This window comes from Coregonus lavaretus, assembly GCF_964263955.1.
Source record: "Coregonus lavaretus genome assembly, chromosome: 1".
Lineage (NCBI taxonomy): Eukaryota > Metazoa > Chordata > Actinopteri > Salmoniformes > Salmonidae > Coregonus > Coregonus lavaretus.
Window position 1 is genome coordinate 94,677,460 of NC_139988.1, and position 72,089 is coordinate 94,749,548.

The 72,089-nt window shown below is 47.0% G+C and overlaps 1 protein-coding gene across 1 annotated transcript; it reads right to left on the reverse strand.

Moving 5' to 3' along the window:
• Window positions 1-8,537: 8,537 nt before the first annotated feature.
• On the reverse strand, window positions 8,538-39,695 carry LOC311104364 (uncharacterized protein). Its single transcript, XM_084146178.1, has 8 exons — window positions 37,541-39,695; window positions 37,133-37,231; window positions 33,742-33,819; window positions 32,342-32,428; window positions 14,456-14,627; window positions 14,009-14,230; window positions 9,584-9,757; window positions 8,538-9,262 (listed from the first exon to the last, which is right to left on the reverse strand). The coding sequence occupies exons 1-8, from the start codon at window positions 39,644-39,646 to the stop codon at window positions 8,916-8,918; spliced, it is 3,285 nt and encodes a 1,094-aa protein (XP_084002304.1). The 5' UTR covers window positions 39,647-39,695; the 3' UTR covers window positions 8,538-8,915.
• Window positions 39,696-72,089: the final 32,394 nt, after the last annotated feature.

A 72,089-nucleotide genomic window follows, 5' to 3' on the forward strand; every position in this document is an offset into this window, starting at 1 on the left:
TGTGGGGTATTCTAGGTCGAGTGAACAAAAGGATTTGAGTTTCTGTACATTATCACAATCCCACCATGAGTAATTAATCATGAAACATACACCACCGCCTTTCTTCTTCCCGGAGAGTTCTTTATTCCTGTCTGCACGATGTACTGAGAACCCAGCTGGCTGGGACAGAGTGCCATGATTCCGTGAAACAGAGGATGTTACAGTCCCTGATGTCTCTCTGGAAGGAGATCTTCACCCTGAGCTCATCTACTTTATTGTCCAGGGACTGAACATTAGCGAGTAATATACTCTGAAGCGGTGGATGCTGTGCACGACTCCTGAGTCAGACTAGAAGTCCACTCCGAATACCTCTTCTCCCTGGCGGCATCTTGGAGCAGCCTCTGGGATAAGTTCAATTGCCCTGGTAGGTACGAGCAATCCAATTCGGGGAAGTTGTATTCCTGGTCGTAATGCTGGTGAGTTACTCTGATATCCAATTACAGCCTAGTAGTAGTGTGTGTGTGTGTGTGTGTGTGTGTGTGTGGGTGTACAGTTAATTCAGAAAGTATTCAGACCCCTTGACTTTTTCCACATTTTGTTACGTTCCAGCCTTATTCTAAAATTGATTAAATAAATACAAATCCTCAGCAGTCTACACACTACTCCATAATGACAAAGTGAAAACAGGTTTTTAGACATGTTTGCAAAAATTATAATAAAAAAATATATACTTTATTTAAATAGGTATTCGAAATTGAGCTCAGGTGCATCCTGTTTCCATTGATCATCCTTGAGATGTTTCTACAACTTGATTGAAGTCCACCTGTGGTACATTCAATTGATTGGACATGATTTGGAAAGGCACACACCTGTCTATATAAGGTCCCACAGTTGACAGTGCATGTCAGAGCAAAAACCAAGCCATGAGGTCGAAGGAATAGTCCATAGAGCTCCGAGACAGGATTGTGTTGAGGCACAGATCTGAGGAAGGGTACTAAAAGATTTATGCAGCATTGAAGGTCCCCAAGAACACAGTGGCCTCCATCATTCTTAAATGGAAGAAGTTTGGAACCACCAAGACTCTTCCTAAAGCTGGCCGCCCGGCCAAACTGAACAATCGGGGGAGAAGGGCCTTGGTCAGGGAGATGACCAAGAACCCGATGGTCTGTCTGACAGAGCTCTAGAGTTCCTCTGTGGAGATGGGAGAACCTTCCAGAATGACAACCATCTCTGCAGCACTCCACCAATCAGGCCTTTATGGTAGAGTGGCCAGACGGAAGCCGCTCCTCAGTAAAAGGCACATGACAGCCCACTTGGAGTTTGCCAAAAGGCACCTAAAGACTCTCAGACAATGAGAAACAAGATTCTCTGGTCTGATGAACCAAGATTGAACTCTTAGCCTGAATGCCAAGCATCACGTCTGGAGGAAACCTGGCACCATCCCTACGGTGAAGCATGATGGTGGCAGCATCATGCTGTGGGGATGTTTTTCTGCGGCAGGGACTGGGAGACTAGTCAGGATCGAGGCAAAGATGAACGGAGCAAAGTACAGAGAGATCCTTGATGAAAACCTGCTCCAGAGTGCTCAGGACCTGACTGGGGCGAAGGTTCACCTTCCAACAGGACAACGACCTGAAGCACACAGCCAAGACAACGCAGGAGTGGCTTCGGGACATGTCTCTGAATGTCCTTGAGTGGCCCAGCCAGAGCCCGGACTTGAACCCGATCTAATATCTCTGGAGAGACCTGAAAATAGCTGTGTAGCGATGTTCCCCATCCAACCTGACAGAGCTTGAGATGATCTGCAGAGAAGAATGGGAGAAACTCCCCAAATACAGGTGTGCCAAGCTTGTAGTGTCATACCCAAGAAGACGTCAGGCTTTCCGAATGCACTGTAGGTGTGTATATGTATGATGTATAGACATTATGGACAGTATCGGGATAGAATATGTAGTATATCGGTCGGTAGAATACATAGAATATAATATATGTACAGCAATAGTTGAATAGGATAGGACTTGACTAGAATACAGTATATACATATGAAATGGGTCAAACAGTATGTAAACATTACTAAATTGACCAGTATTCCATTATTAAAGTGGCAGTAGCCTCTAAGGTGCAGGAATGAGTTCCGGGTGGTAGCCGGTTAGTGCCAGTGACTAAGTTCAGGGCAGGGTACTGGGTAGAGGCCGGCTAGTGACAGTGACTAAGTTCAGGGCAGGGTACTGGGTGGTAGCTGGCTAGTGACAGTGACTAAGTTCAGGGCAGGGTACTGGGTGGTAGCCGGCTAGTGACAGTGACTAAGTTCAGGGCAGGGTACTGGGTAGAGGCCGGCTAGTGACAGTGACTAAGTTCAGGGCAGGGTACTGGGTGGAGGCCGGCTAGTGACAGTGACTAAGTTCAGGGCAGGGTACTGGGCGGAGGCCGGCTAGTGACAGTGACTAAGTTCAGGGCAGGGTACCGGGTAGAGGCCGGCTAGTGACAGTGACTAAGTTCAGGGCAGGGTACTGGGCGGAGGCCGGCTAATGATGGCTATTTAAAAATCTGATGGCCTTGAGATAGAAGCTGTTTTTCAGTCTCTCTGACCCAGCTTTGATGAACCTGTACTGACTGCGCCTTCTGGATGGTAGCTGGGTGAACAGGCAGTGGTTCAGGTGGCTGAGGGTGATGTAGATGTTCTGGAGGGCGTGCAGTGTGCCCCCAGTAATGCGTTGGGCAAACCACACCACCTTATGTAGAGCCCTGCGGTGTCAGACGGTGCAGTTGCCGTACCAGGCGGTGATATAGCCGGACAAGATGGTCTTCGGGTCTTAGGGGTCAAGACGAATTATAAATGATCATCAATTTCATTCAACCGCTGAAAACCCTCCCACTTGCTGGCCAACATATTTTTCTCGTGGAGTTTTAATTCGATAGAGTTTTTAGTACATGTATCTTAAGCCATCCCTTTAAATATAGTGTACCTTTTTTAGTTTTGTCGACACTCATTAGAATATATCGAGAGAATGGGTTCAGAATATTAGGGTCAATGAAAGACATCTAAATATATGCATATTCGTCTCCATTTCAGCACCACTTGGTAGATTTAAAAATAATCTTGTATATTATTTAGGATTAGGAAAGTATTTATGACTTTTAAAAAAAAACTGGTTTGGAGAGCCTTTATCCACTAAATATATTGGTGAATCACAAATAGGGTTTTGCTTCATGCCAAAAGTTTCCATATTAAATTACGAAAGAAAGAGAATCATTCTGAAAATTGCTACATTCAGTTCTTCAACCCATGATAATGTTGGAAGATTAGTGTAAATAATAATTATAATATGGAGAACAGTAGACTGGAGGCTGTGCCCACTGACCATGGAGGCTGTGCCCACTGACCATGGAGGCTGTACCCACTAACCATGGAGGCTGTACCCACTAACCATGGAGGCTGTACCCACTAACCATGGAGGCTGTACCCACTAACCATGGAGGCTGTACCCACTAACCATGGAGGCTGTACCCACTAACCATGGAGGCTGTACCCACTAACCATGGAGGCTGTACCCACTAACCATGGAGGCTGTACCCACTAACCATGGAGGCTGTACCCACTGACCATGGAGGCTGTACCCACTGACCATGGAGGCTGTACCCACTGACCATGGAGGCTGTACCCACTAACCATGGAGGCTGTACCCACTAACCATGGAGGCTGTACCCACTAACCATGGAGGCTGTACCCACTAACCATGGAGGCTGTGCCCACTGACCATGGAGGCTGTACCCACTGACCATGGAGGCTGTGCCCACTGACCATGGAGGCTGTACCCACTAACCATGGAGGCTGTACCCACTAACCATGGAGGCTGTGCCCACTGACCATGGAGGCTGTGCCCACTGACCATGGAGGCTGTGCCCACTGACCATGGAGGCTGTACCCACTAACCATGGAGGCTGTACCCACTAACCATGGAGGCTGTACCCACTAACCATGGAGGCTGTACCCACTAACCATGGAGGCTGTACCCACTGACCATGGAGGCTGTGCCCACTGACCATGGAGGCTGTACCCACTAACCATGGAGGCTGTACCCACTAACCATGGAGGCTGTACCCACTAACCATGGAGGCTGTACCCACTAACCATGGAGGCTGTGCCCACTGACCATGGAGGCTGTACCCACTGACCATGGAGGCTGTACCCACTAACCATGGAGGCTGTACCCACTGACCATGGAGGCTGTACCCACTGACCATGGAGGCTGTACCCACTAACCATGGAGGCTGTACCCACTAACCATGGAGGCTGTACCCACTAACCATGGAGGCTGTACCCACTGACAATGGAGGCTGTACCCACTAACCATGGAGGCTGTACCCACTAACCATGGAGGCTGTACCCACTGACCATGGAGGCTGTACCTACTAACCATGGAGGCTGTACCCACTAACCATGGAGGCTGTACCCACTAACCATGGAGGCTGTACCCACTAACCATGGAGGCTGTACCCACTAACCATGGAGGCTGTACCCACTAACCATGGAGGCTGTGCCCACTGACCATGGAGGCTGTACCCACTGACCATGGAGGCTGTACCCACTGACCATGGAGGCTGTACCCACTAACCATGGAGGCTGTACCCACTAACCATGGAGGCTGTACCCACTGACCATGGAACTGTGTGATGATGCGCCATGTGTCATCTTTTATATTATCAACTGTTACTAATTATCCTCAGCAACAACCACACGGCCGTGACGGAACCAAAAATGTCAAATTTGGACTCCAGACCAAAGGACAGATTTCCACCGGTCTAATGTCCATTGCTCGTGTTTCTTGGCCCAAGCAAGTCTCTTCTTATTGGTGTCCTTTACTAGTCGTTTCTTTGCAGCAATTCGACCATGAAGACCTGATTCACGCAGTCTCCTCTGAACAGTTGATGTTGAGATGTCTGTTACTTCAACTCTGTGAAGCATTTGTTTGGGCTGCAATTTCTGAGGCTGGTAACTCTAATGAACTTATCCTCTGCAGCAGAGGTAACTCTGGGTCTTCCATTCCTGTGGCGGTCCTCATGAGAGCCAGTTTCATCATAGCGCTTGATAGTTTTTGCGACTGCACTTGAAGAAACTTTCAAAGTTCTTGAAATGTTCCGTATTGACTGACCTTCATGTCTTAAAGTAATGATGGACTGTCATTAATCTTTGCTTATTTGAGCTGTTCTTGCCATAATATGGACTTGGTCTTTTACCAAATAGGGCTATCTTCTGTATACCACCCCTACCTTGTCACAACACAACTGATTGGCTGAAACACATTAAGAAGGAAATAAATTCCACAAATGAACATTTAACAAGGCACACCTGTTAATTTAAATGCATTCCAGGTGACTACCTCATGAAGCTGGTTGAGAGAATGCCACAAGGGTGTGTAAAGCTGTCATCAAGGCAAAGGGTGGCTATTAGAAGAATCTCAAATATAAAATATATTTTGAGTTAACACTTTTTTTGGTTACTACATGATTCCATATGTGTTATTTCATAGTTTTGATGTCTTCACTATTATTCTACAATGTAGAAAATAGTACAAATAAAGAAAAACCCTTGAATGACTAGGTATGTCCAAACTTTTGACTGGTAGTGTATATAAGTGGCTAATATTGTATTTATATATATATATATATATATATATATATATACACACTACCGGTCAAAAGTTTTAGAACACCTACTCATTCAAGTGTTTTTCTTTATTTTTACTATTTTTGCTATTGGGCGTATAGCCAAACCTCATTGCTACAAAACTATTTTGAATTGGTTCATGTTGCAAAGGCTTTTTTAAAGTCATATTATTATTTCTGTATCTTAGCGGTAGGTCTAGGCTTGCATTTTGACTCAAAGTGATTTTGGTGACCACTGATGTAAGGTATATTCCAACACCCTGGTACTGGGTAAAGTTCATGATGCCGTTGACCTTAACAAGGCCCCAGGACCAGTGGAAGCTAAATAATCCCCTAACCTTTTACTGAGAACAGGGGTGTCAAACATTTTGACCCCTAACCTTTTACTGAGAACAGGGGTGTCAAACATTTTGACCCCTAACCTTTTACTGAGAACAGGGGTGTCAAACATTTTGACCCCTAACCTTTTACTGAGAACAGGGGTGTCAAACATTTTGACCTCTAACCTTTTACTGAGAACAGGGGTGTCAAACATTTTGACCCCTAACCTTTTACTGAGAACAGGGGTGTCAAACATTTTGACCCCTAACCTTTTACTGAGAACAGGGGTGTCAAACATTTTGACCCCTAACCTTTTACTGAGAACAGGGGTGTCAAACATTTTGACCCCTAACCTTTTACTGAGAACAGGGGTGTCAAACATTTTGACCCCTAACCTTTTACTGAGAACAGGGGTGTCAAACATTTTGACCCCTAACCTTTTACTGAGAACAGGGGTGTCAAACATTTTGACCCCTAACCTTTTACTGAGAACAGGGGTGTCAAACATTTTGACCCCTAACCTTTTTGCAAAAAAAATGTATTACTGTGACGCCCCTCCCAGTCTGTGACGCCCCTCCCACTCTGTGACGCCCCTCCCACTCTGTTCTTGTTTCCTTATTAGGATGCCGGTGGGTGGAGTTGGGAGGGTCGTCAGCTACATGGGAAACACCTGGGCCGGGTGTGTCCAAGCATAAATGGACCTCTTCCATATTCATTGAGGAGACTTTCTCCAGGTAGAAACTTTGATTTTGGTTGGGGTATTTTTGTGGTTTTTTTGGTTGTTTGCTTTGGCACCTTTCAACACCTTTCCATATTACATGTATGCATCCAAACACTGACTTACACTACTGATTACTGATTACACCCACCATGGTTATTTGATTTAGTTTACTTTAGTTAATAAATATATACTTTGAGTATTCCTTGTCTCCACGTGTCTCCCTTTTGTTACGAACTTGAGCCGGTTCGTGACATTACTTCTCTTTATCTGAGCAATTGTATTAGTGTAAAAAAAATTACTTCCCTTTTTTTAGCATTACAATATATTGTTTATTTTATAGTCATTTTTGTTCATCTTTAGCAAGGGTGTCAATCATTTTGGGACCCACTGTATGGTTTATCCAGGACACAGCTTTTCTTTACCAGAAGGATTAGGACTTTTTGGGGAGTAAACATTTATTCCCATTCAAATACTATTTTCTCTAAACCTTAACCCTAAATCTAACCTTAACCTTAACCCTAAATCTAACCTTAACCCTAAATCTAACCCTAATTCTAACCTTAACCCTAAATCTAACCCTTAAGCCTAAAATAGCATTTCAACAAATTCAGGACATGGAAAAAGTCCTGACTTTCATTTTATTTCAATTTTCCTACCTTGTCAGGACATTCTGGTGACTTGTCAGGACATTCTGGTGACTTGTCAGGACATTCTGGTGACTTGTCAGGACATTCTGGTGACTTGTCAGGACATTCTGGTGACTTGTCAGGACATTCTGGTGACTTGTCAGGACATTCTGGTGACTTGTCAGGACATTCTGGTGACTTGACTTGTCAGGACATTCTGGTGACTTGACTTGTCAGGACATTCTGGTGACTTGACTTGTCAGGACATTCTGGTGACTTGACTTGTCAGGACATTCTGGTGACTTGACTTGTCAGGACATTCTGGTGACTTGACTTGTCAGGACATTCTGGCGACTTGTCAGGACATTCTGGCGACTTGTCAGGACATTCTGGTGACTTGTCAGGACATTCTGGCGACTTGACTTGTCAGGACATTCTGGCGACTTGACTTGTCAGGACATTCTGGCGACTTGACTTGTCAGGACATTCTGGTGACTTGTCAGGACATTCTGGTGACTTGTCAGGACATTCTGGTGACTTGTCAGGACATTCTGGCGACTTGACTTGTCAGGACATTCTGGTGACTTGTCAGGACATTCTGGTGACTTGTCAGGACATTCTGGCGACTTGTCAGGACATTCTGGCGACTTGTCAGGACATTCTGGCGACTTGTCAGGACATTATGGCGACTTGTCAGGACATTCTGGTCCTGATAATGTAGGAAAACATAAACACTCAGCCCCCATGGCATTATGCCAGTCTCCTCCTATTTCACTGACCGACCAATAAACCGTTCTCCCTCAACACTGACTTAATCAATATTCAATGTTCAGCATAATCAATACTAATACACGGCCACAGAGTGGCCCTACAGACACTTATTGTAACTTCTGTCTTTGGTGTGAAGCCGACACATTCAGCAATGAATCATGTGAATTAGAACATACTGCAGGCTATACTGTATAATAGAGTTGACTGTGGTTTGCTGTATTAGCTAGTTGACTCAGTACTGTGAGAAACACCGGGGCCGGTTACCGAACGGGTACTGCAGGGCACCAACCTACCGGGGGCCCCAACTCAAAAAATAAAATAAAAAGAATATTAACATGATATAAGCAATGGCAAACTGTGTAGAATTGCAGGAAATAAGCTTTAAAACTGCAAGATAATATACCAGGTAGTAAAAACACAGAAGTCCACAGAATAGAAACCACAGACCAACAGAAGGATGATTGGTCTTTAATAAGACATCACATCTGTCACTATGCAGTGCAGAAACAACTATACAAATCTCACACACATCCTAAACTAGCAGCACACGTGGACGGGTCAAACACAAAGCTTCTGTATGTAGCAGGTCTCCATTCATCTCCTCCACAGATATTGAAATGTGCGCCACACATTAATACACAAAGCTTGCTTGGTTTCAAATCCTTATAGAGTAAAAATGCTTGGTACAGCAGCCCTCACATAGACGTCAGAGTTCAGACGTGCTGCTATGATGATAACTTCAGTCCTTAACTTTATAACTCCGCTGTAGGACAAAGGGCTGTAAAGGAAAAAGGCCTTAATAACTACGTGATTGATTGATCATGACAGCTTCAGTCTTTCTTCCCAAAGAACTTCTTGAAGACAGACTTCTTGCGTGGCCGAGGCAGACTGGTGCAGGCCCTCAGAGATGGATCCTGTTGGTCCGATTCCTGGTAGTGGTGGTACGTAGCTTGATGCTGGTGACATGAGTGTTGCTGCCATCCATCCAGCAGGGGGTGGTGTGGTTCAGTGTTAGACGGACCACTACCATCACAACTGATAGTGGGAGAAGCGTCAGACCGCTTGTCTCCTATAACCAGAGTCACTGAGTAGTTTGACCCACAGTCCCGACCCAAACCCACTGACCCGTAGTCCTGGCCTGGGGCCAGCAACGCTGGTTTAATCTTCTGGTACCTTGCTGAGAGAAAATAACATGTACATTAATACCAGACAGATTATTTTTCAATTCAAGTTAAAGTTGCTCAGGTCTGAGAGAGCTGTTGGGCTGAGCAGTGAGTGGTCTGTGTGTGTGATGCTGAGGGGAGCTAGGTGGGTTAGTGATATTGGGGTGGTCAGTGTGTTGAGCTAGGTGGTAAGTATTAGTGGGGTGGTCAGTGTGTTATGCTAGGTGGTAAGTATTAGTGGGGTGGTCAGTGTGTTGAGCCAGGTGGTAAGTATTAGTGGGGTGGTCAGTGTGTGTGAGGGGAGGTTGCATTAGTGTTAGTGATGTGTTACCTACCGGAGGTAAAGGAGTGAGAGCGATGCTTGTTCACTTGACTGAGCCAGTCTTGACCACCTCTGGAGACAGTGGAAGAGGAAGGAGGAGAGACGGAGGAGTGGAGGGAGAAAGTAGGGATGGAGGAGGAGGTCTGGAGGGAGAATGGACTCTGTCTCAGGGGGTCATAGTTATCTTCTAGAGAAGGAGAGAGGGGGAGAGGGGGAGATGGAGAGAGAGAGAGAGGGGGAGATGGAGAGGGGGAGAGGGGGAGATGGAGAGAGGGAGGGAGATGTTTAGTTGAGGGCGATATTACTTTAAATGGGTTTATAGTAAAGACAATTGGCAGCTCCTGAGTTTCAGATTTGGGGAAGCTACCAATTTATCCTACCATTTCTACTGATTTGCGTGAAAGTTATAATCATTTTTATATGCTCATTTTCATGGAACAGTTTCATTTCAATAATGTTTTCGTTTCTCTAAATCATTGCCACATGGTTAATCATACAAATCTGATGTAAAATTATTTAAAAAACTGAAAGTAAAAATTCAACTAAGGCGAGAGCCCCAGCCTCATATGGACACATGGATACGCTTTGATCCATTGGCGGCAAAATAAATGAGAACATAGAACTCAGAGAGAGCCTACAGGCCAACGCAGCAGCAGGCCTTTAACTTCCATCATCAACGAAGTAAAATACATAGGCCTAAAGCCAACAAATAAAAACAGTAGAAAATATCCTGATGAAAATTCCGGTTCTTTCAATCACATTCATCTCTCCACTCCGCCTGTCTGCCTCCCTTTCTATCCGTCTTGACTTCAGCTGTTGCTAGTGAAGTGCCACATTGTATCAAATCATCAACTGGATCTGTCCCGAAGAACTTGCAACATTGTATCAACTAGCCTATTCCGGGCCCTCAGTTTCCCGGAGCTGTTTTATGACGTTTCCACAGGGTATATGGGATCCTCAGATCATGGTAGTTTGCTCTTTCACACTCGTCTCAGACGATCCCGCAGGTGAAGAAGCCGGATGTGGAGGTCCTGGGCTGGCGTGGTTACACGTGGGGTCTGCGTTTGTGAGGCTGGTTGGACATACTGCCAAATTCTCTAAAACGACGTTGGCTTATGGTAGAGAAATTAATATTCAATTCTCTGGTGGACATTCCTCCAGTCAGCATGCCAATTGCACGCTCCCTCAATACTTAAGACATATGTGGCATTGTGTTGTGTGACAAAACTGCACATTTTAGAGTGGCCTTTTATTGTCCCCAGCACAAGGTGCACCTGTGCAATGATCATACTGTTTAATCAGCTTCTTGACATGCCACACCTGTCAGGTGGATGGATTATCTTGGCAAAGGAGAAATGCTCACTAACAGGGATGTACGGTAGCACGGGCTAGGCCCCCTACGGCCCATAATGGTGGCCCTGGGTAGAGAGAGAGACGTCAATAGAGCGTGGTAGAGAGGAGGACCAGAAGAGAGAGGAAGGGCAGCACAGGGTCAGTTTCCTAACTCAATCACTCTGGAGCACAGGGTCAGTTTCCTAACTCAATCACTCTGGAGCACAGGGTCAGTTTCCTAACTCAATCACTCTGGAGGGTGAGAAACTCTGTGACACTGGCCAGCTGTCTACACAGTTCTGATAGGCTCCTTCTGTTCATTCAGACCACAGGAACTTTGCAGTAGCTGTCACTGAGTGCTGCTCTGTCTCCACCTAGTGGTAACTTCTATACCTGCACTTTCACCACTTGACATGATGTCAACAAGTATTCTACAGTGGTTCCCAAACTTTATTTAAACCGTGGCACGTGTTGATGTGATATAAAATTCTGCGGCACACCTAAAATAGCCCTAATAATTTTATTTGGTGGTAATGACCTCCATCTCATCTGATCCATACTGCAAACAATTTATTTTCTGTGACAAATGTCTTTTTGCAGATTAAATAGGGTTTATTTGAAATAGTGTAATAGTTTTGATAGTTACTCATGATGGTTAATTTGTGTGTAACACTTGAATCTGTGCCAGGAAGAAGAACATGTAGCTCCTGTAAAATATGCCTTTAGTTTTTAACGGGTTGGGCTACAGACGACCGGTTTTCTGCATTGTGCAACTACGGACACAAAGCTATGCTGTGTTAGTTTCTAGGGCAGAGTCTGTGGCATAGCTAAGCCCTGAGCCACATTATGAAGAAATAAATGACTGGCTAAGTTTACTCTATCTTGTCTATGCTAATGCTTTTGACAGACGAGGTAAAGTGATACAGAAGACTGATCGTGATGCGCGCCCCTCAAAACAGCCTGAACACACCGGGCAAACAACCGCTAGTGCTCCCAAGTCAATATTACATGTTCATTCCACAGGTCACGTTTATAAGTGACTGTTCCATTAAAAAAAAATAAAGATTAGGAAAAGTTTAGCAAGGACAGTAGTAGAGTGACGGTGTATTAGAGTACCAGAATACCAGTAGTATAGTGACGGTGTATTAGAGTACCAGAATACCAGTAGTAGAGTGACGGTGTATTAGAGTACCAGAATACCAGTAGTATAGTGACGGTGTATTAGAGTACCAGAATACCAGTAGTATAGTGACGGTGTATTAGAGTTCCAGAATACCAGTAGTAGAGTGACGGTGTATTAGAGTACCAGAATACCAGTAGTATAGTGACGGTGTATTAGAGTTCCAGAATACCAGTAGTATAGTGACGGTGTATTAGAGTACCAGAATACCAGTAGTAGAGTGACGGTGTATTAGAGTTCCAGAATACCAGTAGTATAGTGACGGTGTATTAGAGTACCAGAATACCAGTAGTATAGTGACGGTGTATTAGAGTTCCAGAATACCAGTAGTAGAGTGACGGTGTATTAGAGTACCAGAATACCAGTAGTATAGTGACGGTGTATTAGAGTTCCAGAATACCAGTAGTATAGTGACGGTGTATTAGAGTACCAGAATACCAGTAGTATAGTGACGGTGTATTAGAGTACCAGAATACCAGTAGTATAGTGACGGTGTATTAGAGTTCCAGAATACCAGTAGTAGAGTGACGGTGTATTAGAGTACCAGAATACCAGTAGTATAGTGACGGTGTATTAGAGTTCCAGAATACCAGTAGTAGAGTGACGGTGTATTAGAGTACCAGAATACCAGTAGTATAGTGACGGTGTATTAGAGTTCCAGAATACCAGTAGTATAGTGACGGTGTATTAGAGTACCAGAATACCAGTAGTATAGTGACGGTGTATTAGAGTACCAGAATACCAGTAGTAGAGTGACGGTGTATTAGAGTTCCAGAATACCAGTAGTAGAGTGACGGTGTATTAGAGTTCCAGAATACCAGTAGTAGAGTGACGGTGTATTAGAGTACCAGAATACCAGTAGTATAGTGACGGTGTATTAGAGTTCCAGAATACCAGTAGTATAGTGACGGTGTATTAGAGTACCAGAATACCAGTAGTAGAGTGACGGTGTATTAGAGTTCCAGAATACCAGTAGTATAGTGACGGTGTATTAGAGTACCAGAATACCAGTAGTATAGTGACGGTGTATTAGAGTTCCAGAATACCAGTAGTAGAGTGACGGTGTATTAGAGTACCAGAATACCAGTAGTATAGTGACGGTGTATTAGAGTTCCAGAATACCAGTAGTATAGTGACGGTGTATTAGAGTACCAGAATACCAGTAGTATAGTGACGGTGTATTAGAGTACCAGAATACCAGTAGTATAGTGACGGTGTATTAGAGTTCCAGAATACCAGTAGTAGAGTGACGGTGTATTAGAGTACCAGAATACCAGTAGTATAGTGACGGTGTATTAGAGTTCCAGAATACCAGTAGTAGAGTGACGGTGTATTAGAGTACCAGAATACCAGTAGTATAGTGACGGTGTATTAGAGTTCCAGAATACCAGTAGTATAGTGACGGTGTATTAGAGTACCAGAATACCAGTAGTATAGTGACGGTGTATTAGAGTACCAGAATACCAGTAGTAGAGTGACGGTGTATTAGAGTTCCAGAATACCAGTAGTAGAGTGACGGTGTATTAGAGTTCCAGAATACCAGTAGTAGAGTGACGGTGTATTAGAGTACCAGAATACCAGTAGTAGAGTGACGGTGTATTAGAGTACCAGAATACCAGTAGTAGAGTGACGGTGTATTAGAGTACCAGAATACCAGTAGTAGAGTGACGGTGTATTAGAGTTCCAGAATACCAGTAGTAGAGTGACGGTGTATTAGAGTTCATGTTGGGAACCACTGCTACAGAGCATAATGTATCCTTGAATCAGAGCACAATGTATCCTTGAATCAGAGCACAATGTATCCTTGAATCAGAGCACAATGTATCCTTGAATCAGAGCACAACTTGAATAATACTGTGCAGAAATAATCATTTGGATAAAGCCCACATTAATTTGATTCTGTATATCCCAGAGCCAGACACTTACCACGACTGCCTGTATGTGAGGAGGATGTTGGGTCCGGCTGTTTCCCTGGGTGCCACTGACGGATCTGAGGGTAAGTCTCTCTGGTCAGGACAACTATCTCCTTGGCTCTGGCTGTTCCTGTGTGAGGACTTCTGGAGAGGGAAGAAGTGGTGACAGGGGAAGGGGGGTCCTGAACCAAGGGGCTGCTGGGTGACGTCATGGAGGAGACATGCTCACTGGGCACTACAGGAAACACACAGATACACAGACAAGAGATATAACATCTTCACCATCATCATCTTCATCATCAATTATTTATAGTCAATGCATTGTTAAATAGATAACTGGTGGCATTTATTAAATTAATTCTTTACTCTCCGTTCAGTATGATAATAAAATTGCAGACTTTTTACTCGGTAGTTGTGTTTACCCATGGAAATGAGATGATGTATATTTTGATGTGTTTACCAGTGTTGGCTTGTATTTTCACCATCCATTTCTTCATCATGAATCGGGATGCTGTGTTGAGGAGGTACTCTGACCCGTCTCTTAACCGCAGACTGAAACACTGGGGTTTCTTTGTGTATTCTGGGGCTGGGACACACTCTGCTCCCGTCAGGTTTACAGACAGACCACAGCTCTGGAGGACACAGGGACATTACTGGACTATTGTGTCCATTTAGGACTCCTGAGAATACAATTGTCTTCTGAAACATGATAGAATAAATCACATTTCTGATCACTGTCAACTGGCGTCCCATCTCACAACGCAAGGACAGGGACATTAATGGACTGACTCACTGGAATTACGGAATCATTAATAAAACATGGTTTATATGGATGTTTCAAAGTATAACCATAAAGAGAGATCAAGACCGATATGAAATGCATGTCTGATCCATCTGGCGAGAGAGAAAGGGAGAGAGACAGAGAGAGAGCGAGAGAGAGAGGGGAGAGAGACAGAGAGGAGAGAGAGAGAGGGAGAGAGACAGAGAGGGAGAGAGAGAGAGAGAGAGGGGAGAGAGGGAGAGAGACAGAGAGAGAGAGAGGAGAGAGAGAGTGAGAACGAGAGAGAGAGAGTGAGAACGAGAGAGAGAGAGCGTGAGAACGAGAGAGAGAGAGAGGGGAGAGAGGGAGAGAGAGAGATTGCATCACAGTTATATACAGTTTAAAATACTACGGGGCGGCAGGTAGCGTAGTGGTTAAGAGCGTTGTACCAGTAACCGAAAAATCTGTCGATGTGCCCTTGAGCAAGGCACTTAACCCTAATTGCTCCTGTAAGTCGCTCCGGATAAGAGCGTCTGCTAAATGACCAATTTATTTTATTATTTATTTACTACATGACATTATGAGTAATATACAGTTTAAAATACTACATGACATTATGAGTTATATACAGTTTAAAATACTACATTACATTATGAGTTATATACAGTTTAGAATACTACATGACATTATGAGTTATATACAGTTTAAAATACTACATGACATTTTGAGTTATATACAGTTTAAAATACTACATGACATTATGAGTCATATACAGTTTAAAATAATACATGACATTTTGAGTTATATACAGTTTAAAAATACTACATGACATTATGAGTTATATACAGTTTAAAATACTACATGACATTTTGAATTATATACAGTTTAAAATACTACATGACATTACATCACAGTTATATACAGTTTAAAATACTACATGACATTATGAGTTATATACAGTTTAAAATACTACATGACATTATGAGTTATATACAGTTTAAAATACTACAAGACATTATGAGTTATATACAGTTTAAAATACTACATGACATTATGAGTTATATACAGTTTAAAATACTACATGACATTATGAGTTATATACAGTTTAAAATACTACATGACATTATGAGTTATATACAGTTTAAAATACTACAAGACATTATGAGTTATATACAGTTTAAAATACTACATGACATTATGAGTTATATACAGTTTAAAATACTACATGACATTATGAGTTATATACAGTTTAAAATACTACATGACATTATGAGTTATATGCAGTTTAAAATACTACATGACATTATGAGTTATATACAGTTTAAAATACTACATGATATTATGAGTTATATACAGTTTAAAATACTACATGACATTATGAGTTATATACAGTTTAAAATACTACATGACATTATGAGTTATATACAGTTTAAAATACTACATGACATTATGAGTTATATACAGTTTAAAATACTACATGACATTATGAGTTATATACAGTTTAAAATACTACATGACATTATGAGTTGTATACAGTTTAAAATACTACATGACATTATGAGTTATATACAGTTTAAAATACTACATGACATTATGAGTTATATACAGTTTAAAATACTACATGATATTATGAGTTATATATAGTTTAAAATACTACATGACATTATGAGTTATATACAGTTTAAAATACTACATGACATTATGAGTTATATACAGTTTAAAATACTACATGACATTATGAGTTATATACAGTTTAAAATACTACATGACATTATGAGTTATATACAGTTTAAAATACTACATGATATTATAAGTTATATACAGTTTAAAATACTACATGACATTATGAGTTATATACAGTTTAAAATACTACATGACATTATGAGTTATATACAGTTTAAAATACTACATGACATTATGAGTTATATACAGTTTAAAATACTACATGACATTACATTTCATAACACCTTACCCATCACATTCAGTGTGTTCCCTCTGCCACTACTCCATGTGTACGTGCCTGTTCCCTCTGCCACTACTCCATGTGTACGTGCCTGTTCCCTCTGCCACTACTCCATGTGTACGTGCCTGTTCCCTCTGCCACTACTCCATGTGTACGTGCCTGTTCCCTCTGCCACTACTCCATGTGTACGTGCCTGTTCCCTCTGCCACTACTCCATGTGTACGTGCCTGTTCCCTCTGCCACTACTCCATGTGTACGTGCCTGTGTGTTTCCTCTGCCACTACTCCATGTGTATGTGCCTGTTCCCTCTGCCACTACTCCATGTGTACGTGCCTGTGTGTTCCCTCTGCCACTACTCCATGTGTACGTGCCTGTTCCCTCTGCCACTACTCCATGTGTACTTGCCTGTTCCCTCTGCCACTACTCCATGTGTACGTGCCTGTGTGTTTCCTCTGCCACTACTCCATGTGTATGTGCCTGTTCCCTCTGCCACTACTCCATGTGTACGTGCCTGTGTGTTCCCTCTGCCACTACTCCATGTGTACGTGCCTGTTCCCTCTGCCACTACTCCATGTGTACGTGCCTGTTCCCTCTGCCACTACTCCATGTGTACGTGCCTGTTCCCTCTGCCACTACTCCATGTGTACGTGCCTGTTCACTCAGCCACTACTCCATGTGTACGTGCCTGTTCCCTCTGCCACTACTCCATGTGTACGTGCCTGTTCCCTCTGCCACTACTCCATGTGTACGTGCCTGTTCCCTCTGCCACTACTCCATGTGTACGTGCCTGTTCCCTCTGCCACTACTCCATGTGTACGTGCCTGTGTGTTTCCTCTGCCACTACTCCATGTGTACGTGCCTGTTCCCTCTGCCACTACTCCATGTGTATGTGCCTGTTCCCTCTGCCACTACTCCATGTGTATGTGCATGTTCCCTCTGCCACTACTCCATGTGTACGTGCCTGTTCCCTCTGCCACTACTCCATGTGTACGTGCCTGTTCCCTCTGCCACTACTCCATGTGTACGTGCCTGTTCCCTCTGCCACTACTCCATGTGTACGTGCCTGTGTTTTTCCTCTGCCACTACTCCATGTGTACGTGCCTTTTCCCTCTGCCACTACTCCATGTGTAAGTGCCTGTTCCCTCTGCCACTACTCCATGTGTACGTGCCTGTTCCCTCTGCCACTACTCCATGTGTACGTGCCTGTTCCCTCTGCCACTACTCCATGTGTATGTGCCTGTTCCCTCTGCCACTACTCCATGTGTACGTGCCTGTTCCCTCTGCCACTACTCCATGTGTACGTGCCTGTTCCCTCTGCCACTACTCCATGTGTACGTGCCTGTTCCCTCTGCCACTACTCCATGTGTACGTGCCTGTTCCCTCTGCCACTACTCCATGTGTACGTGCCTGTTCCCTCTGCCACTATCAATCAATTTTATTTTATATAGCCCTTCTTACATCAGCTAATATCTCGAAGTGCTGTACAGAAACCCAGCCTAAAACCCCAAACAGCTAGTAATGCAGGTGTAGAAGCACGGTGGCTAGGAAAAACTCCCTAGAAAGGCCAAAACCTAGGAAGAAACCTAGAGAGGAACCAGGCTATGAGGGGTGGCCAGTCCTCTTCTGGCTGTGCCGGGTGGAGATTATAACAGAACCATGCCAAGATGTTCAAAAATGTTCATAAGTGACAAGCATGGTCAAATAATAATCAGGAATAAATCTCAGTTGGCTTTTCATAGCCGATCATTAAGAGTTGAAAACAGCAGGTCTGGGACAGGTAGGGGTTCCATAACCGCAGGCAGAACAGTTGAAACTGGAATAGCAGCAAGGCCAGGCGGACTGGGGACAGCAAGGAGTCACCACGGCCGGTAGTCCCGACGTATGGTCCTAGGGCTCAGGTCTCTCAGTTGGCTTTTCATAGCCGATCATTAAGAGTTGAAAACAGCAGGTCTGGGACAGGTAGGGGTTTCGTAACCGCAGGCAGAACTGTTGACTGGAATAGCAGCAAGGCCAGGCAGACTGGGGACAGCAAGGTGTCATCATGCCCAGTAGTCCTGACGTATGGTCCTAGGGCTCAGGTTCTCAGAGAGAACGAGAGAATTAGAGAGAGCATACTTAAATTCACACAGGACACTGGATAAGACAGGAGAAGTACTCCAGGTATAACCAACTAACCCCAGCCCCCCGACACATAAACTACTGCAGCATAAATACTGGAGGCTGAGACAGGAGCGGTCCGGAGACACTGTGGCCCCATCCGAAGAAACCCCCGGACAGGGCCAAACAGGAAGGATATAACCCCACCCACTCTGCCAAAGCACAGCCCCCGCACCACTAGAGGGATATCCTCAACCACCAACTTACAATCCTGAGACAAGGCCGAGTATAGCCCACAGAGGTCTCCACCACAGCATAAACCAAGGGGGGGCGCCAACCCAGACAGGAAGATCACGTCAGTAACTCAACCCACTCAAGTGACGCACCCCTCCTAGGGACGGCATGAAAGAGCACCAGCAAGCCAGTGACTCAGCCCCTGTAACAGGGTTAGAGGCAGAGAACCCCAGTGGAGAGAGGGGAACCGGCCTGGCAGAGACAGCAAGGGCTGTTCGTTGCTCCAGAGCCTTTCCGTTCACCTTCACACTCCTGGGCCAGACTACACTCAATCATATGACCTACTGAAGAGATAAGTCTTCAGTAAAGACTTAAAGGTTGAGACCGAGTCTGCGTCTCTCACATGGGTAGGCAGACTGTTCCATAAAAATGGAGATCTATAGGAGAAAGCCCTGCCTCCCGCTGTTTGCTTAGAAATTCTAGGGACAATTAGGAGGCCTGCGTCTTGTGACCGTAGCGTACGTATTGGTATGTACGGCAGGACCAACTCGGAAAGACAGGTAGGAGCAAGCCCATGTAACGCTTTATAGGTTAACAGTAAAACCTTGAAATCAGCCCTTGCCTTAACAGGAAGCCAGTGTAGGGAAGCTAGCACTGGAGTAATATGATCAAATTTCTTGGTTCTAGTCAGGATTCTAGCAGCCGTATTTAGCACTAACTGAAGTTTATTTAGTGCTTTATCCGGGTAGCCGGAAAGTAGAGCATTGCAGTAGTCTAACCTACAAGTAACAAATGCATGGATTAATTTTTCTGCATCATTTTTGGACAGAAAATTTCTGATTTTTGCAATGTTACGTAGATGGAAAAAAGCTGTCCTTGAAACAGTCTTGATATGTTCGTCAAAAGAGAGATCAGGGTCAAGAGTAACGCCGAGGTCCTTCACAGTTTTATTTGAGACGACTTTACAACCATCAAGATGAATTGTCAGATTTAACAGAAGATCTCTTTGTTTCTTGGGACCTAGAACAAGCATCTCTGTTTTGTCCGAGTTTAAAAGTAGAAAGTTTTCAGCCATCCACTTCCTTATGTCTGAAACACAGGTTTCTAGCGAGGGCAATTTTGGGGCTTCACCATGTTTCATTGAAATGTACAGCTGTGTGTCATCCGCATAGCAGTGAAAGTTAACATTATGTTTTCGAATAACATCCCCAAGAGGTAAAATATATAGTGAAAACAATAGTGGTCCTAAAACGGAACCTTGAGGAACACCGAAATGTACAGTTGATTTGTCGGAGGACAGACCATTCACAGAGACAAACTGATATCTTTCCGACAGGTAAGATCTAAACCAGGCCAGAACTTGTCCGTGTAGACCAATTTGGGTTTCCAGTCTCTCCAAAAGAATGTGGTGATCGATGGTGTCAAAGGCAGCACTAAGGTCTAGTAGCACGAGGACAGATGCAGAGCCTCGGTCTGATGCCATTAAAAGGTCATTTACCACCTTCACAAGTGCAGTCTCAGTGCTATGATGGGGTCTAAAACCAGACTGAAGCATTTCGTATACATTGTTTGTCTTCAGAAAGGCAGTGAGTTGCTGCGCAACAGCTTTTTCTAAAATTTTTGAGAGGAATGGAAGATTCGATATAGGCCGATAGTTTTTTATATTTTCCGGGTCAAGGTTTGGCTTTTTCAAGAGAGGCTTTATCACTGCCACTTTTAGTGAGTTTGGTACACATCCGGTGGATAGAGAGCTGTTTATTATGTTCAACATAGGAGGGCCAAGCACAGGAAGCAGCTCCTTCAGCAGTTTAGTAGGAATAGGATCCAGTATGCAGCTTGAAGGTTTAGAGGCCATGATTATTTTCATCATTGTGTCAAGAGATATAGTACTAAAACACTTAAGTGTCTCTCCCGATCCCAGGCCCTCGCAGAGCTGTGCAGATCCAGGACAGCTAAGCCCTGGAGGAATACGCAGATTCAAAGAGGAGTCCGTAATTTGCTTTCTAATGGTCATGATCTTTTCCTCAAAGAAGTTCATGAATTTATTACTGCTGAAGTGAAAGCCATCCTCTCTTGGGGAATGCTGCTTTTTAGTTAGCTTTGCAACAGTATCAAAAAGAAATTTTGGATTGTTCTTATTTTCCTCGATTAAGTTGGAAAAGTAGGATGATCGAGCAGCAGTGAGGGCTCTTCGGTACTGCACGGTACTGTCTTTCCAAGCTAATCGGAAGACTTCCAGTTTGGTGTGGCGCCATTTCCGTTCCAATTTCCTGGAAGCTTGCTTCAAAGCTCGGGTATTTTCTGTATACCAGGGAGCTAGTTTCTTATGACAAATGTTTTTCGTTTTTAGGGGTGCAACTGCATCTAGGGTATTGCGCAAGGTTAAATTGAGTTCCTCAGTTAAGTGGTTAACTGATTTTTGTCCTCTGACGTCCTTGGGTAGGCAGAAGGAGTCTGGAAGGGCATCAAGGAATTTTTGTGTTGTCTGAGAATTTATAGCACGACTTTTGATGCTCCTTGGTTGGGGTCTGAGCAGATTATTTGTTGCGATTGCAAACGTAATAAAATGGTGGTCCGATAGTCCAGGATTTTGTGGAAAAACATTAAGATCTACAACATTTATTCCATGGGACAAAACTAGGTCCAGAGTATGACTGTGGCAGTGAGTAGGTCCAGAGACATGTTGGACAAAACCCACTGAGTCGATGATGGCTCCGAAAGACTTTTGGAGTGGGTCTGTGGACTTCTCCATGTGAATATTAAAATCACCAAAAATTAGAATATGATCTGCTATGACTACAAGGTCTGACAGGAATTCAGGAAACTCAGAGAGGAACGCTGTATATGGCCCAGGAGGCCTGTAAACAGTAGCTATAAAAAGTGATTGAGTAGGCTGCATAGATTTCATGACTAGAAGCTCAAAAGATGAAAACGCCATTTTTTTTACTTTTTTTTTTGTAAATTGAAATTTGCTATCGTAAATTTTGCAACACCTCCGCCTTTGCGGGATGCACGGGGAATATGGTCACTAGTGTAACCAGGAGGTGAGGCCTCATTTAACACAGCAAATTCATCAGGCTTAAGCCATGTTTCAGTCAGGCCAATCACATCAAGATTATGATCAGTGATTAGTTCATTGACTATGACTGCCTTTGAAGTGAGGGATCTAACATTAAGTAACCCTATTTTGAGATGTGAGGTATCACGATCTCTTTCAATAATGGCAGGAATGGAGGAGGTCTTTATCCTAATAAGATTGCTAGGGTGAACACCGCCATGTTTAGTTTTGCCCAACCTAGGTCGAGGCACAGACACAGTCTCAATGGGTATGGCTGAGCTGACTACACTGACTGTGCTATTGGCAGACTCCACTAAGCTGGCAGGTTGGCTAACAGCCTGCTGCCTGGCCTGCACCCTATTTCACTGTGGGGCTAGAGGAGTTAGAGCCCTATCTATGTTGGTAGATAAGAGGAGAGCACCCCTCCAGCTAGGATGGAGTCCGTCACTCCTCAGCAGGTCAGGCTTGATCCTGTTTGTGGGTGAGTCCCAGAAAGAGGGCCAATTATCCACAAATTCTATCTTTTGGGAGGGGCAGAAAACAGTTTTCAACCAGCGATTGAGTGCTGAGACTCTGCTGTAGAGCTCGTCACTTCCCCTAACTGGGAGGGGGCCAGAGACAATTACTCGATGCCGACACATCTTTCTAGCTGATTTACACGCTGAAGCTATGTTGCACTTGGTGACCTCTGACTGTTTCATCCTAACATCGTTGGTGCCGACGTGGATAACAATATCTCTATACTCTCTACACTTGCCAGTTTTAGCTTTAGCCAGCACCATCTTTAGATTAGCCTTAACGTCGGTAGCCCTGCCCCCTGGTAAACAGTGTATGATCGCTGGGTGATTCGTTTTAAGTCTAATACTGCGGGTAATGGAGTCGCCAATGACTAGGGTTTTCAATTTGTCAGAGCTAATGGTGGGAGCCTTCGGCGTCTCAGACCCCGTAACGGGAGGAGTAGAGACAAGAGAAGACTCAGACTCAGACTCCGACTCGCTACATAATGGGGAAAACCGGTTGAAAGTTTCTGTCGGCTGAATGAGCGACACCGGTTGAGCATTCCAACAGTATTTCCCTCCAGAAGCCATGAGAAAGTTGTCCGGCTGCGGGGACTGTGCGGGGGGATTTATACTAACGTTACTATCTGTACTTACTGGTGGCACAGACGCTGTTTCTTCCTTTCCTACACTGATATTACCCTTGCCTAACGATTGCGTCTGAAGCTGGGCTTGTAGCACAGCTATTCTCGCCGTAAGGCGATCGTTCTCCTGTATATTATGAGTACAGCGACTGCAATTAGAAGACATCATGTTAATGTTACTACTTAGCTTCGGCTGTTGAAGATGTTGACGAACCATGTCCAGATAAAGCGTCCGGAGTGAAAAAGTTGAATAAGGGAAAAAAGTTGCGATGGAAAAAAGGAAAATAAAGTAAAGTTGGCAGCAAAAACGCACAGGAAAATGACTCTTCTGTCTCGGGATAAAACGTCCGGGGTGAAAAAGTTTAACGAAAAAAGATGAGTGAGGACAAAACTAAAAAGTTGGTAAATTTGTTAAATTTGTTGAACTCCATGTGTACGTGCCTGTTCCCTCTGCCACTACTCCATGTGTACGTGCCTGTTCCCTCTGCCACTACTCCATGTGTACGTGCCTGTTCCCTCTGCCACTACTCCATGTGTACGTGCCTGTTCCCTCTGCCACTACTCCATGTGTACGTGCCTGTGTGTTTCCTCTGCTACTACTCCATGTGTACGTGCCTGTTCCCTCTGCCACTACTCCATGTGTACGTGCCTGTTCCCTCTGCCACTACTCCATGTGTACGTGCCTGTTCCCTCTGCCACTACTCCATGTGTATGTGCCTGTTCCCTCTGCCACTACTCCATGTGTACGTGCCTGTTCCCTCTGCCACTACTCCATGTGTACGTGCCTGTTCCCTCTGCCACTACTCCATGTGTACGTGCCTGTTCCCTCTGCCACTACTCCATGTGTACGTGCCTGTTCCCTCTGCCACTACTCCATGTGTACGTGCCTGTTCCCTCTGCCACTATCAATCAATTTTATTTTATATAGCCCTTCTTACATCAGCTAATATCTCGAAGTGCTGTACAGAAACCCAGCCTAAAACCCCAAACAGCTAGTAATGCAGGTGTAGAAGCACGGTGGCTAGGAAAAACTCCCTAGAAAGGCCAAAACCTAGGAAGAAACCTAGAGAGGAACCAGGCTATGAGGGGTGGCCAGTCCTCTTCTGGCTGTGCCGGGTGGAGATTATAACAGAACCATGCCAAGATGTTCAAAAATGTTCATAAGTGACAAGCATGGTCAAATAATAATCAGGAATAAATCTCAGTTGGCTTTTCATAGCCGATCATTAAGAGTTGAAAACAGCAGGTCTGGGACAGGTAGGGGTTCCATAACCGCAGGCAGAACAGTTGAAACTGGAATAGCAGCAAGGCCAGGCGGACTGGGGACAGCAAGGAGTCACCACGGCCGGTAGTCCCGACGTATGGTCCTAGGGCTCAGGTCTCTCAGTTGGCTTTTCATAGCCGATCATTAAGAGTTGAAAACAGCAGGTCTGGGACAGGTAGGGGTTTCGTAACCGCAGGCAGAACTGTTGACTGGAATAGCAGCAAGGCCAGGCAGACTGGGGACAGCAAGGTGTCATCATGCCCAGTAGTCCTGACGTATGGTCCTAGGGCTCAGGTTCTCAGAGAGAACGAGAGAATTAGAGAGAGCATACTTAAATTCACACAGGACACTGGATAAGACAGGAGAAGTACTCCAGGTATAACCAACTAACCCCAGCCCCCCGACACATAAACTACTGCAGCATAAATACTGGAGGCTGAGACAGGAGCGGTCCGGAGACACTGTGGCCCCATCCGAAGAAACCCCCGGACAGGGCCAAACAGGAAGGATATAACCCCACCCACTCTGCCAAAGCACAGCCCCCGCACCACTAGAGGGATATCCTCAACCACCAACTTACAATCCTGAGACAAGGCCGAGTATAGCCCACAGAGGTCTCCACCACAGCATAAACCAAGGGGGGGCGCCAACCCAGACAGGAAGATCACGTCAGTAACTCAACCCACTCAAGTGACGCACCCCTCCTAGGGACGGCATGAAAGAGCACCAGCAAGCCAGTGACTCAGCCCCTGTAACAGGGTTAGAGGCAGAGAACCCCAGTGGAGAGAGGGGAACCGGCCTGGCAGAGACAGCAAGGGCTGTTCGTTGCTCCAGAGCCTTTCCGTTCACCTTCACACTCCTGGGCCAGACTACACTCAATCATATGACCTACTGAAGAGATAAGTCTTCAGTAAAGACTTAAAGGTTGAGACCGAGTCTGCGTCTCTCACATGGGTAGGCAGACTGTTCCATAAAAATGGAGATCTATAGGAGAAAGCCCTGCCTCCCGCTGTTTGCTTAGAAATTCTAGGGACAATTAGGAGGCCTGCGTCTTGTGACCGTAGCGTACGTATTGGTATGTACGGCAGGACCAACTCGGAAAGACAGGTAGGAGCAAGCCCATGTAACGCTTTATAGGTTAACAGTAAAACCTTGAAATCAGCCCTTGCCTTAACAGGAAGCCAGTGTAGGGAAGCTAGCACTGGAGTAATATGATCAAATTTCTTGGTTCTAGTCAGGATTCTAGCAGCCGTATTTAGCACTAACTGAAGTTTATTTAGTGCTTTATCCGGGTAGCCGGAAAGTAGAGCATTGCAGTAGTCTAACCTACAAGTAACAAATGCATGGATTAATTTTTCTGCATCATTTTTGGACAGAAAATTTCTGATTTTTGCAATGTTACGTAGATGGAAAAAAGCTGTCCTTGAAACAGTCTTGATATGTTCGTCAAAAGAGAGATCAGGGTCAAGAGTAACGCCGAGGTCCTTCACAGTTTTATTTGAGACGACTTTACAACCATCAAGATGAATTGTCAGATTTAACAGAAGATCTCTTTGTTTCTTGGGACCTAGAACAAGCATCTCTGTTTTGTCCGAGTTTAAAAGTAGAAAGTTTTCAGCCATCCACTTCCTTATGTCTGAAACACAGGTTTCTAGCGAGGGCAATTTTGGGGCTTCACCATGTTTCATTGAAATGTACAGCTGTGTGTCATCCGCATAGCAGTGAAAGTTAACATTATGTTTTCGAATAACATCCCCAAGAGGTAAAATATATAGTGAAAACAATAGTGGTCCTAAAACGGAACCTTGAGGAACACCGAAATGTACAGTTGATTTGTCGGAGGACAGACCATTCACAGAGACAAACTGATATCTTTCCGACAGGTAAGATCTAAACCAGGCCAGAACTTGTCCGTGTAGACCAATTTGGGTTTCCAGTCTCTCCAAAAGAATGTGGTGATCGATGGTGTCAAAGGCAGCACTAAGGTCTAGTAGCACGAGGACAGATGCAGAGCCTCGGTCTGATGCCATTAAAAGGTCATTTACCACCTTCACAAGTGCAGTCTCAGTGCTATGATGGGGTCTAAAACCAGACTGAAGCATTTCGTATACATTGTTTGTCTTCAGAAAGGCAGTGAGTTGCTGCGCAACAGCTTTTTCTAAAATTTTTGAGAGGAATGGAAGATTCGATATAGGCCGATAGTTTTTTATATTTTCCGGGTCAAGGTTTGGCTTTTTCAAGAGAGGCTTTATCACTGCCACTTTTAGTGAGTTTGGTACACATCCGGTGGATAGAGAGCTGTTTATTATGTTCAACATAGGAGGGCCAAGCACAGGAAGCAGCTCCTTCAGCAGTTTAGTAGGAATAGGATCCAGTATGCAGCTTGAAGGTTTAGAGGCCATGATTATTTTCATCATTGTGTCAAGAGATATAGTACTAAAACACTTAAGTGTCTCTCCCGATCCCAGGCCCTCGCAGAGCTGTGCAGATCCAGGACAGCTAAGCCCTGGAGGAATACGCAGATTCAAAGAGGAGTCCGTAATTTGCTTTCTAATGGTCATGATCTTTTCCTCAAAGAAGTTCATGAATTTATTACTGCTGAAGTGAAAGCCATCCTCTCTTGGGGAATGCTGCTTTTTAGTTAGCTTTGCAACAGTATCAAAAAGAAATTTTGGATTGTTCTTATTTTCCTCGATTAAGTTGGAAAAGTAGGATGATCGAGCAGCAGTGAGGGCTCTTCGGTACTGCACGGTACTGTCTTTCCAAGCTAATCGGAAGACTTCCAGTTTGGTGTGGCGCCATTTCCGTTCCAATTTCCTGGAAGCTTGCTTCAAAGCTCGGGTATTTTCTGTATACCAGGGAGCTAGTTTCTTATGACAAATGTTTTTCGTTTTTAGGGGTGCAACTGCATCTAGGGTATTGCGCAAGGTTAAATTGAGTTCCTCAGTTAAGTGGTTAACTGATTTTTGTCCTCTGACGTCCTTGGGTAGGCAGAAGGAGTCTGGAAGGGCATCAAGGAATTTTTGTGTTGTCTGAGAATTTATAGCACGACTTTTGATGCTCCTTGGTTGGGGTCTGAGCAGATTATTTGTTGCGATTGCAAACGTAATAAAATGGTGGTCCGATAGTCCAGGATTTTGTGGAAAAACATTAAGATCTACAACATTTATTCCATGGGACAAAACTAGGTCCAGAGTATGACTGTGGCAGTGAGTAGGTCCAGAGACATGTTGGACAAAACCCACTGAGTCGATGATGGCTCCGAAAGACTTTTGGAGTGGGTCTGTGGACTTCTCCATGTGAATATTAAAATCACCAAAAATTAGAATATGATCTGCTATGACTACAAGGTCTGACAGGAATTCAGGAAACTCAGAGAGGAACGCTGTATATGGCCCAGGAGGCCTGTAAACAGTAGCTATAAAAAGTGATTGAGTAGGCTGCATAGATTTCATGACTAGAAGCTCAAAAGATGAAAACGCCATTTTTTTTACTTTTTTTTTTGTAAATTGAAATTTGCTATCGTAAATTTTGCAACACCTCCGCCTTTGCGGGATGCACGGGGAATATGGTCACTAGTGTAACCAGGAGGTGAGGCCTCATTTAACACAGCAAATTCATCAGGCTTAAGCCATGTTTCAGTCAGGCCAATCACATCAAGATTATGATCAGTGATTAGTTCATTGACTATGACTGCCTTTGAAGTGAGGGATCTAACATTAAGTAACCCTATTTTGAGATGTGAGGTATCACGATCTCTTTCAATAATGGCAGGAATGGAGGAGGTCTTTATCCTAATAAGATTGCTAGGGTGAACACCGCCATGTTTAGTTTTGCCCAACCTAGGTCGAGGCACAGACACAGTCTCAATGGGTATGGCTGAGCTGACTACACTGACTGTGCTATTGGCAGACTCCACTAAGCTGGCAGGTTGGCTAACAGCCTGCTGCCTGGCCTGCACCCTATTTCACTGTGGGGCTAGAGGAGTTAGAGCCCTATCTATGTTGGTAGATAAGAGGAGAGCACCCCTCCAGCTAGGATGGAGTCCGTCACTCCTCAGCAGGTCAGGCTTGATCCTGTTTGTGGGTGAGTCCCAGAAAGAGGGCCAATTATCCACAAATTCTATCTTTTGGGAGGGGCAGAAAACAGTTTTCAACCAGCGATTGAGTGCTGAGACTCTGCTGTAGAGCTCGTCACTTCCCCTAACTGGGAGGGGGCCAGAGACAATTACTCGATGCCGACACATCTTTCTAGCTGATTTACACGCTGAAGCTATGTTGCACTTGGTGACCTCTGACTGTTTCATCCTAACATCGTTGGTGCCGACGTGGATAACAATATCTCTATACTCTCTACACTTGCCAGTTTTAGCTTTAGCCAGCACCATCTTTAGATTAGCCTTAACGTCGGTAGCCCTGCCCCCTGGTAAACAGTGTATGATCGCTGGGTGATTCGTTTTAAGTCTAATACTGCGGGTAATGGAGTCGCCAATGACTAGGGTTTTCAATTTGTCAGAGCTAATGGTGGGAGCCTTCGGCGTCTCAGACCCCGTAACGGGAGGAGTAGAGACAAGAGAAGACTCAGACTCAGACTCCGACTCGCTACATAATGGGGAAAACCGGTTGAAAGTTTCTGTCGGCTGAATGAGCGACACCGGTTGAGCATTCCAACAGTATTTCCCTCCAGAAGCCATGAGAAAGTTGTCCGGCTGCGGGGACTGTGCGGGGGGATTTATACTAACGTTACTATCTGTACTTACTGGTGGCACAGACGCTGTTTCTTCCTTTCCTACACTGATATTACCCTTGCCTAACGATTGCGTCTGAAGCTGGGCTTGTAGCACAGCTATTCTCGCCGTAAGGCGATCGTTCTCCTGTATATTATGAGTACAGCGACTGCAATTAGAAGACATCATGTTAATGTTACTACTTAGCTTCGGCTGTTGAAGATGTTGACGAACCATGTCCAGATAAAGCGTCCGGAGTGAAAAAGTTGAATAAGGGAAAAAAGTTGCGATGGAAAAAAGGAAAATAAAGTAAAGTTGGCAGCAAAAACGCACAGGAAAATGACTCTTCTGTCTCGGGATAAAACGTCCGGGGTGAAAAAGTTTAACGAAAAAAGATGAGTGAGGACAAAACTAAAAAGTTGGTAAATTTGTTAAATTTGTTGAACTCCATGTGTACGTGCCTGTTCCCTCTGCCACTACTCCATGTGTACGTGCCTGTTCCCTCTGCCACTACTCCATGTGTACGTGCCTGTTCCCTCTGCCACTACTCCATGTGTACGTGCCTGTTCCCTCTGCCACTACTCCATGTGTACGTGCCTGTGTGTTTCCTCTGCTACTACTCCATGTGTACGTGCCTGTTCCCTCTGCCACTACTCCATGTGTACGTGCCTGTTCCCTCTGCCACTACTCCATGTGTACGTGCCTGTGTGTTCCCTCTGCCACTACTCCATGTGTACGTGCCTGTTCCCTCTGCCACTACTCCATGTGTATGTGCCTGTTCCCTCTGCCACTACTCCATGTGTACGTGCCTGTTCCCTCTGCCACTACTCCATGTGTACGTGCCTGTTCCCTCTGCCACTACTCCATGTGTACGTGCCTGTTCCCTCTGCCACTACTCCATGTGTACGTGCCTGTGTGTTTCCTCTGCCACTACTCCATGTGTAGGTGCCTGTTCCCTCTGCCACTACTCCATGTGTACGTGCCTGTTCCCTCTGCCACTACTCCATGTGTACGTGCCTGTTCCCTCTGCCACTACTCCATGTGTACGTGCCTGTTCCCTCTGCCACTACTCCATGTGTACGTGCCTGTTCCCTCTGCCACTACTCCATGTGTACGTGCCTGTTCCTTCTGCCACTACTCCATGTGTACGTGCCTGTTCCCTCTGCCACTACTCCATGTGTACGTGCCTGTTCCCTCTGCCACTACTCCATGTGTACGTGCCTGTTCCCTCTGCCACTACTCCATGTGTACGTGCCTGTTCCCTCTGCCACTACTCCATGTGTACGTGCCTGTTCCCTCTGCCACTACTCCATGTGTACGTGCCTGTTCCCTCTGCCACTACTCCATGTGTACGTGCCTGTTCCCTCTGCCACTACTCCATGTGTACGTGCCTGTTCCCTCTGCCACTACTCCATGTGTACGTGCCTGTGTGTTTCCTCTGCCACTACTCCATGTGTACATGCCTGTTCCCTCTGCCACTACTCCATGTGTACGTGCCTGTTCCCTCTGCCACTACTCCATGTGTACGTGCCTGTGTGTTCCCTCTGCCACTACTCCATGTGTACGTGCCTGTTCCCTCTGCCACTACTCCATGTGTATGTGCCTGTGTGTTCCCTCTGCCACTACTCCATGTGTACGTGCCTGTTCCCTCTGCCACTACTCCATGTGTACGTGCCTGTTCCCTCTGCCACTACTCCATGTGTATGTGCCTGTTCCCTCTGCCACTACTCCATGTGTACGTGCCTGTTCCCTCTGCCACTACTCCATGTGTACGTGCCTGTTCCCTCTGCCACTTCTCCATGTGTACGTGCCTGTTCCCTCTGCCACTACTCCATGTGTACGTGCCTGTTCCCTCTGCCACTACTCCATGTGTACGTGCCTGTTCCCTCTGCCACTACTCCATGTGTACGTGCCTGTTCCCTCTGCCACTACTCCATGTGTACGTGCCTGTTCCCTCTGCCACTACTCCATGTGTACGTGCCTGTTCTCTCTGCCACTACTCCATGTGTACGTGCCTGTGTGTTTCCTCTGCCACTACTCCATGTGTACGTGCCTGTTCCCTCTGCCACTACTCCATGTGTACGTGCCTGTTCCCTCTGCCACTACTCCTTGTGTACGTGCCTGTGTGTTCCCTCTGCCACTACTCCATGTGTACGTGCCTGTTCCCTCTGCCACTACTCCATGTGTATGTGCCTGTGTGTTCCCTCTGCCACTACTCCATGTGTACGTGCCTGTTCCCTCTGCCACTACTCCATGTGTACGTGCCTGTTCCCTCTGCCACTACTCCATGTGTACGTGCCTGTTCCCTCTGCCACTACTCCATGTGTACGTGCCTGTTCCCTCTGCCACTACTCCATGTGTACGTTCCTGTGTGTTTCCACTTCACAGTCCCCGCTGTTCCATAAGGTGTAATTTTTACCTGTTATTTGCATCAGTTACCTGATGTGGAATAGAGTTCCATGGTAGTCATGGCTACATATTGGGATGTAAACACATTTGTGGACAACATTTGAGATAATAAGCTCTTTGTGAGTACGGAACATTTCTGGGACCTTTTATTTCAGCTCATGGAACATGAGACCAACACTTTACATGTTGCATTCACATTTTTGTTCAGTGTATTTTAGCGGGTTAGGGTCAGACGCAGGCCTCTTATCTTCACTTTATCACATATAGTCGGGTGGTTACGGAAGTGTGTGGGTGAACAAACAGCTGAGCCGTAAACCATTAGTGTGTTGTGTCATGGGTGGCAGGTAACCTAACGGTTAGTGCGTTGGGTCAGTAACCAAAAGGTCGCTAGTTTGAATCCCTGAGCTGACAAGGGTGCAAAAAATAAATGTCAATTTCATACCACACACTTGTACATGTATGTTATCACCCACGGGTAACACACTGATACATGTATGTTATCACCCACGGGTAACACACTGATACATGTATGTTATCACCCACAGGTAACACACTGATACATGTATGTTATCACCCACAGGTAACACACTGATACATGTATGTTATCACCCACAGGTAAAACACTGATACATGTATGAAAGACGACAAATATAAGCACCCCCTATGTCTGAACTAGCGTCCCATCCCGTCTCACCCTCAGTGTGTCTTTGCTGTCTTGGTAGAAGCAGAGTGTCTGTTTGTAAAGCACTGCATGATGGGAGCTCCATGCTCGAGACCTGGCCTAGAACAGACAGACAGACACATTAACTATCTGGAGATCTGACCTAGAACACACTGTTAGACCTGGTAATGTATTAAAACCCTCCAGACAGACACACTAGTGTTAGACCTGGTAATGTATTAAAACCCTCCAGACAGACACACTAGTGTTAGAACTGGTAATGTATTAAAACCCTCCAGACAGACACACTAATGTTAGACCTGGTAATGTATTAAAACCCTCCAGACAGACACACTAGTGTTAGACCAGGTAATGTATTAAAACCCTCCAGACAGACACACTAGTGTTAGACCTGGTAATTTATTAAAACCCTCCAGACAGACACACTACTGTTAGACCTGGTAATGTATTAAAACCCTCCAGACAGACACACTAGTGTTAGACCTGGTAATGTATTAAAACCCTCCAGACAGACACACTAGTGTTAGACCTGGTAATGTATTAAAACCCTCCAGACAGACACACTAGTGTTAGACCTGGTAATGTATTAAAACCCTCCAGACAGACACACTAGTGTTAGACCTGGTAATGTATTAAAACCCTCCAGACAGACACACTAGTGTTAGACCTGGTAATTTATTAAAACCCTCCAGACAGAACCACTAGTGTTAGACCAGGTAATGTATTAAAACCCTCCAGACAGACACACTAGTGTTAGACCTGGTAATTTATTAAAACCCTCCAGACAGAACCACTAGTGTTAGACCAGGTAATGTATTAAAACCCTCCAGACAGACACACTAGTGTTAGACCAGGTAATGTATTAAAACCCTCCAGACAGACACACTAGTGTTAGACCTGGTAATGTATTAAAACCCTCCAGACAGAACCACTAGTGTTAGACCTGGTAATGTATTAAAACCCTCCAGACAGACACACTAGTGTTAGACCAGGTAATGTAACCATCCTGAGCTCTTATTGGATCCACTGGTCACTGGTTGATATCTGGCTGGAAGGACCAGGCCAGAGCTTAAGATGATGAAACGATGTAGTGTAGAGTGTAAATGTAGTATAGAGTGTAATTGTTGTTGTGTATGTAGTATAGAGTGTAAACATTGTACTATAGAGTGTACATGTATCATATAGTGTGAATGTTGTAGTATAGAGTGTAAATGTTGTAAGATAGAGCGTAAATGTTGTACTATAGATTGTAAATGTTTTATAGAGTGTAAATTTTGTAGTATAGAGTGTAAATGTAGTATATATTGTAAATGTAGTATCGAGTGTGAATGTTGTGTATATAGTGTAAATGTTGTATAGTGTGTAAATGTTGTATAAATGCAATAGAATCTATAGTACTGCTTCCTTCTCACCTTCTTCCCTCCCAGCTGCAGCTTGTGCTTCCGCTCCAGGGTTCCCTCCATCCTCTGCAGCTCAGACCCACTCCCATTCTGATGACATGTTTGAAATAAATACATGATAAGACCAAAGAGAGCAACACATCCCAATATCAGCCAGACACAAAAATGACACCTTTATTCACTATAACAGTATCTGATAGAAAAGGCACAAATTCACTAAGATGACTAACTAGCTGACTAACCAGATGACTAACTAGCTGACTAACCAGATGACTAACTAGCTGACTAACCAGATGACTAACTAGCTGACTAACCAGATGACTAACTAGCTGACTAACCAGATGACTAACTAGCTGACTAACCAGAAAACTAACTAGCTGACTAACCAGATGACTAACTAAATGACTAACTAGCTGACTAACCAGATGACTAACTAGCTGACTAACCAGATGACTAACTAGCTGACTAACCAGATGACTAACTAGCTGAATAACCAGATGACTAACCAGATGACTAACTAGCTGACTAACCAAATGACTAACTAGCTGACTAACCAGATGACTAACTAGCTGACTAACCAGATGACTAACTAGCTGACTAACCAGATGACTAACTAGCTGACTAACCAGATGACTAACTAGCTGACTAACCAGATGACTAACTAGCTGACTAACCAGAAAACTAACTAGCTGACTAACTAGCTGACTAACCAGATGACTAACTAGCTGACTAACCAGATGACTAACTAGCTGACTAACCAGATGACTAACTAGCTGACTAACCAGATGACTAACTAGCTGACTAACCAGAAAACTAACTAGCTGACTAACCAGATGACTAACTAGCTGACTAACTAGCTGACTAACCAGATGACTAACTAGCTGACTAACTAGCAGACTAACCAGATGACTAACTAGCTGACTAACTAGCAGACTGACCTGATGACTAACTAGCTGACTAACTAGCTGACTAACCAGATGACTAACTAGCTGACTAACCAGATAACTAACTAGCTGACTAACCAGATGACTAACTAGCTGACTAACCAGATGACTAACTAGCTGACTAACTAGCTGACTAACCAGATTACTAACTAGCTGACTAACCAGATGACTAACTAGCTGACTAACTAGCAGACTAACCAGATGACTAACTAGCTGACTAACTAGCAGACTAACTAGCTGACTAACCAGATGACTAACTAGCTGACTAACTAGCAGACTAACCAGATGACTAACTACCTGACTAACCAGATGACTAACTAGCTGACTAACCAGATGACTAACCAGATTACTAACTACCTGACTAACCAGATGACTAACTAGCTGACTAACTAGCTGACTAACTAGCTGACTAACTAGCTGACTAACCAGATGACTAACTAGCTGACTAACCAGATGACTAACTAGCTGACTAACCAGATTACTAACTAGCTGACTAACCAGATGACTAACTAGCTGACTAACCAGATGACTAACTAGCTGACTAAACAGATGACTAACTAGCTGACTAACCAGATGACTAACTAGATTACTAACTACCTGACTAACCAGATGACTAACTAGCTGACTAACTAGCAGACTAACCAGATGACTAACTAGCTGACTAACTAGCTGACTAACCAGATTACTAACTAGCTGACTAACTAGCTGACTAACCAAATGACTAACTAGCTGACTAACAAGATGACTAACTAGCTGACTAACCAGATGACTAACCAGATGACTAACTAGCTGACTAACTAGCAGACTAACCAGATGACTAACTAGCTGACTAACTAGCTGCCTAACCAGATGACTAACTAGCTGACTAACTAGCAGACTAACCAGATGACTAACTAGCTGACTAACTAGCTGACTAACCAGATGACTAACTAGCTGACTAACCAGATGACTAACCAGATGACTAACTAGCTGACTAACTAGCAGACTAATCAGATGACTAACTAGCTGACTAACCAGATTACTAACTACCTGACTAACCAGATGACTAACTAGCTGACTAACCAGATGACTAACTAGCTGACTAACTAGCAGACTAACTAGCTGACTAACTAGGAGACTAATCAGATGACTAACTACCTGACTAACCAGATGACTAACTAGCTGACTAACCAGATGACTAACCAGATTACTAACTACCTGACTAACCAGATGACTAACTAGCTAAAAAAAAGGTGACTAACTAGCTGACTAACTAGCTGACTAACTAGCAGACTAACCAGATGACTAACTAGCTGACTAACCAGATGACTAACTAGCTTACTAACCAGATGACTAACTAGCTGACTAACTAGCAGACTAATCAGATGACTAACTACCTGACTAACCAGATGACTAACTAGCTGACTAACCAGATTACTAACTAGCTGACAAACAGATGACTAACTAGCTGACTAACCAGATGACTAACTAGCTGACTAACCAGATGACTAACTAGCTGACTAACTAGCAGACTAATCAGATGACTAACTACCTGACTAACCAGATGACTAACTAGCTGACTAACCAGATTACTAACTAGCTGACAAACAGATGACTAACTAGCAGACTAACCAGATGACTAACTAGCTGACTAACTAGCAGACTAACTAGCTGACTAACCAGATGACTAACTAGCTGACTAACTAGCAGACTAATCAGATGACTAACTACCTGACTAACCAGATGACTAACTAGCTGACTAACCAGATTACTAACTAGCTGACAAACAGATGACTAACTAGCAGACTAACCAGATGACTAACTAGCTGACTAACTAGCAGACTAACTAGCTGACTAACCAGATGACTAACCAGATGACTAACTACCTGACTAACTAGCAGACTAACCAGATGACTAACTAGCTGACTAACCAGATGACTAACCAGATGACTAACTAGCTGACTAACTAGCTGACTAACCAGATGACTAACCAGATGACTAACTAGCTGACTAACCAGATGACTAACCAGATGACTAACTAGCTGACTAACCAGATGACTAACCAGATTACTAACTACCTGACTAACCAGATGACTAACTAGCTGACAAACATGTGACTAACTAGCTGACTAACTACCTGACTAACAAGATGACTAACAAGATGACTAACTAGCTGACAAACAGGTGACTAACTAGCTGACTAACTAGCTGACTAACTAGCTGTGTGACTGTTGTCTTTTCTTCCAGGTCACCCTCCATAGTGCCACATCGCCCCCTTGTGGCCAGACGCTGTACCTGCACCTCCAGGTCACCCTCCATAGTGCCACATCGCCCCCTTGTGGCCAGACGCTGTACCTGCACCTCTGTCTCTCACCATAGTGCCACAGCGCTCCCCTGTGGCCAGACTCTGTCCCTGCTGCTCCAGGTCTCTCACCATAGTGCCACAGCACCCCCCCCCCCCCCGTGGCCAGACTCTCTACCTGCTTCTCCATGACGCCCTCCAGAGTGCCACAACTTCTAGCTCGCTGATTGGCTCGGTCCAGACCCATGTCGACAGATCGCAGGCTCATTGATGTGTCCTGGAGAGAGGGGAGAGGTCAACTCAGGGTCAAGATTGACATCACTGAGTTTAGTGAACTTATTTACACTGAGTTTAGTGAACTTATTTACACTGAGTTTAGTGAACTTATTTACAGGTATTTGCTGAATGGAGGCATTTGTCTGTTACTGACAATAAGAGAAAATGGATAACAGTTGCAAATAAAAAGAGTGAAACAGTGATAAGAGATACAACTGAGATGCAGTAGAGTAGAGACAACAGTGCAGAAGCTCACTCAACTCAGAGGTCAGAGGTCAAAGTCGGTGAGCCTGTCAAAAGTAGACCTCACCTTTGGACAGTATGTGTCCTCCATCTTCTCCTCCTCATCCTCCTCTTCCTCCTCCTCTCTATACTGGTAGATATATCTCTTTTGGTCCTCTATCTCCGGTAGCTTGACTGGGTCTGCTGCCGTCTCATTGACCAGTGCTGTGGTCCTCCAGGGTTGGTCCTGGTTAGGGAAGGCTGCCCAGGACCTCCGGTCTCTGTTAGCCAGGGTAGGGATCTCTTCTCTGGGGTCAGGATCTCGGCTGAAGCCCTGGTCCTGGTTCTGGCCCTGGTTGTACCCCAGTAGTGTTTGGAAGGAGGAGGGGAGTGTGAATTCAGCCACCAGAAGGTTAGGGGCAGAGGCTGTTATCAGCTTTCTGTAGGGGGGAGCCTGGGGCTGGGCCTGGTTCTGGGTGTCTGTGGTCAGTCCTGGGGTGTTGCTACTTCCCCCTTGCTCCTCCTCCTGGTGTGGCTGGTACATGATGTCAGAGGAGATACTCTGTCTGTAGCCATCGCTATGGTTCCAGATGTCCTCCAGCTCCTCCTCTGACTCCTCAAACTGCTGGTGGTCTGGATGGATGATGAGGTTGGGGTCAGGGTGGACCGGGTCAGGGTGGACCGGGTCAGGGTGGACCGGGTCAGGGTGGACCGGGTCAGAGTGGACCGGGTCAGGGTGGACCGGGTCAGGGTGGACCGGGTCAGGGTGGACCGGGTCAGGGTGGACCGGGTCAGAGTCGAGGTCTGTCTCTGTCTGGTGGTCGGGGTGTTTGTTTCTGGGTCGTGTTTCTTTCTCTGGGTGGGCAGGAGCTGGAGCTGCTGCGGGGTCTGCCCTGGGTTTGGACACAACCTCCAGAGACACTAGCCTCCCCATCACGGTCCTCTTGGGCTGGGGCTCTTGGGAAACATCAGTAGCATTGAGCTTCAATCTCCCAGAGTTGGAGACACCAGAGATGCCAGAGTCTATAGCGTCTTCCCTCATACTCCCTGACCCACTGGTCTTCAGATTCACCACCATCTGAGAAGCCTGGCTGGTCTTCTGGAGGTCAAGACTCTCTCTATGGGTCTTTAACCTCTGATGGTACTGGTGTCCATTGAGGTCCTGAATGAGACACTCATGGTTCTGATAGGCTGAGGAGGGACAGGGGTCTTTGCTCTCCTGGTTCTGATAGGCTGAGGAGGGACAGGGGTCTTTGCTCTCCTGGTTCTGATAGGCTGAGGAGGGACAGGGGTGTTTGCTCTCCTGGTTCTGATAGGCTGAGGAGGGACAGGGGTCTTTGGTCTCCTGGTTCTGATAGGCTGAGGAGGGACAGGGGTCTTTGCTCTCCTGGTTCTGATAGGCTGAGGAGGGACAGGGGTCTTTGCTCTCCTGGTTCTGATAGGCTGAGGAGGGACAGGGGTATTTGCTCTCATGGTTCTGATAGGCTGAGGAGGGACAGGGGTCTTTGCTCTCCTGGTTCTGATAAGCTGAGGAGGGACAGGGGTACTTGTTCTTTACAACGGGACTTCTACTAACCATGGCCCTTTCCATGTAATTGTAATGGTCTTGTTTCTTTGGAACGGGACTCTTTGGAACATAAGCTGTGATTGGTGGTTGCTTGCTGGAGACAAGCTCCGCCCACTCCTGCTCAGACTCCTGGTGTAGACTGACGATCCCAGAGACACTGAACTGGATCTGTGATAGGGATAGGTCATCGCTTGGTACGGTCTGAATCTGTGATAGGGATAGGTCTTCGCTTGGTTCCGTCTGGATCTGTGATAGGGATAGGTCATCGCTTGGTATGGTCTGGATCTGTGATAGGGATAGGTCATCGCTTGGTCCGTTCTGATCCCAGTCCTCATCCAGGGCAAGAGGAGGAGGAAGAGGAAAATCTTTATCTAGATTAAACAGAGGCTCCAGCTGAATAGCCTGTGTCAGTGGCTTTGTCTGTTTCAGTATCTGTGTCGGTGTCTGTGTAAGTGGTTGTGTCTGTATCTGTGGTTGTGTCAGTAGTGGTTGTGTCTGTATCTGTGGTTGTGTCAGTAGTGGTTGTGTCTGTATCTGTGGTTGTGTCAGTAGTGGTTGTGTCTGTATCTGTGGTTGTGTCAGTAGTGGTTGTGTCTGTATCTGTGGTTGTGTCAGTGTCTGTGTCATTGTTTCATGTCTGTCAGTAGTGACGGCCTCATTGTCTGGTGTTCTGTGTGTGCCTGAGGGAGGGGAGGTAGGAGAGCAAGTCTGTGTTTTTGAGGAAGGGGGTCCAGCTAAAGGGTGAGAGGGGGGCGAGCGGGTCTGTTTGAAAGAGCTGAGGGCTGTGTGTGTCTCTGGGTTGGGGGTCCCCCTGTGTTCTGGGGGTCCTATAGTGATGATGTCCTGTATACTGGGGACCAGCCTCATGTCTTTGGGGAGGTCGAAGGTCAAAACAGACCCCAGTGACAGGAACCTGCAGTGGCTCCTCACCTGGCTAGTAGGTGGAGCTAGAGAGACTGCCTCTGTCACTGCATAGGGGCTGACAGTGTAGACCCCAGAACATTCATCATCAATATCCCTGGCCAATGGATTATCCATGTAGTCCATGAGCTTCACCCCCTGCCCTGGCCCCACCCCCTCAGCCTTTAATTGGCTCTTCTTCTTCCTTCGGCCCTCCTTCGTTGGCCAGGTCTGGGTTTCGTACAGCATGATTGGCTGGGGTGCAGCTTCAGCAGGACATGCCACCTCTGTCTGCTCCTCCCCCTCTACAAACATTATTCTCTGAATGGTGTGGCGGCTAGGGTCTCTCTTCCTGCTCCTTCTCTTCAGACTAGAGAAGAAGGAGGTGCTCCTGGGCAGGGAGGAGGAGATAGAGACGTCGGGATGAGGAGGCCCTGAGGAGGAGGAGCAGGAGGAGGAGGGGGATGAAGAGGAGGAGGTCTTGGTGTGGAAGCGGGGCAGTAAAACACTCTCATATACAGGAGCTGAGGTCATGTTGTTGTCCTTTAAATAGAGGAAAGAACACAGGGTTAGAGAGGAGAGGAGGAGATAAGAGGTATTGTTGTTTTCCTTTAAATAGAGGAGGAGAGAACACAGGATTAGAGAGGAGAGGAGGAGATAGGAGGTCATGTTGTTGTCCTTTAAATAGAGGAGGAGAGAACACAGGGTTAGAGAGGAGAGGAGAGGAGGAGATAGGAGAGGAGAGGAGGAGAGAAGAGAGGAGACAGGGATAGAGAGGAGAGGAGAGGAGAGGAGAGGAGAGGAGAGGAGAGGAGAGGAGAGGAGAGGAGAGGAGACAGGGATAGAGAGGGAGACGGGGTTAGAGAGGAGAGGAGAGGAGAGGAGAGGAGAGGAGAGGAGAGGAGAGGAGAGTCAGGGATAGAGAGGGAGAGGAGAGAGGGTTAGAAAGGAAGAAGATATGAGACAAGGTTAGAGGAATAGGATAAGAGAAGAGAGGAGGAGAGAGGAGAGGACACAGGGATAGAGAGGAGAGGAGACAGGGTTTTTGGGAGATGAGAGGAGAGGAGAGGAGGAGAGGAGGAGAGGAGAGGAGACAGAGATAGAGAGGGAGAGGAGAGGAGAGGAGAGGAGAGGAGAGGAGAGGAGAGGAGAGGAGAGGAGAGGAGAGGAGAGGAGAGGAGAGGAGAGGAGAGGAGAGGAGAAGAGACAGGGTTAGAGAGGAGGTGAGACATGGTTAGACAGTAATTAGGAGACAGGGTTAGAGAGGGAGAGGAGATAGGGATAGATAAGGAGAGGAGGCAGGGATAGGGTGGGAGAGGAGACAGGGTTAGAGAGGGAGAGGAGATAGAGATAGAGGGGGCGATTGGGTCTGGCTCTCGACTCGAAACCTGCCCCTTCGCCTGCCCTGCCGGAAGCTTGGCCGGCGGTTTGTGGGGCCATTTAAAGTCCTGAGGAGATTGAACGAGGTGTGTTACAAGTTGCAATTGCCTAATGACTATCACATTAACCCTTCGTTCCATGTGTCTCTCCTCAGGCCGGTGGTAGCTGGTCCACTTCAGGAGTGTGAGATAAGAGAGACCCCTCCGCCCCCACTGGACATTGAGGGTCCATTGTGGATTCGAGACGTCGGATGGGGGGTCTACAATATTTCGTGGAGTGGGAGGGGTACGGTCCGGAGGAACGGTGCTGGGTGCCTAGGAGGGACATTTTAGATCCATCCTTCCTGACTGAGTTCCACCGGAGTCATCCTACTCGCCCTGCTCCACGTCCTCCTGGCCGTCCCCGAGGCCGGGGTCGGCGCACGGCTGGAGCCGCGCGTCAAGGGGGGGGGGGGGGTACTGTCATGAATTCCGCCGAGGCTGCTCCTCCTCCTTGTTCGGGCAGGCTTCGGCGTTCGTCGTCCCCGGAGTACTAGCTGCTACCGTTTGATGTTCTCTATGTTTGTTTGGTTTTGTCTTGTTGGTGCACCTGTCTCGTATTATGTATTGATTATGTCACCTATACGTTTCCTTTGGTTTTGTTTGCAGTTGTGTGTTGTTGTACGCCTGTCCGTTTGGTGTATTGTTATTGTGTTCTCGAGTATTTAGTATTTTACGCACTGTTTGCGTAATCGCTCGCCTCCTGTGTTAGAGGCACGTTATTTTGGTTATTGCCTTTTTGACTATTAAAGTCGTTGTGACTAAGCTTCTGTGTCCTGCGCCTGACTCCCACACCGCATCCACATCAGCCGTGACAGTTAGAGAGGGAGAGGAGAGGAGAGGAGAGGAGAGGAGAGGAGAGGAGAGGAGAGGAGAGGAGAGGAGAGGAGAGGAGAGGAGAGGAGAGGAGAGGAGAGGAGAGGAGAGGAGAGGAGAGGAGAGGAGACGGGGTTAGAGGGAGGGGAGAGGAGAGGAGAGAGGAGAGGAGAAGAGACAGGAATAGAGCGGGAGATGAGAGAAGAGAAGAGAAGAGAAGAGAAGAGAAGAGAAGAGGAGAGGAGAGGAGAGGAGAGGAGAGGAGACAGGGTTAGAGAGGAGACAGGGTTATAGAGGAGAGGAGACAGGGTTATAGAGGAGACAGGGTTATAGAGGAGACAGGGTTATAGAGGAGACAGGGTTATAGAGGAGACAGGGTTAGAGAGGAGAGGAGACAGGGTTATAGAGGAGACAGGGTTATAGAGGAGACAGGGTTATAGAGGAGACAGGGTTATAGAGGAGAGGAGACAGGGTTAGAGAGGAGAGGAGACAGGGTTATAGAGGAGACAGGGTTATAGAGGAGACAGGGTTAGAGAGGAGAGGAGACAGGGTTATAGAGGAGAGGAGACAGGGTTATAGAGGAGACAGGGTTAGAGAGGAGAGGAGACAGGGTTATAGAGGAGACAGGGTTATAGAGGAGACAGGGTTATAGAGGAGACAGGGTTATAGAGGAGAGGAGACAGGGTTATAGAGGAGACAGGGTTATAGAGGAGACAGGGTTATAGAGGAGAGGAGACAGGGTTATAGAGGAGAGGAGACAGGGTTAGAGAGGAGAGGAGACAGGGTTATAGAGGAGAGGAGACAGGGTTAGAGAGGAGAGGAGACAGGGTTATAGAGGAGAGGAGACAGGGTTAGAGAGGAGAGGAGACAGGGTTATAGAGGAGAGGAGACAGGGTTAGAGAGGAGAGGAGACAGGGTTATAGAGGAGAGGAGACAGGGTTATAGAGGAGACAGGGTTAGAGAGGAGACAGGGTTATAGAGGAGAGGAGACAGGGTTAGAGAGGAGACAGGGTTATAGAGGAGACAGGGTTATAGAGGAGACAGGGTTATAGAGGAGAGGAGACAGGGTTATAGAGGAGACAGGGTTAGAGAGGAGACAGGGTTAGAGAGGAGACAGGGTTAGAGAGGAGACAGGGTTATAGAGGAGACAGGGTTATAGAGGAGACAGGGTTATAGAGGAGACAGGGTTATAGAGGAGACAGGGTTATAGAGGAGACAGGGTTAGAGAGGAGAGGAGACAGGGTTATAGAGGAGACAGGGTTATAGAGGAGACAGGGTTATAGAGGAGACAGGGTTATAGAGGAGACAGGGTTATAGAGGAGACAGGGTTAGAGAGGAGACAGGGTTATAGAGGAGACAGGGTTATAGAGGAGACAGGGTTATAGAGGAGACAGGGTTATAGAGGAGACAGGGTTATAGAGGAGACAGGGTTAGAGAGGAGAGGAGACAGGGTTATAGAGGAGACAGGGTTATAGAGGAGAGGAGACAGGGTTAGAGGAGATACAGGGTTATAGAGGAGACAGGGTTATAGAGGAGAGGAGACAGGGTTAGAGGAGATACAGGGTTATAGAGGAGACAGGGTTATAGAGGAGACAGGGTTATAGAGGAGACAGGGTTAGAGAGGAGAGGAGACAGGGTTATAGAGGAGACAGGGTTATAGAGGAGAGGAGACAGGGTTAGAGGAGATACAGGGTTATAGAGGAGACAGGGTTATAGAGGAGACAGGGTTATAGAGGAGACAGGGTTAGAGGAGATACAGGGTTAGAGAGGAGAGGAGACAGGGTTATAGAGGAGAGGAGACAGGGTTATAGAGGAGACAGGGTTAGAGAGGAGACAGGGTTAGAGAGGAGACAGGGTTATAGAGGAGACAGGGTTAGAGAGGAGACAGGGTTAGAGAGGAGACAGGGTTATAGAGGAGACAGGGTTATAGAGGAGACAGGGTTAGAGAGGAGACAGGGTTAGAGAGGAGAGGAGACAGGGTTATAGAGGAGACAGGGTTAGAGAGGAGACAGGGTTATAGAGGAGACAGGGTTATAGAGGAGACAGGGTTATAGAGGAGAGGAGACAGGGTTATAGAGGAGACAGGGTTAGAGAGGAGAGGAGACAGGGTTATAGAGGAGACAGGGTTATAGAGGAGACAGGGTTAGAGAGGAGAGGAGACAGGGTTAGAGAGGAGACAGGGTTATAGAGGAGACAGGGTTAGAGAGGAGACAGGGTTATAGAGGAGAGGAGACAGGGTTAGAGAGGAGACAGGGTTAGAGAGGAGAGGAGACAGGGTTATAGAGGAGACAGGGTTATAGAGGAGAGGAGACAGGGTTAGAGAGGAGAGGAGACAGGGTTATAGAGGAGAGGAGACAGGGTTATAGAGGAGACAGGGTTAGAGAGGAGAGGAGACAGGGTTAGAGAGGAGAGGAGACAGGGTTATAGAGGAGAGGAGACAGGGTTATAGAGGAGACAGGGTTAGAGAGGAGAGGAGACAGGGTTATAGAGGAGACAGGGTTATAGAGGAGACAGGGTTATAGAGGAGACAGGTATTGGACAGTTATGTGTTGTGAGATTTTCAGTCCATGTGGTTATCCAGGCAGAGAGCCTCATGCCTCATTCCTCTGCAAACAAATCTCCCAAATGCAGCCTATTCCCTACCAAACATTAGGAACACCTTCCTAATATTGAGATGATACACACAGGAAACTGTTGAGCTTGAAACACCCAGAAGCATTGCAGTTGTTGACACAAACCGATGCTCCTGGCACCTACTACCAAACCCCGTTAAAAGGCACTTCAATCTTTTGTCTTGCCCATTTACCCTCTGAATGGCACACATACACAGTCCATGTCTCAATTGTCTCAAGGCTTAAAAAATCCTTATTTAACCTGTCTCCTCCCCTTCCTGTCTCCTCTCCTTCCTGTCTCCTCCCCTTCCTCTACACTGATTGAAGTGGATTTAAAGCTGCAATATGTAACTTTTTGAGCGACCTGACCAAATGATCTGTTATAAATCTGTCATTGAAATCAAGAAGCAGTAGATCTGTTCTATGGGCGCATTGCTTCCCGTTCTTCAGTTGAGTGTTTGCGTCTTTTCTTTCAGTTTTGTACACCAGCTTCGAACAGCTGAAAATACAATGTTTTTGATTATGGAAAATATATTTCACAGCGGTTTAGATTAGATTCTCTACACTATACTTCACTAAACGTGATTGTTTTGTCACATAAACTTTAATTAGACGAACTATTCGAATTTTAGCAATCAGGAAATGGCGGAGCACTTTCTCTGCATAGAGCATCTTTAACAGGTGAATGGCGCCGGAGGGGATGACTGCCGTTTGATGGACTCTTAACCAACTGCTATTTTGTGTGTTTTTTTCGCATTGTTTGTAACTTATTTTGTACATAATGTTGCTGCTACCGTCTCTTATGACCGAAAAGAGCTTCTGGACATCAGAACAGCGACATCACCTTAAACTGGACTAATCATTTTTCTTTAATGATTCAGACGAGAGGGATTTGCTCCAGACACCCGACAGGGCCCTCATCCCCGTCATTCACAGGAGAAAGAAAAGGAGATATCGCAGAAGGAGATCGGGGTGCCTGGTAAGGAGCCGGCGACGAGTGGCTAATCTGCCTTTGCCATCGATACTATTGGCCAACTTACAATCACTTGATTATCAGGTGGACGAACTACAAGCACGTATATCTACCTCCCACCTACCAACGGGACATTAAAAACGGCAATATCTTATGTTTCACCGAGTCGTGGCTGAACAAACACATGAATAACATACAGCTGGCAGGTTATACACTGTATCGGCAGGATAGAACGGCAGCCTCTGGTAAGACAAGGGGTGGCGGTCTATGTATATTTGTAAACAACAGCTGGTGCACGATATCTAAGGAAGTCTCGAGGTTTTGCTCGCCTGAGGTAGAGAATCTCATGATAAGCTGTAGACCACACTATCTACCAAGATAGTTTTCATCTATATTCTTCGTATCTGTCTATTTACCACCACAAACCGATGCAGGCACAAAGACCGCACTCAATGAACTGTATACGGCCATAAGAAAACAGGAAAACGCTCATCCAGAGGCGGCGCTCCTAGTGGGCGGGGACTTTAATGCAGGGAAACTTAAATCCGTTTTACCTAATTTCTACCAGCATTTTAAATGTGCAACCAGAGGGAAACAACTCTAGACCACCTTTACGCCACACACAGAGACGCGTACAAAGCTCTCCCTCGCCCTCCATTTAGCAAATCTGACCATAATTCTATCCTCCTGATTCCTGCTTATAAGCATAAACTAAAGCAGGAAGCACCAGTGACTCGGTCAATAAAAAAGTGGTCAGATGAAGCAGATGCTAAGCTACAGGACTGTTTTGCTAGCACAAACTGGAATATGTTCCGGGATTCTTCCGAATGCATTGAGGAGTACACCACATCAATCACTGGCTTCATCAATAAGTGCATCGATGACGTCATCCCCACAGTGACCGTACGTAAATACCCCAACCAGAAGCCATGGATTACAGGCAACATCTGCACTGAGCTAAAGGGTAGAGCTGCCGATTTCAAGGACAGGGACTGTGGCAGGACTTGAAAACTATTACAGACTACAAAGGGAAGCACAGCCGTGAGCTTCCCAGTGACACAAGCCTACCAGACGAGCTAAATCACTTCTATGCTCGCTTCGAGGCAAGTAACATTGAAGCATGCATGAGAGCATCAGCTGTTCCGGATGACTATGTGATCACGCTCTCCGTAGCCGATGTGAGTAAGACCTTTAAGCAGGTCAACATTCACAAGGCCGCGGGGCCAGACGGATTACCAGGACGTTTACCCCGAGCATCCGCTGAACAACTGGCAAGTGTATTCACTGACATTTTCAACCTCTCCCTGTCTGAGTCTGTAATACCAATATGTTTCAAGCAGACCACCATAGTCCCTGTGCCCAAGAACACTAAGGTAACCTGTCTAAATGACTACTGACCCGTACCACTCACATCTGTAGCCATGAAGTGCTTTGAAAGGCTGGTCATGGCTCACATCAACACCATTATCCCAGAAACCCTAGACCCACTCCAATTTGCATACCGCCCCAACAGATCCACAGATGATGCAATCTCTATTATACTCCACACTGCATTTCACACCTGGACAAAAGGAACACCTATGTGAGAATGCTATTCATTGACTACAGCTCAGCGTTCAACACCATAGTGCCCTCAAAGCTCATCACTAAGCTAAGGACCCTGGGACTAAACACCTCCCTCTGTAACTGGATCCTGAGCTTCCTGACGGGCCCCCCCCCCAGGTGGTAAGGGTAGGTAACAACACATCCACCACACTGATCCTCAACACGGGGGCCCCCCAGGGGTGCATGCTCAGACCCCTCCTGTACTCCCTGTTCACTCATGACTGCATGGCCAGGCACGACTCCAACACCATCATTAAGTTTGCCGATGACACAACAGTTGTAGGCCTGATCACCGACAACGACGAGACAGCCTATAGGGAGGAGGTCAGAGACCTGGCCATGTGGTGCCAGGACAACAACCTCTCCCTCAACATGAGCAAGACAAAGGAGATGATTGTGGACTACAGGAAAAAGAAGAGGACTGAGCACACCCCCATTCTCATCGACGGGGCTGTAGTGGAACAGGTTGATAGCTCCAAATTCCTTGGTGTCCACATCACCAACAAACTAACAAGTTCCAAGCACACCAAGACGGTTGTGAAGAGGGCACGACAAAACCTATTCCCCCTAAAGAGACTGAAAAGATTTGGCATGGGTCCTCAGATCCTCGAAAGGTTCTACAACTGCACCATCGAGAGCATCCTGACTGGTTGCATTACTGCCTGCTATGGCAACTGCTCGGCCTCTGACCACAAGGCACTACAGAGGGTAGTGCGTACGGCCCAGTACATCACTGGGGCCAAGCTTCCTGCCATCCAGGACCTCTATACCAGGCGGTGTCAGAGGAAGGCCCTAAAAATTGTCAAAGACTCCAGCCACCCTAGTCATAGACTGTTCTCTCTGCTACCGTATGGCAAGCGGTACCGGAGCGCCAAGTCTAGGTCCAAGAGGCTTCTAAACAGATTCTACCCCCAAGCCATAAGACTCCTGAACATCTAATCAAATGGCTACCCAGACTATTTGCATTGCACCCCCACCCCCCCTTTTACGGTGCTGCTCTGTTTATTATCTATGCATAGTCACTTTAATAACTCTACCTACATGTACATATTACCCCAATTACCTCGACTAACCGGTGCCCCTGCACATTGACTCTGTACCGGTACCCCCTGTATATAGCCTCGCCACTGTTATTTTTACTGCTGCTCTTTAATTATTTGTTACTTTTATTTAGTATTATTTTATATTGTATTTTTTTGTGTGATTTTGTTTTGGTATTCTTTCTTAAAACTGCATTGTTGGTTAAGGGCTTGTAAGTAAGCATTTCACTGTAAAGTCTACACTTGTTGTATTCGGCGCATGTGACAAATAACATTTGATTTGATTTAATCAATAAGGGATCATAGCTTTCCCCTGAATTCACCTGGTCACCTGTCATGGAAAGACCAGGTGTTCTTAAAGTTCTGTATATAGGGAATAGGATGCCATTTGATTGGTTTATTTCACAACATGTGTTACAGATGAAAGATGACATCATCACACTGAAGCTGATAGAACTAATCAGTTGTCTTGCTTTGACACACTTTAGAGCATGCTTCCTGTTATCTGCACTCACACACACACGCACATATGCAACACGCATGCACACGCACACACACACACAGCATACACTTATAGAGAGACACTGGTACACTGACATCCGGACCACACTAACACATTTACCTCGTCTGCACTCTGCCGATAAATCTTTCTCTTTAAACTACCCAGAGTATTTTCCAACAGAACCTGGCAGCGCCTCCAAAAGCTTTTACTTGGCTGAGGGCGAGAGAGAGAGGGGTAGAGAGAGAGAGAGAGAGAGAGAGAGAGAGAGAGGCAGAGAGAGAGAGAGAGAGGGGAAGAGAGAGAGAGAGAGAGAGAGAGAGAGAGAGAGAGAGAGAGAGAGAGAGAGAGAGAGAGAGAGGGAGAGAGAGAGAGGGGGAGGGGGGAGGGGGGTTGAAAATAGGAAATAAGAAAGGAAGGCTGGAAAGAGGAAGCCCAGTGATTCTTTGTCAGTACAGTGGAAAGGACAGAGTGGTCAGTACAGTGGTTGGGACATAGTGGTCGGTACAGTGGTTGGGACAGAGTGGTCGGTACAGTGGTTGGGACAGAGTGGTCAGTACAGTGGTTGGGACAGAGTGGTCAGTAGAGTGGTTGGGACAGAGTGGTCAGTACAGTGGTTGGGACAGAGTGGTCGGTAGAGTGGTTGGTACAGAGTGGTCGGTACAGTGGTTGGGACAGAGTGGTCGGTACAGTGGTTGGTACAGAGTGGTCGGTACAGTGGTTGGGACAGAGTGGTCGGTACAGTGGTTGGGACAGAGTGGTCGGTACAGTGGTTGGGACAGAGTGGTCGGTACAGTGGTTGGGACAGAGTGGTCAGTACAGTGGTTGGGACAGAGTGGTCAGTAGAGTGGTTGGGACAGAGTGGTCAGTACAGTGGTTGGGACAGAGTGGTCGGTAGAGTGGTTGGTACAGAGTGGTCGGTACAGTGGTTGGGACAGAGTGGTCGGTACAGTGGTTGGTACAGAGTGGTCGGTACAGTGGTTGGGACAGAGTGGTCGGTACAGTGGTTGGGACAGAGTGGTCGGTACAGTGGTTGGGGCAGAGTGGTCGGTACAGTGGTTTGGACAGAGTGGTCAGTACAGTGGTTGGGACAGAGTGGTCGGTACAGTGGTTGGGACAGAGTGGTCAGTACAGTGGTTGGGACAGAGTGGTCGGTACAGTGGTTGGGACAGAGTGGTCAGTACAGTGAAAAGGACAGAGTGGTCGGTACAGTGGTTGGGACATAGTGATCAGTACAGTGGTTGGTACAGAGTGGTCAGTACAGTGGTTGGGACAGAGTGGTCAGTACAGTGGTTGGGACAGAGTGGTCGGTACAGTGGAAAGGACAGAGTGGTCGGTACAGTGGTAAGGACAGAGTGGTCGGTACAGTGGTTGGGACATAGTGGTCGGTACAGTGGTTGGGACAGAGTGGTCGGTACAGTGGTAAGGACAGAGTGGTCGGTACAGTGGTTGGGACATAGTGGTCGGTACAGTGGTTGGTACAGAGTGGTCAGTACATTGGTTGGGACAGAGTGGTCGGTACAGTGGTAAGGACAGAGTGGTCGGTACAGTGGTTGGGACATAGTGATCAGTACAGTGGTTGGGACAGAGTGGTCAGTACAGTGGTAAGGACAGAGTGGTCGGTACAGTGGTTGGTACAGAGTGGTCGGTACAGTGGTAAGGACAGAGTGGTCAGTACAGTGGTTGGGACAGAGTGGTCGGTACAGTGGTTGGGACAGAGTGATCAGTACAGTGGTTGGGACAGAGTGGTCGGTACAGTGGTAAGGACAGAGTGGTCGGTACAGTGGTAAGGACAGAGTGGTCGGTACAGTGGAAAGGACAGAGTGGTCAGTACAGTGGTAAGGACAGAGTGGTCGGTACAGTGGTTGGGACAGAGTGGTCAGTACAGTGGTTGGGACAGAGTGGTCGGTACAGTGGAAAGGACAGAGTGGTCAGTACAGTGGTAAGGACAGAGTGGTCGGTACAGTGGTTGGGACAGAGTGGTCAGTACAGTGGTTGGGACAGAGTGGTCGGTACAGTGGTTGGGACAGAGTGGTCGGTACAGTGGTAAGGACAGAGTGGTCGGTACAGTGGTTGGGACATAGTGGTCGGTACAGTGGTTGGGACAGAGTGGTCGGTACAGTGGTAAGGACAGAGTGGTCGGTACAGTGGTTGGGACATAGTGGTCGGTACAGTGGTTGGTACAGAGTGGTCAGTACAGTGGTTGGGACAGAGTGGTCGGTACAGTGGTAAGGACAGAGTGGTCGGTACAGTGGTTGGGACATAGTGATCAGTACAGTGGTTGGGACAGAGTGGTCGGTACAGTGGTAAGGACAGAATGGTCGGTACAGTGGTTGGGACAGAGTGGTCGGTACAGTGGTAAGGACAGAGTGGTCAGTACAGTGGTTGGGACAGAGTGGTCGGTACAGTGGTTGGGACAGAGTGATCAGTACAGTGGTTGGGACAGAGTGGTCGGTACAGTGGTAAGGACAGAGTGGTCGGTACAGTGGTTGGGACAGAGTGGTCAGTACAGCACAGTGAGAGTAGAGGAGAAGAGGTGTTGTAGTACAGTCAGGTAGGTACAGAGAGGGGAAACAAGTATTTGATCCCCTGCTGATTTTGTACGTTTGTCCACTGACAAAGAAATGATCAGTCTATAATTTTAATGGTAGGTTTATTTGAACAGTGCGAGACAGAATATCAACAACAAAAATCCAGAAAAACGCATGTCAAAAATGTTATTAATTGATTTGCATTAAGTATTTGACCCCCTCTCAATCAGAAAGATTTCTGGCTCCCAGGTGTCTTTTATACAGGTAACGAGCTGAGATTAGTAGCACACTCTTAAAGGGAGTGCTCCTAATCTCAGTTTATTACCTGTATAAAAGACACCTGTCCACAGAAGCAATCAATCAATCAGATTCCAAACTCTCCACCATGGCCAAGACCAAAGAGCTCTCCAAGGATGTCAGGGACAAGATTGTAGACCTACACAAGGCTGGATTGGGCTACAAGACCATCGCCAAGCAGCTTGGTGAGAAGGTGACAACAGTTGGTGCGATTATTCGCAAATGGAAGAAACACAAAATAACTGTTTATCTCCCTCGGCCTGGGGCTCCATGCAAGATCTCACCTCGTGGAGTTGCAATGATCATGAAAACGGTGAGGAATCAGCCCAGAACTACACGGGAGGATCTTGTCAATGATCTCAAGGAAGCTGGGACCTGTTACCTGTATAAAAGACACCTGTCCACAGAAGCAATCAATCAATCAGATTCCAAACTCTCCACCATGGCCAAGACCAAAGAGCTCTCCAAGGATGTCAGGGACAAGATTGTAGACCTACACAAGGCTGGATTGGGCTACAAGACCATCGCCAAGCAGCTTGGTGAGAAGGTGACAACAGTTGGTGCGATTATTCGCAAATGGAAGAAACACAAAATAACTGTTTATCTCCCTCGGCCTGGGGCTCCATGCAAGATCTCACCTCGTGGAGTTGCAATGATCATGAAAACGGTGAGGAATCAGCCCAGAACTACACGGGAGGATCTTGTCAATGATCTCAAGGAAGCTGGGACCATAGTCATGAAGAAAACAATTGGTAACACACTACGCCGTGAAGGACTGAAATCCTGCAGCGCCCGCAAGGTCCCCCTGCTCAAGAAAGCACATATACAGGCCCGTCTGAAGTTTGCCAATGAACATCTGAATGATTCAGAGGAGAACTGGGTGAAAGTGTTGTGGTCAGATGAGACCAAAATGGAGCTCTTTGGCATCAACTCAACTCGTCGTGTTTGGAGGAGGAGGAATGCTGCCTATGACCCCAAGAACACCATCCCCACCGTCAAACATGGAGGTGGAAACATTATGCTTTGGGGGTGTTTTTCTGCTAAGGGTACAGGACAACTTCACCGCATCAAAGGGACGATGGACGGGGCCATGTACCTTCAAATCTTGGGTGAGAACCTCCTTCCCTCAGCCAGGGCATTGAAAATGGGTCGTGGATGGGTATTCCAGCATGACAATGACCCAAAACACACGGCCAAGGCAACAAAGGAATGTCTCAAGAAGAAGCACATTAAGGTTCTGGAGTGGCCTAGCCAGTCTCCAGACCTTAATCCGATAGAACATCTGTGGAGGGAATGGAAGGTTCGAGTTGCCAAACGTCAGCCTCGAAATCTTAATGACGTGGAGAAGATCTGAAAAGAGGAGTGGGACAAAACCCCTCCTGAGATGTGTGCAAACCTGGTGGCCAACTACAAGAAACATCTGAACTCTGTGATTGCCAACAAGGGTTTTGCCACCAAGTACTAAGTCATGTTTTACAGAGGGGTCAAATACATATTTCCCTCATTAAAATGCAAATCAATTTATGACATTTTTGACATGCGTTTTTCTGGATTTTTTTGTTGTTATTCTGTCTCTTACTATTCAAATTAACCTACCATTAAAATTATAGACTGATCATTTCTTTGTCAGTGGGCAAGCGTACAAAATCATCAGGGGATCAAATACTTTTTTCCCTCACTGTACAGAGGAAAGGATGTCTGTCGTTCTTACCCTGTGGACAGGCTCTGTGCTCTCTTCCTCCTCACCCACTCTAGGAGTAGCCTCCAGCACCTCCACATGGCTGTCTCCATGGTTCCCAAGGCTGAGGATGAGATTGATAGTGCCCCCCAGGTCCACACTGCCTCCAAGGCTGACCATTCTCCCCTGGCCCACCAGGCTAACCCCAGGGCTGACCATTCCCCCCTGGCCCATCAGGCTAACCCCAGGGCTGACCATTCCCCCCTGACCCACCAGGCTAACCCCAGGGCTGACCATTATCCCCTGGCCCACCAGGCTAACCCCAGGGCTGACCATTCCCCCCTGGCCCACCAGGCTAACCCCAGGGCTGACCATTCCCCCCTGGCCCACCAGGCTAACCCCAGGGCTGACCATTCCCCCCTGGCCCACCAGGCTAACCCCAGGGCTGACCATTCCCCCCTGGCCCACCAGGCTAACCCCAGGGCTGACCATTCCCCCCTGGCCCACCAGGCTAACCCCAGGGCTGCTGTTGACTGAGGTGCACTCCAGGCAGAGGGCTGGTCTGCTGGGCTCTTTGAAGACCAGGCAGGGGTATTGGTGGGTTTCTGGAGGAGAGGTGAGGCCGCTGTCTCCTGGAGGCCGTGTGCTGCTGCTCATCACCTGGTAGCCCTCCTCTAGGTCCTCCCAACATGACAGACTGTCTATTGTCCTCAATCTGTCCTCAAAGACACTCAGTGTAGGGGGATGGTGGGTCTCTGGCTGAGCAGGGGTACTGTGGGGGGAGCAGGCTGTAGCATATGTGTAGGTATCTGCTGCTGTGGGCTCTGCTGTGGTGTTGAAGTAGTTATCTGCTGCTGTGGGCTCTGCTGTGGTGTTGACATAAATGTTGTCTACAGTGGACTCTGGTACAGCATTTGTGTAGATGTTTTCTCTAGTGGACTCTACTGTGCTCTCTGAGTAGATGTTGTCTCTAGTGGAGTAGATATCTCCAGTAGTCTGCTTTGTTGGGGGCTGAGAGTAGATAATATCTTCATTAGATTCAGTCTTCTTCTTCCTGCGTAGACTCCTCTGGTGTTTCTGGTCTCTCCAGTGGACCAGAATCCATCCCAGCATGGACTTCAACTCTTCCAGACGCTCACGGATCTAGAGGAATGATCAATCAGTCAGTCAATCAGTCAACCAGTCAATCAATCAATCAATCAATCAGTCAACCAGTCAATCAATCAACCAGTCAACCAATCAATCGATTGATTGACTGACTAGTGTTTCGACCAGGGATGAAAAACCAATTCCTGGAGGACCGTGTGTCTGCTGGTTTAAGTGATTTCCCTTCAATTACTGACCAATTAAAGACCTAGACAGCCAGGTGAGGGGAGTTCCTAACTCATCAATTAAGACCTAGACAGCCAGGTGAGGGGAGTTCCTAACTCATCAATTAAGACCTAGACAGCCAGGTGAGGGGAGTTCCTAACTCATCAATTAAGACCTAGACAGCCAGGTGAGGGGAGTTCCTAACTCATCAATTAAGACCTAGACAGCCAGGTGAGGGGAGTTCCTAACTCATCAATTAAGACCTAGACAGCCAGGTGAGGGGAGTTCCTAACTCATTAATTAAGACCTAGACAGCCAGGTGAGGGGAGTTCCTAACTCATCAATTAAGACCTAGACAGCCAGGTGAGGGGAGTTCCTAACTCATCAATTAAGACCTAGACAGCCAGGTGAGGGGAGTTCCTAACTCACCAATTAAGACCTAGACAGCCAGGTGAGGGGAGTTCCTAACTCACCAATTAAGACCTAGACAGCCAGGTGAGGGGAGTTCCTAACTCATCAATTAAGACCTAGACAGCCAGGTGAGGGGAGTTCCTAACTCATCAATTAAGACCTAGACAACCAGGTGAGGGGAGTTCCTAACTCATCAATTAAGACCTAGACAGCCAGGTGAGGGGAGTTCCTAACTCATCAATTAAGACCTAGACAGCCAGGTGAGGGGAGTTCCTAACTCATCAATTAAGACCTAGACAGCCAGGTGAGGGGAGTTCCTAACTCATCAATTAAGACCTAGACAGCCAGGTGAGGGGAGTTCCTAACTCATCAATTAAGACCTAGACAGCCAGGTGAGGGGAGTTCCTAACTCATCAATTAAGACCTAGACAGCCAGGTGAGGGGAGTTCCTAACTCATCAATTAAGACCTAGACAGCCAGGTGAGGGGAGTTCCTAACTCATCAATTAAGACCTAGACAACCAGGTGAGGGGAGTTCCTAACTCATCAATTAAGACCTAGACAACCAGGTGAGGGGAGTTCCTAACTCATTAATTAAGACCTAGACAGCCAGGTGAGGGGAGTTCCTAACTCATCAATTAAGACCTAGACAGCCAGGTGAGGGGAGTTCCTAACTAATTAATTAAGACCTAGACAACCAGGTGAGGGGAGTTCCTAACTCATTAATTAAGACCTAGACAACCAGGTGAGGGGAGTTCCTTACTAATCAATGACCTTAATTCATCAATCAAGTACAAGGGAGGAGCGAAAACCCGCAGCCACTTGGTCCTCCGTGGAACTGACACCTCTGGGTTAGACAGCTGGGGCTATGTTTACACAGTTAACCCTGGTCTTTTGACCAATCACATCAGATCTTTTTCAGAGCTGATCTGATTGGTCAAAAGCCCAATTTGGGAAGAAAATATCAAAATTGGGCTGCCTGTGTAAATGCAGCCATAGTTACAAAAACACAGAATCCTAAAGTGCGACTCAATGTTAACCCTACCATCTGAGCCAATGAATCAAACAAACAAACAAACAAACAACCAATCAAACAATCAAACAATCAAACAATCAATCAATCAACCAATCAACCAATCAACCAATCAACCAACCAACCAATCAAACAATCAAACAATCAACCAACCAACCAACCAATCAACCAATCAATCAACCAATCAACTGAACAACCAATCAACCAACCAACCAACCAACCAACCAATCAACCAAACAATCAAACAACCAGCCAATCAACCAATCAACCAATCAACCAATCAACCAATCAACCAATCAACCAATCAATCAATCAACCAACCAACCATTCAAACAATAAATCAAGCAACCAACCAATCAACCAAAAAACCAATCAAACAATCAACCAATCAATCAAGTAGACCCTACCATGTTGGCCAGGTGGTGCTCAGCGTTCAGCAGGTTCCTCCCTGCAGCAACCAGCTCCTCAAACTCCTCCAACTTCCTGTCTATCTGCACGTCCATCTCCATCTCTGCAGCCACTGGCTCCTGGCCATCCCTCCCACAATGCAACACTCTCTCCGAGAAAATACACTCCCGGGTGTCCTCCATCCACGATCTGTCCATCCAAAAGGGTGGAGGGGGAAAAGGAAGAAGAAGAAGAAGAAGAAGAAGAAGAAGAAGAAGAAGAAGAAGAAGAAGAAGAAGAAGAAAGACAGTGAGTAAAGCCATGAATATGATGATAACCAGAACTTTATGATAGTGGAGGAACTCACTTCCTTGCTACAAATACACTACGGAACCTGGAACCACAGAACTAACAGAACTATGGAACCCACGGAACTAACAATAACCATACCGACCTCCCCAACACATCTTAAATTACTGACAAAGCCTGCCTGACAGACTGTTATAATATGAAACAGCTAACAGTCTGAGGTTTTCTGTGCTCTGCTCCAGTCACAATGGCTCTCAGCAGGCTACAGTGGGACTATGAAAGAAAGTCAAAGAAAGATTAATTGAGAAAGCGCCCCTGATTGAGCCAGAAGGCGTAATGCCCAGGTAACCATGACTACCCATTCTGTTTACATCATGGCCAGGTAGGTCCTGAAGAAGTCCTGCAGGTGAACAAACTGTCGTAATCTGTCTCTGTTCTCCTCTACGTTCTTCCCTAGTTCCCTCCAGAGCCCCAGGGCTCCCTGCACCTCCACCCCCAGGACAGACACTCTCTCTGGGCATAGCTCCTCCAGACAATCAGCCTGTCTCTGGAGCTCCTCCACTTCTTCCTTCAGTACAGCATAGTCAACCTACAGGGAACAAAGACAATGCAACAGGTTGAATTATAATACTACAGTGGTTCTTCCTTTAAAAGTTTAGTGCTCATGCAGCAACCGTTTGTGGTAGATGGTGGCAGATTGTGGTAAATTGCGTCATTCTGTCATTGCACCACACTACCACAAGGGGGAGTTAGAACGCTGATCTATCGGTAGCCTAAACTGTGGCACAAATTGACTGTCTCTTCATAAATTAATGGAGGTGTGAATGTTTCAGTCCGAGAGTCTCTCTTCTCTGGCACTAGAGTCCTGCATCAGGAAAAAAAGAATATGCCCCCCCCCCTCCCCACCTCTAGGTGGTCTTACTGCTCCTCTAGTCCCCCCCCCCCCACCTCTAGGTGGTCTTACTTTTCCTCTAGTCCCCCCCCCTCACCTCTAGGTGGTCTTACTGCTCCTCTAGTCCCCCCCCCCCCACCTCTAGGTGGTCTTACTGCTCCTCTAGTCCCCCCCCCCCCCCCACCTCTAGGTGGTCTTACTGCTCCTCTAGTCCCCCCCCCCCACCTCTAGGAGGTCTTACTGCTCCTCTAGTCCCCCCCCCCCCCCACCTCTAGGTGGTCTTACTGCTCCTCTAGTCCCCCCCCCCCCTCCACCTCTAGGTGGTCTTACTGCTCCTCTAGTCCCCCCCCCCCCCACCTCTAGGTGGTCTTACTGCTCCTCTAGTCCCCCCCCCCCCCCCCCCTCACCTCTAGGTGGTCTTACTGCTCCTCTAGTCCCCCCCCCCCCCCACCTCTAGGTGGTCTTACTGCTCCTCTAGTCCCCCCCCCCACCTCTAGGTGGTCTTACTGCTCCTCTAGTCCCCCCCCCCCCCCTCACCTCTAGGTGGTCTTACTGCTCCTCTAGTCCCCCCCCCCCTCACCTCTAGGTGGTCTTACTGCTCCTCTAGTCCCCCCCCCCCCTCACCTCTAGGTGGTCTTACTGCTCCTCTAGTCCCCCCCCCCCCCCCACCTCTAGGTGGTCTTACTGCTCCTCTAGTCCCCCCCCCCCCCACCTCTAGGTGGTCTTACTGCTCCTCTAGTCCCCCCCCCCCCCCCTCCCCACCTCTAGGTGGTCTTACTGCTCCTCTAGTCCCCCCCCCCACCTCTAGGTGGTCTTACTGCTCCTCTAGTCCCCCCCCCCCCCCCCCCTCACCTCTAGGTGGTCTTACTGCTCCTCTAGTCCCCCCCCCCCCCCCACCTCTAGGTGGTCTTACTGCTCCTCTAGTCCCCCCCCCCACCTCTAGGTGGTCTTACTGCTCCTCTAGTCCCCCCCCCCCCACCTCTAGGTGGTCTTACTGCTCCTCTAGTCCCCCCCCACCCCTCACCTCTAGTTGATGTTGCTGCTCCTCTAGTCCCCCCCCCCCCCTCACCTCTAGGTGATTTTGCTGCTCCTCCAGCCCCTCTAGTCCACTGTCGTCTTGTTCACAGCACAAGGCCATGTCCGTCTCTCTCTGCAGGAGGTCCAGGTTCAGCTCCCTACTGCAGCACAGACAGTCCTCCACACGCACTGACAGCTCAGCCAGCTGGGACAGGAGAGAGCAGAGGGATGCTAGGGTCAGTCAGTGCCTGGTACTTTTCCTTTGGCCAGCGTTGGTTTATTCTGTCAAGTAAACAATCTGAAGGAAACAGTTTTCACTGTTCTTCTTCAACAACCATGTTGCCATGGATACTGTGTGTGTGAGACCAACACAAACTCCACTGGATCTTCATAATACCAAAATCTATAAACTCTCTGACCCCCGGGGCCATCCTACCTGTCCGATCATGGTCTGGATGGCTTGATCATGGATGTGATTCTGTGATCTTCCTCTCTCTCTGACCGTGTCATTCAACATCTCCACTGCCTCCTGCAGCTCCTGTACAGGGTTCCCCAGCAGCTCCATCAGGGGCTCCCCACCACCACTTCCACCCCCATCACCCAGCAGGGTAAGAGCTGAGCTGATCTCACTGTGGAGAGGCTGAGAGACAAACAGGATGTGATTTAACCCTCACGTACCTAAGGTATTATGCTGTGTGGTGTGACTTCATGCAGGTAAAACTCTGTGCCTCACCTGTCCAAGGTTACTGCTGTAGCCCCTCCCCCTGGCCTCCTGGCTCTCCTCTAGCTCCACCCTCTCCTCTAACTCCACCTCCACCCTCTCCAGAAACTCTGTCAGCATCCTGGTGTCCTGCAGCGACGAACTCTGCTGGGTCAACGTAGTCTGAACACGTTGGTACCTGGAGACACAGAGTACATCAACATTCAACACTTAACCTACAATAAAGGCCAGTCAATCTGGAAGCTGAGATGCCATAGGTTCAGGCTGTTTAACACTTAGAGACAGATTGTTAAAGACACCTTAGACACCAACCCCCCAAAAAAAGACAGGGTGGAGGAGAGTGGGCCAGAGGCAGAAGGGTCATTGGTTTATACAGGTCGAAGAGTTATATCTCTTTCTGCTCTCTCTCTCTGCTCTATCAATTAAATTAAATTAAATGGAATTTAAGGGCTTTATTGGCATGGGAAACATATGTTTACATTGCCAAAGCAAGTGAAATAGATAATAAACAAACGTTTTTTTTTAATTATTGTTAACAGTAAACATTACATTCAGAAGTTCCAAAAGAATAAAGACATTTCAAATGTCATATTATGTCTATATACAGTGTTGTAACAATGTGCAAATAGTTAAAGTACAAATGGGAAAATAAATAAACATAAATATGGGTTGTATTTACAATAGTTTGTTCTTCACTGGTTGCCCTTTTCTTGTGGCAACAGGTCACAAATCTTGCTGCTGTGATGGCACACTGTGGTTTTTCACCCAGTAGATAAGGGAGTTTCAGTAATCTGAGGGAAATATGTGTCTCTAATATGGTCATTCATTGGGAAGGAGGTTAGGAAGTGCAGCTCAGTTTCCACCTCCTTTTGTGGGCAGTGTGCACATAGCCTGTCTTCCCTTGAGAGCCAGGTCTGCCTACGGCAGCCTTTCTCAATAGCAAGGCTATGCTCACTGAGTCTGTACATAGTCAAAGCTTTCCTTACTTTTGGGTCAGTCACAGTGGTCAGGTATTCTGCCACTGTGTACTCTCTGTTTAGGGCCAAATAGCATTCTAGTTTGCTCTGTTCTTTCCAATGTGCCAAGTAATTATTGTTTTCTCATGATTTGGTTGGGTCTAATTGTGTTGCTTTCCCAGGGCTGTGTGGGATCTGTTTGTGTTTGTGAACAGAGCCCCAGGACCAGTTTACTTAGGGGACTCTTCTCCAGGTTCATCTCTCTGTGGGTGATGGCTTTGTTATGGAAGGTTTGGGAATCCCTTCCTTTTAGGTGGTTGTAGAATTTAACGTCTCTTAACATGATTTTGATCATTAGCAGGTATCGGCCTAATTCTGCTCTTGGTGTTTTACGTTGTACACAGAGGATATTTCAATCTGGTGTTTGTTACATTTTGTGAATTCTTCCTTGGTGAGCGGACCCCAGACCTCACAACCATAGAGTGCAATGGGTTCTATAACTGAATCAAGTATTTTTAGCCAGATCCTAATTGGTGTGTTGAATTTTATGTTCCTTTCTGGACCCTCTCTCTCCATCTCTCTCTGCTCTCTCCCCTCCCTCCCTCCTCTCTCTCTCTCTCTCTCTCTCTCTCCCTCTCTCTCTCTCTCTCTCTCTCTCTCTCTCTCCTCTTTCTCCCCCCTCTTTCTGCTCTCTCTCTCCCTCCCCCACTCTCTCACTCCCTCTGTTCTCTCTCTCTCTGCTCTCTCTCCCCCTCTCTCTCTCTGTAGGACAGTTGGTTATGATGACATCATTGTATATGTCAGTAGAGTGGATCTCTTAGAGGGTCATTGGTTCTGGAACATTCTGGAACATATCAGGTCACTGCTTTCCACCTCACCAAGAGGAATATATAAACAATAGAACCAGAGGTTGGACAGAGTACTGAGATATATTTACAAGATATATGATGTATGAATTATTTAAGATAAACACCAAAACCAAATGTCTTCGTAATGGTGACTCAGTGTAGTCTGATGTGGTTCTCTTTCTGGGTATTAGTAAAGGTTCAATCTAGCCTAGTGAGAGGAGGGGACCCTCAGTCAGAACACATAGACAACCTGTGGGTGAAACTCCAGTCAGGATTCAAGAGGAGACGTCACTAAGTGGTACATGAAACATGAAGGAATAACACACACCTACCCACCTCTCTCTCTCTCTCTCTCTCTCTCTCTCTCTCTCTCTCTCTCTCTCTCTCTCTCTCTCTCTCTCTCTCTCTCTCTCTCTCTCTCTCTCTCTCTCTCTCTCCACCCTGGGTACTCACTTTCTCTCCACCTGGTCCATATAATCTGGGAGGCCCTCAGTGTTGGGGTATCCTGGGCCCTGACCCTCCTGCTGACCACCCAGCCTGTCCATCTCCTGTCTGAGTGCTGTTAGCTCCATTCCCCGGGAGGACAGCTCTGTCTGGAGCAGGCAGCTCTCTCTCTCAGCCAGCCTCACGGTCTCCGTGTCTCCTGCCAGCTGGGAGTTAGACATGGACAGCTCTACCGCCTCCAACCAGGCTTCGATACTACCCAGGGCCTGGAGGAGCTGCACTCTCTGGGAGGAGAGGGGAGAGAAGAACTGCAGGGTCAACATCGGTCTAGAATAAGGGTTAGGGTCAGAGCTGTACTGTCTGGGAGGAGAGGTTAACTGCAGGGTCATCATGAATCTGTCGCTCTCGTCCACCTTTCCCGATACCTAACTCTCGTCCACCTTTCCCTAACTCTAACTCTCTTACACCTTTCCCTAACCGTATCTCTCGTCCACCTTTCCCGAACCCTAACTCTCGTCCATCTTTCCCTAACCCTAACTCTCGTCCACCTTTCCCTAACCCTAACTCTCGTCCACCTTTCCCTAACCCTAACTCTCGTCCACCTTTCCCTAACCCTAACTCTCGTCCACCTTTCCCTAACCCTAACTCTCGTCCACCTTTCCCTAACCCTAACTCTCGTCCACCTTTCCCTAACCCTAACTCTCGTCCACCTTTCCCTAACCCTAACTCTCGTCCACCTTTCCCTAACCCTAACTCTCATCCACCTTTCCCTAACCCTAACTCTCTTACACCTTTCCCTAACCCTAACTCTCATCCACCTTTCCCTAACCCTAACTCTCGTCCACCTTTCCCTAACCCTAACTCTCGTCCACCTTTCCCTAACCCTAATTCTCGTCCACCTTTCCCTAACCCTAACTCCCGTCCACCTTTCCCTAACCCTAACTCTCGTCCACCTTTCCCTAACCCTAACTCTCGTCCACCTTTCCCTAACCCTAACTCTCGTCCACCTTTCCCTAACCCTAACTCTCATCCACCTTTCCCTAACCCTAACTCTCATCCACCTTTCCCTAACCCTAACTCTCATCCACCTTTCCCTAACCCTAACTCTCTTACACCTTTCCCTAACCCTAACTCTCGTCCACCTTTCCCTAACCCTAACTCTCATCCACCTTTCCCTAACCCTAACTCTCTTACACCTTTCCCTAACCCTAACTCTCGTCCACCTTTCCCTAACCCTAACTCTCGTCCACCTTTCCCTAACCCTAATTCTCGTCCACCTTTCCCTAACCCTAACTCCCGTCCACCTTTCCCTAACCCTAACTCTCGTCCACCTTTCCCTAACCCTAACTCTCGTCCACCTTTCCCTAACCCTAACTCTCGTCCACCTTTCCCTAACCCTAACTCTCGCCCACCTTTCCCTAACCCTAACTCTCGTCCACCTTTCCCTAACCCTAACTCTCGTCCACCTTTCCCTAACCCTAACTCTCGTCCACCTTTCCCGAACCCTAACTCTCGTCCACCTTTCCCTAACCCTAACTCTCATCCACCTTTCCCTAACCCTAACTCTCGTCCACCTTTCCCTAACCCTAACTCTCGTCCACCTTTCCCTAACCCTAACTCTCGTCCACCTTTCCCTAACCCTAACTCTCGTCCACCTTTCCCTAACCCTAACTCTCGTCCACCTTTCCCTAACCCTAACTCTCGTCCACCTTTCCCTAACCCTAACTCTCGTCCACCTTTCCCTAACCCTAACTCTCGTCCACCTTTCCCTAACCCTAACTCTCTTACACCTTTCAAACCAAGACGTTTTTTTACTTTAGCATCCCTCCATTTTTTTGCTGACTTTTCTTAAAACCAAATAGTAGTATTTTACTAGGTGATTTTAATTTTCATCATTTTCTATTAAGGTATCTTTACTTTTACTCAATTATGAAATTTGGGAACTTTTTCCACCACTGCATTTGGAACAACCTGCGTGTGGTAAACTATTGAAGCACCGTTTCGGGTTGCTTTGAGACAAGCGTAGGGACTCGTCTTCATAAATCAATGTCAGATTTTTATTTTCACTGAATATTGATGTACAGGGGCCAATAAAGAAATAAGCTGGCAGAATCCACACTGACTGGCCCTAAACAATGTAGTCTAAACTGGCCCACTGAACACTGTGGTCTAAACTGGCCCACTGAACAATGTGGTCTAAACTGACCCACTGAACACTGTGGTGTAAACTGGCCCAGTGAACACTGTGGTCTAAACTGGCCCACTGAACACTGTGGTCTAAACTGGCCAACTGAACACTGTGGTCTAAACTGGCCAACTGAACACTATGGTCTAAACTGTACCACTGAACACTGTGGTCTAAACTGGCCCACTGAACCCTGTGGTCTAAACTGGCCAACTGAATACTGTAAACTGGCCCGCTGAACACTGTAGTCTAAACTGGCCAACTGAACACTGTGGTCTAAACTGGTTCAATGAACTCTGTGGTCTAAACTGGCCCATTGATCACTGTGGTCTAAACTGGCCCACTGAACACTGTGGTCTAAACTGGCCAACTGAACACTATGGTCTAAACTGTACCACTGAACACTATGGTCTAAACTGGCCAACTGAACACTGTGGTCTAAACTGGCCGACTGAACAATGTTGTCTAAACTGGCCAACTGAACACTGTGGTCTAAACTGGCCACTGAATACTGTAAACTGGCCCGCTGAACACTGTGGTCTAAACTGGCCCACTGAACACTGTGGTCTAAACTGGCCAACTGAACACTGTCGTCTAAAATGGCCCACTGAATACTGTGGTCTAAACTGGCCAACTGAACAATGTGGTCTAAACTGGCCCACTGAATACTGTGGTCTAAACTGGCCCACTGATCACTGTGGTCTAAACTGGCCCACTGAACATTGTGGTCTAAACTGGCCCACTGAACACTGTGGTCTAAACTGGCCCACTGAACCCTATGGTCTAAACTGTACCACTGAACACTGTGGTCTAAACTGGCCCACTGAACCCTATGGTCTAAACTGTACCACTGAACACTGTGGTCTAAACTGGCCCACTGAACACTGTGGTCTAAACTGGCCCACTGAACAATGTGGTCTAAACTGGCCAACTGAACACTGTGGTCTAAACTGGCACACTGAATACTGTGGTCTAAACTGGCCAACTGAACACTGTGGTCTAAACTGACCCACTGAATACTGTGGTCAAAACTGGCCAGCTATACACTGTGGTCTAAACTGACCCACTGAATACTGTACACTGGCCCGCTGAACACTGTGGTCTAAACTGGCCCACTGAACACTGTGGTCTAAACTGGCCAACTGAACAATGTGGTCTAAACTGGCCCACTGAATACTGTGGTCTAAACTGGCCCACTGATCACTGTGGTCTAAACTGGCCCACTGAACACTGTGGTCTAAACTGGCCCACTGAACACTGTGGTCTAAACTGGCCCACTGAACATTGTGGTCTAAACTGGCCCACTGAACACTGTGGTCTAAACTGGCCCACTGAACACTGTGGTCTAAACTGGCACACTGAATACTGTGGTCTAAACTGGCCATCTGAACACTGTGGTCTAAACTGGCACACTGAATACTGTGGTCAAAACTGGCCAGCTAAACACTGTGGTCTAAACTGACCCACTGAATACTGTAAACTGGCCCGCTGACACTGTGGTCTAAACTGGCCCACTGAACACTGTGGTCTAAACTGGCCAACTGAACACTGTGGTCTAAAATGGCCCACTGAATACTGTGGTCTAAACTGGCCAACTGAACACTGGGGTCTAAACTGGCCCACTGAATACTGTGGTCTAAACTGGCCCACTGATTACTGTGGTCTAAACTGGCCCACTGAACACTGTGGTCTAAACTGGCCCACTGAACACTGTGGTCTAAACTGGCCCACTGATCACTGTGGTCTAAACTGGCCCACTGATCACTGTGGTCTAAACTGGCCCACTGAACACTGTGGTCTAAACTGGCCCACTGAACACTGTGGTCTAAACTGGCCCATTGAACACTGTGGTCTAAACTGGCCCACTGATCACTGTGGTCTAAACTGGCCAACTGAACACTGTGGTCTAAACTGGCCCACTGAACACTGTGGTCTAAACTGGCCCACTGATCACTGTGGTCTAAACTGGCCCACTGAACACTGTGGTCTAAACTGGCCCACTGAACACTGTGGTCTAAACTGGCCCACTGAACACTGTGGTCTAAACTGGCCCACTGAACACTGTGGTCTAAACTGGCCCACTGAACACTATGGTCTAAACTGCCGACTGATCACTGTGGTCTAAACTGGCCAACTGAACACTGTGGTCTAAACTGGCCCACTGAACACTGTGGTCTAAACTGGCCCACTGATCACTGTGGTCTAAACTGGCCCACTGAACACTGTGGTCTAAACTGGCCCACTGAACACTGTGGTCTAAACTGGCACACTGAATACTGTGGTCTAAACTGGCCATCTGAACACTGTGGTCTAAACTGGCACACTGAATACTGTGGTCAAAACTGGCCAGCTAAACACTGTGGTCTAAACTGACCCACTGAATACTGTAAACTGGCCAGCTGAACACTGTGGTCTAAACTGGCCCACTGAACACTGTGGTCTAAACTGGCCAACTGAACACTGTGGTCTAAAATGGCCCACTGAATACTGTGGTCTAAACTGGCCAACTGAACACTGTGGTCTAAACTGGTCCACTGAATACTGTGGTCTAAACTGGCCCACTGATCACTGTGGTCTAAACTGGCCCAGTGAACACTGTGGTCTAAACTGGCCCACTGAACACTGTGGTCTAAACTGGCCCACTGAACACTGTGGTCTAAACTGGCCCACTGATCACTGTGGTCTAAACTGGCCCACTGAACACTGTGGTCTAAACTGGCCCACTGAACACTGTGGTCTAAACTGGCCCACTGAACACTGTGGTCTAAACTGGCCCACTGATCACTGTGGTCTAAACTGTCCAACTGAACACTGTGGTCTAAACTGGCCCACTGAACACTGTTGTCTAAACTTGCCCACTGATCACTGTGGTCTAAACTGGCCCACTGAACACTGTGGTCTAAACTGGCCCACTGAACACTGTGGTCTAAACTGGCCCACTGAACACTGTGGTCTAAACTGGCCCACTGAACACTGTGGTCTAAACTGGCCCACTGAACACTGTGGTCTAAACTGGCCCACTGAACACTGTGGTCTAAACTGGCCCACTGATCACTGTGGTCTAAACTGGCCAACTGAACACTGTGGTCTAAACTGGCCCACTGAACACTGTGGTCTAAACTGGCCCACTGATCACTGTGGTCTAAACTGGCCCACTGAACACTGTGGTCTAAACGGGCCCACTGAACACTGTGGTCTAAACTGGCCCACTGAACACTGTGGTCTAAACTGGCCAACTGAACACTGTGGTCTAAACTGGCCCACTGAACACTGTGGTCTAAACTGGCCCACTGAACACTGTGGTCTAAACTGGCCCACTGAACACTGTGGTCTAAACTGGCACACTGAATACTGTGGTCTAAACTGGCCATCTGAACACTGTGGTCTAAACTGGCACACTGAATACTGTGGTCAAAACTGGCCAGCTAAACACTGTGGTCTAAACTGACCCACTGAATACTGTAAACTGGCCAGCTGAACACTGTGGTCTAAACTGGCCCACTGAACACTGTGGTCTAAACTGGCCAACTGAACACTGTGGTCTAAAATGGCCCACTGAATACTGTGGTCTAAACTGGCCAACTGAACACTGTGGTCTAAACTGGTCCACTGAATACTGTGGTCTAAACTGGCCCACTGATCACTGTGGTCTAAACTGGCCCAGTGAACACTGTGGTCTAAACTGGCCCACTGAACACTGTGGTCTAAACTGGCCCACTGAACACTGTGGTCTAAACTGGCCCACTGATCACTGTGGTCTAAACTGGCCCACTGAACACTGTGGTCTAAACTGGCCCACTGAACACTGTGGTCTAAACTGGCCCACTGAACACTGTGGTCTAAACTGGCCCACTGATCACTGTGGTCTAAACTGTCCAACTGAACACTGTGGTCTAAACTGGCCCACTGAACACTGTTGTCTAAACTTGCCCACTGATCACTGTGGTCTAAACTGGCCCACTGAACACTGTGGTCTAAACTGGCCCACTGAACACTGTGGTCTAAACTGGCCCACTGAACACTGTGGTCTAAACTGGCCCACTGAACACTGTGGTCTAAACTGGCCCACTGAACACTGTGGTCTAAACTGGCCCACTGAACACTGTGGTCTAAACTGGCCCACTGATCACTGTGGTCTAAACTGGCCAACTGAACACTGTGGTCTAAACTGGCCCACTGAACACTGTGGTCTAAACTGGCCCACTGATCACTGTGGTCTAAACTGGCCCACTGAACACTGTGGTCTAAACGGGCCCACTGAACACTGTGGTCTAAACTGGCCCACTGAACACTGTGGTCTAAACTGGCCAACTGAACACTGTGGTCTAAACTGGCCCACTGAACACTGTGGTCTAAACTGGCCAACTGAACACTGTGGTATAAAATGGCCCACTGAATACTGTGGTCTAAACTGGCCAACTGAACACTGGGGTCTAAACTGGCCCACTGAATACTGTGGTCTAAACTGGCCCACTGATTACTGTGGTCTAAACTGGCCCACTGAACACTGTGGTCTAAACTGGCCCACTGAACACTGTGGTCTAAACTGGCCCACTGAACACTGTGGTCTAAACTGGCCCACTGATCACTGTGGTCTAAACTGGCCCACTGAACACTGTGGTCTAAACTGGCCCACTGAACACTGTGGTCTAAACTGGCCCATTGAACACTGTGGTCTAAACTGGCCCACTGATCACTGTGGTCTAAACTGGCCCACTGAACACTGTGGTCTAAACTGGCCCACTGAACACTGTGGTCTAAACTGGCCCACTGAACACTGTGGTCTAAACTGGCCCACTGATCACTGTGGTCTAAACTGGCCCACTGAACACTGTGGTCTAAACTGGCCCACTGAACACTGTGGTCTAAACTGGCCCACTGAACACTGTGGTCTAAACTGGCCCACTGATCACTGTGGTCTAAACTGGCCCACTGAACACTGTGGTCTAAACTGGCCCACTGAACACTGTGGTCTAAACTGGCCCACTGAACACTGTGGTCTAAACTGGCCCACTGAACACTATGGTCTAAACTGCCGACTGATCACTGTGGTCTAAACTGGCCAACTGAACACTGTGGTCTAAACTGGCCCACTGAACACTGTGGTCTAAACTGGCCCACTGATCACTGTGGTCTAAACTGGCCCACTGAACACTGTGGTCTAAACTGGCCCACTGAACACTGTGGTCTAAACTGGCACACTGAATACTGTGGTCTAAACTGGCCATCTGAACACTGTGGTCTAAACTGGCACACTGAATACTGTGGTCAAAACTGGCCAGCTAAACACTGTGGTCTAAACTGACCCACTGAATACTGTAAACTGGCCAGCTGAACACTGTGGTCTAAACTGGCCCACTGAACACTGTGGTCTAAACTGGCCAACTGAACACTGTGGTCTAAAATGGCCCACTGAATACTGTGGTCTAAACTGGCCAACTGAACACTGTGGTCTAAACTGGCCCACTGAATACTGTGGTCTAAACTGGCCCACTGATCACTGTGGTCTAAACTGGCCCAGTGAACACTGTGGTCTAAACTGGCCCACTGAACACTGTGGTCTAAACTGGCCCACTGAACACTGTGGTCTAAACTGGCCCACTGATCACTGTGGTCTAAACTGGCCCACTGAATACTGTGGTCTAAACTGGCCCACTGAACACTGTGGTCTAAACTGGCCCACTGAACACTGTGGTCTAAACTGGCCCACTGATCACTATGGTCTAAACTGTCCAACTGAACACTGTGGTCTAAACTGGCCCACTGAACACTGTTGTCTATACTTGCCCACTGATCACTGTGGTCTAAACTGGCCCACTGAACACTGTGGTCTAAACTGGCCCACTGAACACTGTGGTCTAAACTGGCCCACTGAACACTGTGGTCTAAACTGGCCCACTGAACACTGTGGTCTAAACTGGCCCACTGAACACTGTGTTCTAAACTGGCCCACTGATCACTGTGGTCTAAACTGGCCAACTGAACACTGTGGTCTAAACTGGCCCACTGAACACTGTGGTCTAAACTGGCCCACTGATCACTGTGGTCTAAACTGGCCCACTGAACACTGTGGTCTAAACTGGCCCACTGAACACTGTGGTCTAAACTGGCCCACTGAACACTGTGGTCTAAACTGGCCCACTGAACACTGTGGTCTAAACTGGCCCACTGAACACTGTGGTCTATACTGGCCCACTGAACACTATGGTCTAAACTGCCGACTGAACACTGTCGTCTAAACTGGCCAACTGAACACTGTGGTCCAAACTGACCAACTGAACACAGTGGTTTAAACTTGCCAACTGAACACTGTGGTCTAAACTGGCCCACTAAACACTGTGGTCTAAACTGGCCCATTTATCACTGTGGTCTAAACTGGCCCACTGACACTGTGGTCTAAACTATGTGGTTTGTGGTTTGTGGTCCTCTGTAGCTCAGCTGGTAGAGCACGGCGCTTGTAACGCCAAGGTAGTGGGTTCGTTCCCCGGGCCCACCCATACACAAAGAAAAATGTATGCACGCATGACTGTAAGTCGCTTTGGATAAAAGCGTCTGCTAAATGGCATATTATATTATTATATTATAAACTGGCCCATTGATCACTGTGGTCTAAACTGGCCCACTGAATACTGTGGTCTAAACTGGCCCACTAAACACTGTGGTCTAAACTGGCCCACTGAACACTGTGGTCTTAACTGACCCGCTGAACACTGTGGTCTAAACTGGCCCACTGAACACTGTGGTCTAAACTGGCCAACTGAACACGGTGGTTTAAACTGGCCAACTGAACACTGTGGTTTAAACTGGCCAACTGAACACTGTGGTCTAAACTGGCCCACTGAATACTGTGGTCTAAACTGGCCCACTGATCACTGTGGTCTAAACTGGCCCACTGAACACTGTGGTCTAAACTGGCCCACTGAACACTGTGGTCTAAACTGGCCGACTGATCACTGTGGTCTAAACTGGCCCACTGAACTCTGTGGTCTAAACTGGCCAACTGAACACTGTGGTTTAAACTGGCCAACTGAACACTGTGGTCTAAACTGGCCCACTGAATACTGTGGTCTAAACTGGCCCACTGATCACTGTGGTCTAAACTGGCCCACTGAACACTGTGGTCTAAACTGGCCCACTGAACACTGTGGTCTAAACTGGCCCACTGAACACTGTGGTCTAAACTGGCCCACTGAACACTATGGTCTAAACTGCCGACTGATCACTGTGGTCTAAACTGGCCAACTGAACACTGTGGTCTAAACTGGCCCACTGAACACTGTGGTCTAAACTGGCCCACTGATCACTGTGGTCTAAACTGGCCCACTGAACACTGTGGTCTAAACTGGCCCACTGAACACTGTGGTCTAAACTGGCACACTGAATACTGTGGTCTAAACTGGCCATCTGAACACTGTGGTCTAAACTGGCACACTGAATACTGTGGTCAAAACTGGCCAGCTAAACACTGTGGTCTAAACTGACCCACTGAATACTGTAAACTGGCCAGCTGAACACTGTGGTCTAAACTGGCCCACTGAACACTGTGGTCTAAACTGGCCAACTGAACACTGTGGTCTAAAATGGCCCACTGAATACTGTGGTCTAAACTGGCCAACTGAACACTGTGGTCTAAACTGGTCCACTGAATACTGTGGTCTAAACTGGCCCACTGATCACTGTGGTCTAAACTGGCCCAGTGAACACTGTGGTCTAAACTGGCCCACTGAACACTGTGGTCTAAACTGGCCCACTGAACACTGTGGTCTAAACTGGCCCACTGATCACTGTGGTCTAAACTGGCCCACTGAACACTGTGGTCTAAACTGGCCCACTGAACACTGTGGTCTAAACTGGCCCACTGAACACTGTGGTCTAAACTGGCCCACTGATCACTGTGGTCTAAACTGTCCAACTGAACACTGTGGTCTAAACTGGCCCACTGAACACTGTTGTCTAAACTTGCCCACTGATCACTGTGGTCTAAACTGGCCCACTGAACACTGTGGTCTAAACTGGCCCACTGAACACTGTGGTCTAAACTGGCCCACTGAACACTGTGGTCTAAACTGGCCCACTGAACACTGTGGTCTAAACTGGCCCACTGAACACTGTGGTCTAAACTGGCCCACTGAACACTGTGGTCTAAACTGGCCCACTGATCACTGTGGTCTAAACTGGCCAACTGAAC

Coding starts and splice junctions, on each gene's coding strand:
- LOC311104364 (XM_084146178.1), bottom strand. CDS start 39,646: ATGACACAGACACTGACACAACCACAGATACAGACACAACCACTACTG. Junction 37,232..37,540: donor AGGACACATACTGTCCAAAG/GTGAGGTCTACT, acceptor CCCTCTCTCCAG/GACACATCAATGAGCCTGCG. Junction 9,758..14,008: donor CTCACATACAGGCAGTCGTG/GTAAGTGTCTGG, acceptor CTCCTTCTCTAG/AAGATAACTATGACCCCCTG.